The following is a 72,089-nucleotide window of genomic DNA, read 5'->3' as shown; positions in this document are numbered from 1 at the left end:
TTATCTGGTGTGTTGGGAAATTACTTGCTGTGGTGGGAGGACTGCGTTTGGATGTTGCCAGGTTTTCTTGGTTTTCATTGCTTAGATTCTTGTGCTTTCCTCTTGCCATCTTGTTATCTGTGATTCTAGGTGATCTTGTTGTCTCTAACTGGTCTTGTCTCTCCTGTGCGTATAAAGGCTTGTGGGATCATGATAGCAATTGCTCCTGGGTGTTTAGCTCTTTTTGTGCAGGCAGTGAGTTCTGATGGCAGTGACTTGATTCTGTCTTTCTGGGCTCTGGTGGAAGAGCACTTATGAGGCTGTTCTGGGAGCTCAGCCATTTATGGGAAGGTCCTAAATCCTAATGGTGGTGACCTGGCTCTCTCTCGGGGCTGGAAAGAACATGTTCCCAAAGAGCACCACCCTATTTGCTCTCTGAGAGTTCCTGGCATTCCCTCCCTGGATAGCTGATGGGTGTGTGAGTTAGACTCACCATGGGCTAAGGTGGGAAAGTGCTTGTGAGTCCTGAGTCCTGATAGCAGTCACCTGGCCCTGTGTAGACTTCACATTTTCTTTGGCCAGTACATCCATTTCTTCTGCCCCATTTCCAATGTCTGAGACTCTCTGTTTTCTCATTTGTATTCCGTTTATAAAGCTTGCCTCTGTAGTTCCTGTTTGATTTCCTAAACTTTTTCATTTCCAGAATTCTCTAGTTCAATGTTTTCTTTAATTCCTCTGTTTCCATTTTCAGGTTTTGAGCAGTTTCCTTTTGTTCCCTCAACAGTTTGTGTTTTCTTTGTTTTTATGGATTTTTTTTCATTTCCTCACACTGCATTTTTCTGATTTTTTTTAAAGATATTTAGTAATTTCATCTTTAAGGTCATTTAGTTGGTTTTAAGGTCTTTTACATATGCTTTAGCTATGCTGGGATATTCAGGGTCTGGTGTGGTAGCATAACTAAGTTGTAGTGAAGACATATTACCCTGTTTGGCTTATTGATTGTGCTCATAGGCTGGTGTCTCCGTAGCTGGCTTTGGTGTTGTTTTTGGTCAAGGTGCCAATTCCTTAGTTTGTCTTTGTTGGGTGGGTGTTTAATTTCTTGATTTCTGTTTCCTCTCTGGATTTTTGGGGAGTGTGATGGCCGTGGGTTTCCTGTTTTACTGGTTTGCTCAGTTAGCATGTTCACAGGATATGCCTTCTGGTATTGGAGACTTAGATACTATAATGAGATGGGGGAAGAGAAACGGGGGAGAAGGTCTTTGTGATCCTTTGAGAATGGAGTCAGAGAAGAAAGGGACACCACAGTGGGTCTCTTGCTAGAAAGCTGGGCATGAGACTAAGAGGATTTGGTCTCAGGTGCATTAGAAGATGTGGCATGGGTCTACCTTCATCCCACTTGTTGCCCTGTGAGAAGAGGGACTTGAGTTAGCAGGAGGTGCCTGCTGGGGTTGGGAGCTGGGAAAAATGCACTTAGTGGAGAGAGGGAGATTAGGAAGAGATGGACTGTGGGATCTTCAGGAGATGTTGGTAGAAAAGGGAGGTTGCAGTAGGCTTACTGTTGCAGCACTGAGGGTGAGATCGAGGGGATTAGATCTCGGGGAACAGCACTTCTTCCATGCTTCAATGCCCAGTTCTGAAAATAACCATTGCTTTGGCCTATGACTGAATCATTAATAAGCAGTTGGCACCTTTCCTGATTAAATTCTCTGGGGGTCACTTTACTAAGCATTTTTATATATTATTTTGCTTAGTCTTGGGGCAGAGCTATTGATATGCTAGTTTTGTAAGGGATGAAATGGGTGCACAAGTTAAAGATATCTCATCCAGTGTCACAGCTAAGGAAATGGCACAAGGCAAAACAAATGCAGGTCTGAGTGACTGCAGTCACTGTACAGTTGATCGTTTATTTAAGCACCTCATCTTTTCTGAGGTGTTCCTTTCTATAAGTTTGAGATTCTTCCTCTTATCCTCACTTACATTTCATGTTAACATGTAGTAAGGCTCTTGGGCATCCTGGGTGATAGAGGATGCTTGGTATGTTCCTGTACTGAAAAATTATTGTTCAAGACAGACAACGTCTGCCTCGAGCCACCTGCTATTTTCTTTTTTATCAGACTCCAGGGGTCCATGCTTGTACATGTACCAGGTGCTTTGTCTTGTTGGCAGAGCTTCTGGGCACAAGGCTCTGACTCCAATAATTCAGCTGCTCATTTATTCACCTAAGTAATATTTGTTGAGCCTTTTTCAATGTGTACCCGGGATTGTGCTGGTCTAGGGGATGGAGATATGAGAGCAAACAAAACAACTATGATAAAAACAAGTCCTCTTCAAGAATTTCCCAGAGAAAGAATGACATGGTTTCTTAAACATTTTTTCCTCTCTCATTCCTTCCTTCCTTCCCTTCTTCTCTCCCTCCCTTCATCTCTCTGTTCACTCCCAACTTAATTTTTTTGTTTACTTCTCTCTATTAAGCTTATCCTGGCTCCCTCTTTTTCCTTCCTTCCTTCTTTCCTTCTTTCCTTCCTTCCTTCCTTCCTTCCTTCCTTCCTTCCTTCTTTCCTTTCTTCCTTTCTTCTTCCTTCCTTCCTTCTTTCCTTCCTCCCCTTTCTTTCTTTCTTTCTTTCTTTCTTTCTTTCTTTCTTTCTTTCTTTCTTTCTTTTTTTCTTTCTTTCTTTCTCTTTCAAGTAACAAAAGTGGCAACAAAGTATCACTAGCCTTTCTTGATGTGTAAATCTCCTAAACAAGGCTTAGGTTCCTCATGAAATGGAAATTGATTGGATCTTCCTTTGATGCCAGCCAGTGATAAATTTGGCTTCTTGATTTCTACCACATTGAAGAATGTGTTAAGCTGATTGAATGACTACATGGCTGCTGTGTATGGATATTGGCTCATACTGAATCAGAAGTAAGGTTTCTTGCTGGTATTGCTTCGTTTTCCAAAGAACTACTGGGCTTCATTCAGTTCTTGGTGAAGTTTTTCCAAACTGAGTTTAGTGGCAAATTCTGGCAGTTTCTGGTTGGTCAATTAATCAAACGCTTTCTTCTTAAAATAAACAGTCATTGGTTTTTAGTTGGATTTGAACATGTGGTTTCTTGATATTTTTAAACAGCTTTGAATTCCCATGGGGCTAGCCTGGTTGTTGTTAGCGCTCAAAGGCCATTTAGCCAGCCAGCCTGGCATCTTTAGAGGCAGCAAAGGGAAAAACCTCTTTGCTAATGGAAGCACAAAACTAGACTGATACCTGAGGCCTTCCCTGGTAGCTCAGCTTGAATTTCTCCTGGCAAATTCTGGGGCTGCATTTGAGGCTGAAAGATCACAGGTTGTTTTTAACTTCCTAGAGATGAATCAACACATCGTTAAGACCGAGTTCTACACCTGTCTAGTGCTGGGAATGGAGGGGAGCATTTACACACACCTTGAGGCCTCTGAGCTCAACCATCTTCCTGGTACTACTGGATGTCAGCTGGCTGTATTTGGTCACTGACACATACTGTTAATGGTTTCAGGACAAGGCTTCTGGCATGCTCCAGGGTGGCACAAGGAAGGTCTGTTGTGTGGGATCACTCTGAGGACCCAGTCTGGCAGTGCAGCTACCTGGAAGGAACTGCTGAAGTTTGAATCTACCAGGGGATACCTTACAGAATGAGGCTAATGAATTAGCACAGACAAGAATCATGGGTGTCTGGGAGGTGTTTGGGTACTGATGATGTATCAGATGGTAGGTGAGGATACAGCAGATAATGCTGCCTCCTAATTTAATTGTGGCAATAAATGTCACTGAGTGGTCCAAGGTTGAGTGACTTTGTTACTTTTTTGATGTGGAAAAAAATCTGGGATGTTGGAAAGTCGTTTTCTTTCACACCCCTTGCCTACCTCATCCCTTCACACCGTCCATACCTATCTCAACTCTTCATGAGTTTCTTACATTAATGTACTCCAAAGTGAGCACGTAGCAAGTGATGCACTATTGTTCACACACCAAACAGACATTCCAGGGCCCCAGATGATAAGAGCTCTAGGAGAAACAAATCAGTTTCTTAGCAATATTGACTAACATTCTCTCTCTCTCTCTCTCTCTCTCTCTCTCTCTCTCTCTCACACACACACACACACACACACACACACACACACACACACACACTCATGTACATGCCCATGATTACTAACCTTAAAGCATTCTCAGTCCCCTTTCTACATACATTCGTCAGTCTTCTTTTAACCTTGTTCCTCTTTCTTATCAGCTCCCCGTTCTTACTGTGCCACCAGAAGACCACCTATCTACATTTTTTCTAAGTGAGCTTTCTGTCCTCAAAACCCAATACCTTTGAATCCCTTAGTTAGGGAGGAGAACCAGATTTTAGTCTTCCCTTTGGGAACTGCATGAGACAATTGAGGGCACCATAGAAACATTGCAGATAGCATCATGAGCACCAACTCCTCATCTCTCTTTCTTTCTCAGCAACACTCACCTTGTCTTCAGTGTAGAAACTTTCTCCTTCAGTGGAGATGGTGGAAGAAGAATCTGGGATAGTTTATTCAACCTTCCTGAAGTAGAAATCTTTTGATTTTTACTTGCCCACTGTCCTTTCTTCTGTTCTTTACCACATTCCATATATTTAACTATAAACCAGGTTTTCTTTATTTTTGAGGCATAGTCTTATACATTGCAGGCTGGCCTTAAACTTGCTGTATAGACAAGAATGGCTTTGAACTAGATCACTCTGCCTTTACCTTCTGAGTGCTGAGGTCACAGACATACAGAACCACACCTAACGTATGGAACTCAAGGCTTTGTGCATGCTAGGAAAGTACTCTATTAACTGAGCCACATCCCAACCACCACATATCAGCTTTTCTTTAGATAATGAGTTTACTTGCATCTAGTGCAGCTTCAACCACATAACTTACCTCCATTGTTACAGAGGTGGTCATGAAATGCTTGTTTATGCAATGTGAACAATCAATATTCACCATCCCTGTAGTGATTGTCTCAGCAGGGGATAAGTGCAAATAAAAATAACAGGCTTTCATTAGGTCTGAAATTAGTGCCGGGCATTACTTCTGTAAGTATCAAGATTCAGATGATATAAATAAGAGTTGGTATAAATCATCCTTGCTGTTATCATGGAGGATAAAAATGTAGCCCAGAGAAAAATATAATCATCAGGAAGATGAAGAGATAATCGAGGAGAAGGGTGAGAAGAAGAGGGGAGGGCAGGGGGAGGTGGAGGACAAGGGAGAGAGACTACTTAAAGAAGTTTCAGGTATTGCTAGTTGTTGGTGGGATTGTGTAAAGGCCATTGAAGCCTTCTCCATGGTTCTTTAGTTACACAAGCATGTTGGCAACAAGTCATAGAAATTTGGGCGAATCACATTTAACTAGGCTAAAACATAATTTGCGAAGTCCAACTAATCAATTATATTATTTAGGAGACTAACTTCTCTGTCTACCTGAATGAAATGTCCAGCCACAGCAATTCACACCTTGACAGTTTCCTTCAGTTCTCTTGACTGTCTCATCATTTTCCCAAAGAACGGTACTAAGGGAAACACGGGGCAGTCACAGCAACATGCTGCTAGGAGTGTGTCTGTGCCCTTCGGTGATTTCACTCTGGCTGTCATAGGATTGAATAAGAACATAATGTAGATTTTTGGATAGTGTTATTTTCTAGAAGATTAAATTACATGACAGCTGGTTCAGGATTAGAATCCACAAGGCTTCTGATTTAGCTGACTCATCAACTGATTTCACCTAAGAACTTTAGCTTATAATGAAACTATCTCTGTCCACTTGAAATTTATGTTATGCTACCTTAAAAAATTTCCAACTCTGCTAAAATCTTGGGTGAACAGCTATATTTCTGTTACTTTACATTTCAAACAAATGGAAATTTCTTATTCACCATCCTTTCATTATTTTTCAAAAAAGAAATCATGCTAATAAAAGCCTTGTGGTAAGGATGAAAAAGATTTGCCCAACTCCTCACTTGGACTGTGTGGTAGAGCTGACCCTAATGACGTGGGCATAGGGGAGCTGTACTGGCCTCTCATTTGGTCAGTGTAGGAGAGTGGGCTTTGGTGGCCTGGGCATGGGAAGGCTTGGTAGGGTGACCAACTCAACTACAATGCAGGCCCATATCCAGGGCATTGAGTTGGTTCTCTATCTATGAGCTTCTAGCGCATATGAAGAGACCAATTCTACAGATCCATAGATGCAGGATCCCTATGACTCAAGGCAGAATATCTGAAAGTCTCTATGTGGATCCAGTATTGATGTTGTAGCAGAAGCTAGCGGTCTTGAACATGAACATTCACAAATAACACTATTTGGACAAAAGGGTATACTTCATATCACACCTCGATGTCCAATGCCACTATAGCAAGTGAATATGTGATGCAGATGTAGGAAAGATGGAGGAGCAGAGAGGTCCATGCTCAGAAGGCTGCAGATGACAGAGGAGCAGATTGTTACCCAGATGGTTCAATGAGATGGTGTTTGTTTTTGTTCTTTTTCTCTCCTTTTTAAAATTTACTTTTGCAGAGTGGGTATGTGGGGGGCTACAAGGGTGGAGAGAAGATATTGAAGGACTGGGAGATGAGTGAGATTGTGGTGCAAGATTTGAAATTCCCAATAATTCAATAAAAAGAAAACTGTGTCAAAACACATGCTAGAAAAATAAGCCAGTGATGGGATGACTGGTTTTCCTTTGTACATTTCGGTGTGTGTTCCAAGAAGGCGAATTTCTATCATTAAGTGGTTACCTTTCTTAAAATAGCTGTATTTCAGTAACTGCCATTGTTTGGCTGAGTGGGCTCCAAAGATACATCCATGGGAAGTGCTGTGGAGTCTAATGGAAAGTCCTTAGGTCATCAAAGACTGTGGGACCAAGTCTTATTCATGGGTCATATGTGTCCACTCACTCTCATGTGCAGTCCTGACACTGTCACCCAGATTTATCATCAGTGGCCTAAAGCAAAGAGTCCTTAACCCGGAGTCTCCAAAGCTATGTGTACTGTAAACTTTTTTGCAAAAGTTCCCTGTGTCAGGTATTTCACTGTAGAAGCGACATCCTTGTTACCAGATGACTCGCACCAAGGAAGCTAGAAAGGGAGTCATTGATTAGCATGAGTTTTGCTAAAAATGTTGTGGGAGATGTGGAAGTCAACCGTGGGTAGGAAAAAGTGGGCTGGAAAGCAATGTGCTATAGGCTTCTGCTACTCTTCCAAGAGTCCTGATCTGCCATATGTGGTATTAGATCTAACATGGCTTTTGAAACACAGGCAAGACAGTGAAAAGGAAGCCCTGTCTTCACAGAAGTCCTAACAGGTGACAATGATACCCCTTCCTCCCCCTCTCTCCTCCCCTTTTCCTTTCTTACCCCCTTCTTCCTCCCTTTGTCCCCTCCAATCTCCTTCCATCTGCCATTCTCCTCCCCCTAACATTCCCCCACCCTTTTTCTGAGTTTCACTGGGGCACAGTTACAATGTGGCGAGATATGATTGGTTGAAGATTTAGGAGCTTAGGATTGGCTCAAACACTGTAATAAGCTTATGTGCTGGGTAATTAACTCAGATCTCCACCCTGATACTAATCTTGGGAGTCTGATTTCCAAGATTTGTTATGTGACTTTGTTACCTCTCACTTCCCATTCTTGGTCCTGTTCCCACAAAATGACTTTGTTTTAAAGATTTATTTATTTTTATTTTTATTCACATGATGGTTTAGCTTCATGTATATATGTGTACCATGTGGGTGCCTGGTGCCCAGAGAGGCTAGAGAGAGCACTCGGTCCTCTAAACTTAGAGTCACAGGCTGCTTTGAGTCATGATGTAGGAGCTGGGGACTGAACCTGAACCAAGACCAGCAAGTAATTTTAACTGTTGAACCATATATCCAGTCCTAGTAACATTACTTTTAGAGTCTTTCATCTCCAAGTGATTACATATGTCATAGTGGTTCCACTAATACTATTAATCTTAGTTCTGTATTTCACTATTAATACTTATAATTGGTATTGGACAAGCACACACTGCATGTTGTATTTCATGTCAGGACACCTATGTCCATATAATCTACACCTCTGTGACTCTATCAAATGCCATTTTGTAGGTAGCATCATACTGACTTTGTAGATTTAACACTCTGTTTTTCTTAGATTTTTGTTTTTTTATGTTTGTTATTTCAACTCCTCTATTAGATTACAGACTCCTTAAGAAGGAAGGAGACAGTGGTGGACACTTTGTTTTATTCCCCACAGTTGCTGCAGATACAGAAGAGATGGAACAGATTAATATAGGACTCAATCCTGCCTGAAGCAGGAAGGCCCTTCAAGTCAAAGTTCATGTGGCATACATGTTGGGAAGGTTATGGCAGTTAGTGAGGCTGCTCTAGCCAAATTCCTATACAAGCGGAGAGGGGAAAAAGGAGTTGAAAAAGAAAGGGGGGGGGGCTGGAGGGATGGCACAACAGTTCAAAGCAGTGGCTAATCTTCTAGAGAACCCAGGTTCTATTCCCAGCGTCCACACAATAGCTAACAACAGCCCCAGGTGATATGACTCTTTCCTCTGACCCCCAAGAGTTCCAGGTACACATAAGGTGCACAGAAATACATGTAGGCAAACATCAATCCCCTTCTCCCCACCCCAAGGGTTTAAGAAAAGGAACAGCATTCAACTTGTAACCATGCTTTCATTCCAGGCAAGGGAGACTTGCTAACCTTGAACACCTCTTATTCCAGTGTCCTTGAGGGGAAGCAAGAAGGCTAACCAGACTTGTGTTTAAAGTTACTGTCTCACCCCACTTCAGACAATTGCTCATCTTACTTTTCTCTCTGTTAATGTCAACATAACAATTACAGTCAACATGTTTTATCCACAGGAATGCAGCGAGCTGTTTATAGCACGATATTGTGGACATACTGTTTGTTTTATAAATGTCACATGTAAGTATTCTCATTTTCGGGAATTCAGGAAGGACAGCATGCTGAAACTCTAGCTGTCACCCAGCCTGTCTAAGAGCTATTTATGATGCCCACACATTAGCATCAGCGGGGCACTTTGCTGGAAGCTTTCCACAGAACCATATCTTTTTATTATAGCGATTTGCAAGCAGTCATTGATACATCTATCATTTCTGGGTTTTAATACAATTGCAACTCAGGCAATCTGAAATCAATAAAGTTTTAGATGGGATGTGCCAATAGGATAATGAAAGTGATTTGGAAACATAGACATCTGTAACATTTGGGGAAATCATTCTTGTTGAATAATGTAGAGGCACTATCTTCTGTTGCCAATGTAAATAAGGCTCTGGGTCCTAAAGAGGTAAGTGGTTTATTGAGAATATTACAAGGAGGCTGCTCCTTTTTTAAACCCATAGATTATACACATGGATGCTACTTGAGCATCAGGGTTGCTTCTATCTGAAGGTCAGGGTTGGTCTTCCCTTCACACATATAACATAGAATTCTAGTCTTATTATGTCTATATTTATTTGTTTAGGGTGAATACAAATGTGTGTGCACTATGGTGTATTAAGGAGAGTTCTTTCCTTCTAGCAGGTGGATATCAGGTATTAAACCCAGGTCATCAGGTTTGCTGGCAAGTGGCTTTACTTGCTGAAGCCAACTCACTGTCCCTTAAAATGTTAATGTCACAAAAGACTCTTGTATCTATCTGGGGGTCTGACACCTAAATTTATCACCACTATGATACTTGCTTTTCTTAGCTACTTCCTCGTCATCTCTTGATCAAAGTCTTCCCATTTGTTTCTCTTTCTTTGGCATTTTTGTGATACCCTCTAACTCCCAAAATTCTTCAGGGTTAATTTAAAAGATTTCAAAGTCATGATAATGGCTTCCATAATGGAAAAACTACATGATGAGTCTTTTCTTTCCTTTCCACAATCACTATAATTTGGAGGGAAGTGATTTAACATCTGTAGGCTGAGGTAATAATGGTCTTCCAATAGAGATGTTATGAATAGCAAATTAGTTAATGAGAGCAAGGAATTTAGCATATTATTAATTTGGTATCTTTTTCTCTGATGACAAACATTTGTGTACACATCTAAGTTAGTTTAAAGGTGTTGTTGTTTTGACATTGCAAGAGAGATCTAGTTAGGATCCTTTGATGTTACTTTGAGTTTTTCTTCATTCTTATATAATTCATCAGTTGGGATGTTGTGATGGTTGTATATGCTTGAAGGGAGGAGTAGTAGTATTTGGAGGTGAGTCTTTGTTGGAGTAGGTGTGTCACTGTGGGCATGGGCTTTAATACCCTCATCTTAGATGCCTGGAAGTGAGTCTTCTCCTGTTTGCACTCCAAAGAAGATACAGAACCCTCAGCTCCTCCTGTACCATGCCTGCCTGGATGCTGCCATGCTCCCACAGCATAATGTACTGAACCTCTGAATCCGGAAACCAGCCCCAATTTAATGTTGTCCTTATAAGAGTTGCCTCGGTCATGGTGTCTGTTCACAGCAGTAAAACCCTAAAACTGATTTTTTCCCCTTTTTCCCCCAGGATTGAGGATTTAATCTAGGGCATCAGGAATATGAGGAAAGTCCTTACAGATAGATGGCCCCAGGCTTGAAACTTTCCATGAAAAATTCTTAAAGAAGTTAAAAGTGTATTATGTCATAATATCCTAATATATGCTTCATCCTTGGATCAGTTGATGGAAAGCCCAGGGAACAGTTAAGATTTAAAATTTCAGCCCCATAGTCCCAAAGAATTCTCTACTATCTTGACAAATACATTTTTAAGAGGGATTAAAAGTAAATAATTTTCTGTGCTGTTTTCCAAATATTTACTACATAACATGTATTGTTTAAGTGTCAGAAAAAGGGATTTTCTTTACAGTCTCTTAAACTACCTTCAAATAGAAATTAGAATTGTTTGGATAGCCATGCATTTATCTGAATGCAAGAAGTATTCAAATCTTGTGATTAAATGGATTTAAAAAATTTAATTACACATTTGGAGTCCTGATTACACCCTAGGGATTTATTTGCTTATGAAAAGTCAGACTATGAATTACAATATTCTGCTTCCTCAGATAAGTTTCACCATTCATCCCACAAATGATTTGTAAAATTTTGCAATTACCTAAAAAACATCAATACTATGTTACAAAAGGTTACTTAAATATAGATGAGAAAGATAGATGTTTGTCTTCTCCCTTAGATATTGATATTAAATAAAGCACAGAATGTCTTTATTTAAAACCAACCCCTAATCCCCCCACCAAATAGAATGAGTAAACATCAATGTGAAGAAAGGCTTTCCTTAACCCTATTATTCATTTCAAACATGTGTTAGGAAAAAGGTCTATTCTGCATATAAAATATAACAACAAAAAGGGAACAGTGAGTAGAAAAATAAAATATGTAGAGGAGACGAAGATTCTGCACACATAGATTTAAAACCCCAACAGGCAACATTTTTTTTCCAGAAGGAGAGACTGTACATTCGTTTACTGAAACATAAATTCCCAAAGAGTAATATTCCAACATGATAAGCTGGCTCTGACAGACTCACCCATTGCAACCCATTCACCAGTATCTAGTATATTAATATTTGCTTCTAACAGTCCATTGGAAATGGAATTAAGATTTTTCACAAATATCTTTGTAACATAGCCTTTCCAAAATTGCAATGGCACATCTACCAACACCCAGTCAGGCCCCTGGGGGTGAGCTCACCAGCTCTGTCTTCCACACAGTAGCAGGGTCATAGATGAAAAAGGACTCTGTTCGGAAGACATTATAGAGTTGATAATTATTATTTTTTTTTTAAAATCTGAAGTTGTGAATGAAAAGTGATGAAAAGAATTGCTGGCTAGGTTTCCTCTCTTTCTTACAGTGCTGTGGTAGTAATTATAATAATAAAAAGGTTTAACGCCCATTAGTCAGGAAACAATCCCTTCACTTGCTACAGGGCTCAATGTAGATTAAGAAAAAAAAGTGTGTTTTTGGCTGTAGCTTCAGTAAACAACAAATGAAGGAAAATCTTGTCTTCATGAAGTCAAGAAACTCAGAACACAGACCTGGTCTCACGGACAGTGCCTTGACACCCCCACCTCCCTCACACACATGCTTAGCAATAAGTAGCTGAGCCCTATTCTGGTGGAAAGAGGGCAGACTAGTTCCAGCATTAAAACAATATGATGAAACAACCAACCAATGAGGAACAGTTAATTCTCCTGAATAATAAAGACATCATGTTTGCATATAGGACAGCATTTGCGTTATTGCTCTACATAGAATAATATATTAAGGAACCCATAACAGACTGCACATTACAAACTTAAGGTTCTTTGGTGAAGAACGAAAGAAAACAGTATTTGAGCTTTAAAGATGATTTATCCATGATCTTTTTTCTTTTATCTATTGATCCGTTGAATCCTCTCACAAAGCAGAGAGAGGTACTGAGTTAGTTTCACCATAGCAACGATTGCCACACCCCCAGCCATCATACACGTTGGCCAGAAGAGAGAATGGAACAGCACATTGGAGCTGTAGAGCTTGGTCAGGATGACGCTCTTCTGGTTTCCTTCTGGGTCAGAATAGCAGGGGAAATATTGGTGTCTCCTGAAGTTTTCCATGACGACACTCACAAGGGACATGGACTCCTCAAAGTTGTTCCCACACTTAGGAATATAGGAGCACTGTGAAGAGCAAGACAAACTATCCTTAGGAGAAGAGGTAGAATGATATCAGCCAACATAACTTTATCTGTGAGACAAACACGGAGGTTAACTTTTATAGATTCAAGCCAATGGGCTCTCAAACCCAAGAGATCACACACTGATAGTAATGTTTTGGGGTTTTTAGTATTTTTGGTAACTCACCTATAAATGATTTAGATTAAAAACTAACTATGAATGTGTTAGCTTGGCATAACAATCTCACATCACATACGTAGAAAAAAAGTAAGTAATACATTTTGCTATAGCTAAGGATGGTGGTCTTAATTATTCCCTATCAGACACACTTTCCCAGGGGCCCAGAGTTCAAACCTTTCTGAGTTTTGCCTGCCCATGTAACATAAAACATTACCATAACATACAGCAATGGTTGATCTTAATTGTCACCTTGACTGGATTTCAAATCACTATGGAAATATATCTTTGGGTGAGTCTATGATAGAGTTTGGAGAAAGGTCTAACTCCGCAGGTCATATAGGGAGTAGATGGACATTGGCTGGAGTGCCAGACTGAAGAAGAAGAGAATTTGAGCTCACCACTACTACTCAACCCTCTGCCTCCTGACTGTGGACACAGCTGTCGTGACCAACTGCTTACTTTTTTCTGTCCACAATGGAAGGGATCTCCTCAAACTGTGAGCCAAAATAACTCTGTTCTTCCTTAAGTGAGTTTTGTCACAACAATGGAAATGAGAAAGTAGGTAATGCACACACCAGTATGAAAAGTAACTCCTGAATATATTTTATTTTGAATTCATGTTATTCAGCCGATCTTGCTGAATCTTGAGCATCTTGTTCCTGTCATCAAGAGAACATCTGAAGCTTTGGTAGATCTTAGTAAATTGAGAGAGGCTGAATAGAGGCCTGCAAGGAAATGGAGAGTCCCACTCAGCATGCTCAAGTGCCCTTTCTTGTCGGCCAACCGGATGTAAACCAGGATCACATTAGAGGACACTTTTGACCCAAGGATCTGATGCTGTTTTTGATCTGCCTGTCTCAGCTCTATCTCTTGTTTTCTGTCTCCTCTACCTCTCTCCCTCTTCTTTTTTTCAACACATTTATAAGAAGTGTCCTGTGGGTATTCTGGGTGTATCAATATGAGATTTGGAGCAGATTCTAGAATCTAGGAGAAATTCACATCTGAAAATGTCACAGGGAGAAAATATAAAATAAATGAATTAAGTTTTAGCTAGTGACTTAGCAGCACTAGGAACATTGTGGCTTTGTAACCCTGGGGTTATGTGATTCTAAGTAGCAAACATTTCTCTGCTCAGAAGAACAAATGATGAGCATGTTGACAATGATTGGTATGATGTTATGTATATGCTTGACATAAGGAATGGCACTATTTGGAGGTGTGGCTCTGTTGGAATAGGTGTGTCACCATGGGTGTTGTTCTAGCTGTCTGGAAGTCAGTATTCTGCTAGCATCCTTCAAATAAAGATGTAAAACTATCAGCTCTTCCTGAACCATGCCTGTCGGATGCTGCCATCTTCCTGATTTGACGATAATAGACTGAATCTCTGATCTTGTAAGCCAGCTCCAATTAAATGTTGTCCTTTATAAGACTAGCCTTGGTCATGGTGTCTGTTCATAGCAGCAAATCCCTAACTAAGACAATTGGCATAAGGTCCTAGGATAGCTATGAATGAAGCCCAACACAACAATATAAACTGGCTCAAAACACTGTGTGTGCATACATGATGCACATGACACACACACACATACACACACACACACACACACACACACACACTGTAACTTGATTGCCTGATTCTCAAGCATGAACTTTGTAGATGACAACATCATGTCACACAAAAAAAGGCTGGACATATCTCTTATACTTAACATGATGCACTTGGAGCAGGGATTGGTTGACACCTTAAAATGTGACCTGCTATGAGTCACTGCCCATCCACTCACATGTGTGAACCCAGTAGAGTGCTGACTTAGCCTGGCACAGGGATGGGGCAGAGGGCAGAAAGCATCTTCATAGAAAGTGTGACAGTGAGCCTGGGGCTTCACTGGATATAGTTTTGGCCAGCAAGATGACAGCTTTCAGGCCCTTGTGGAATTTATTTGTCCATCTATAAAGCTGTACACACTGATTACATCTTTGCAAAACTAAAACAAGCACAAATAAACATCAGGACGAGGCAATCTGAATGATAAAGACATTGGGTCTTGGTATGTTTTTGTGGTCACCTTATGGTAGCACTTTCATGTCTCCCAGAGCTAAGTTACTGAAATGATCCCAATAAAAATGGCATTCTATTAACCATGGAGTTTTTCTTTATTTTCCTCTGCTGTGGTGAATCAATTCTATTTAGTTTTTTTTTTTTTATTTATGAAGAAACATCTGTCAGCCAAATAGCAATAATTCTGTCACTAGGTAAGATTATTCCAAATAAAATAAGATATAATGCACCTCCGAGGGCATCTGTCAAGGTTGAACTACAGGAGCACCTTATTAAAAGTTAAAGCTTATAGGATCTGAGAGGTGTGTATGTGGGGTGGCTGAATTCCATACATGCCTACACTTAGTTAGATGCTAGTGGTAAGAGCCCAGGGTATTCTGAGCTCTCCTGACCTGGTTAATCTGCCACTCTCTTTTTCTGCCTGTGAAAACTACCAGATATCAGTTATTCATAGCTTATACTCATTGACAGATTCCCCTGTGATGATGATTGTATGAGGTAATATAACATGTTTCTGACTTGAGTGCATGTGATATAGTTACTATAAGCATGTGGCCCTCAGAACCATTTTCAGCTCTGTAATGAGGTTCATAGAGACTTCTCAGCAGCCATCTTTCAGAATGAGGTGATGAATATGCATAAGATCTCCATACATTTTTATTAGCACATTTTCCTACTGGAATATGACATTTTCTCACGTGTTCTTCTAGAGTCTTGAATCAAGTGCCACATACAAAGTTGCAAACACCCTGAAGAGGGCAGAATAATGAGATATGAAGTTCTCACAGGGTCAGCTTGCCTTACTGCCACATTGCTCTTTGGAGACTTGCATCACTGAATTCTACCTTGGAACTGGGCATTTGATTCTGTTGCTCCAGCATTAGTCATGTGTACTCTCTGGAAGTGAGAATGGTTTCCAAACGAAGATTTGGTTATTGTGGTTTAACTGGTGTATGCTACAGAAGTGGGTATAAAAGAAGTGATGCTCTAATTATCACATGACTTTATCATGTGTTTGGGGGATAATTTTATGTGAAGGGTATATATAGATCACAGTTCAATGAAAAGTTGATGTTGTATGTCTTTCTAAGTCATTTTCCACTTTTTTTCTTCTTGGAGAAAGTTTCTCACTGAACCTGAAACTCACTGATTGGCTAGACTGGCTGGCTAGCAAGTTCCAGGAATTGTCCTGTCTCAACCTCCCCAGCATTAGCAATATAGATGTACTGCTTTCATGTTGGTCCCAGGAAATCTGAATTCTGGTCCTCTTGCTTGCATGGCAAACATTTTCCTGACTGAGTCGTCTCCCCAGCCTTGATAGTTTCTTATGTTACACTATTAATATTTTTATTATTTTGAGATGTTTCTACTTTATTATAGTGATGTTCATCCCCCAATTCCCCCGAGATCTGTCACTTTTCCATACCATACCACTTTGAGTCTTCATCTTTTTAATTAATTCTTCTATTTTTGAGATTATAATGTAACTATAGTACCAGCACTCCACTTTGTTCAACAAAACCTTCCCATATAACCCTCTTCTCTCTTTCAAGTTTAAGGCATTTTTCATTAGTCATTGTTACATGCATATATGTATATACATGCATATTCCTAAATTCAACATTCTCAATTTGTGTAGTGTTAGTTGTGTGTGTTTCCAGGGCTAACCATTTGGTATTGGATAAGCAGATGGTGTGCTTTTACCTGGGGATGACTACTTCTTCCACTCTTACCTTTTTCTGTTGCCTGTAGTTCTTTGTGTAAGGTTGAAGCCTCATGGTCTTTCCCTATTACATTATCACATTTATTGTTGTCCCTGGTCAGCTAATCTTTGGCAGTTATGTTAGTGAGACTTTATGGGTGTAAAATTTGACATTCCTGGAATATACAATCTCACAGGAAACTCTCTGATCCTCTGACTCTTACAATCTTTCTGCTCTGTCTTCTAAAATCTTCCCTGTTTTGTAGATATATTTGTTGGGACTAGGATCCACTCTGCATTTTGATTGACTGTGTCTTTCTGTAATGGTCTTTGTTGCTAAAAAAAAGTTTTCATGATAAAGGGTGAGGACTATACTTATCTGTGGATTGAAGTGTCTTAGGGTTTTACTGCTGTGAACAGACACCATGACCAAGGCAAGTCTTATGAAAGACAACATTTAATTGGGGCTGGTTTTTGGGTTCAGAGGTTCAGTTCATCATCAAAGTGGGAGCATGGCAGCATCCAGGCAGGCATGGTGCAGGCAGAGCTTAGAGTTCTACATCTTTATCTGAAGGCTGCAAGTGAAAGACTGACTTCCAGGCAGCTAGAGTGAGGGTCTTAAGCTCATACACATCTACTCCAACAGGGTCATACCTCTTAATAGTGCCACTCCATGGGACAAGCATATACAAGCCATCACATTTATTTTGTATGCATGTTATAAGTAAAAAATGCTTCTAACCTATCATTCTGATCTTCAGAAAGTCTTAATTTCAGGACCCATGTTTATATTTGCCGCTCATCAGATGCCTGCTCTCTCTATGTCACCTTAAGATGTGCTACACTAGAAATACTTGTACCAAACTCCCTGACTTTCTGACCTTGAAGTCTGTATTGAGTGAAGGTACATTTAGCCATGAGAATAAAATGACCTTTGGGCATCCGTCAGTTTTTATTGTAGTCTGTACTCAAATTTTTTTTTCTTCTGAGAAACTTGCCCAAGTTTTCTGTGAAAAAAAATTCTTTTTGCCTATTTCATTCAAGAAGCCATTATTCCTCAAACCCCATGCATATTACCATGAACTGTGGGAAAAATAGGAAGGAAGGAAGGGAGGGAGGGAAGGAGGAAGACCTGGTTAGGTTTCCAGTGTTAGACATGGTTCTCTTCCATTTATAGAACTTTTGGTAATTGCCAAGGTATGTGTACCACTACTGTGCTTTCATGGTAACATGACATGCTGGTTGCTATGTCCATTGTTGTGTAAGATATCTGGGTAAGATGGTGGTTTATTGTCTCCTTTAGAAGCCTACAAGGTTCTTTCTGGTACTTTGAAAGCTAATCCTTAGGAAAGAAGACTTCAGTTGAGTTCCTTCTCAGGGGCCTCTGGATCTGAAGTACTTGGAGTCTTCAACAATGTTCTCATTAAAAAATTAAGTCCAATTACTGCTGGATAAATACTCTTGGATGGTCAATCTATCAGATCTATACCCTTAAAGGAAACTAATTGTCCCTCTCTTGGCAGCTATCAATAACAATTGTTCTTCATTGGAGAATATGAATTTTGTGACCACCTCATGCCTCTATACTGAGATTTTTGTTTGGTTTGAGTTTGATCACGTATTATGCATGTTGTCATAGCTACTGTTAATTCACACGTGCAAATGTCCAGTTGTACACACAGAACAATTTCCCTGTAGCCATTTTCCAACTCTGGCTTTCATGATCATTCTACTTTCTCTTCCACAACGATTCCTGAGCATAGGGAGATTGGGGTGTAATAAAGATATGCCATTTAGGGGTGAACCCTGATGAAGATGTGCATAACATCAAATCATTAAGAGCTGTTTTAACAGTCTCTTCTTATCCCTGAGCTTTGTTAATACACCTGACCTCTTTCCCTAGCCCCTTTGATTCTTTAATGGCAGAAACTTCCTATTGGTAATGAAAATCACAGAGGTCATCCACAGCATGACCCTTCCACTTCTAGCTATGGAAACTTGGTTTTCAGCATCTCCTGGTTGCCTCTTTGCTTTTGTGGCCAGTGAAGACCCAGGCACTGCACCTTCTTTCCAGCTCTTTGCAGCACAGCTGAATTTACCTTTCCTCCATCACCTCACTTCCAAGATCTTCTATGTCAACTAAGTTATTTTTATTCTCATGATAGACAGGAAGTGTTTTGAAACTACCTGTTGGATTTTTTTTAGACATGCTTTACTAGGCACATGTGAAGAGGAGTGACAGGCTGTCATCCCAGAGGTGAAGGATGGGCCCAGCAGCAGGGCAGGATCTGGCTGAGTAACCTCACTGTCAGTTTCTGTTTTCTTACAATGATGGGGAAAGCACCATCAGTTCTTTAAGACTTCTCCAAGGAAGAGTTTTATGTTTTATTTGCTTTAATATAAGAAAGAAACTATCATATTTCAAGAAGAGGTTAGATGTTTAATGAAATCCAAATAGTTATTGAATCTAATAAATATGGTGCCAATTTGCCATGTTGCAATACACAGGGATCAAAAATATAAGCAATGTAGGATGGATATCAGAAAGAGAATACAACAGGGTGTGCTGGTAAGATGGGAGAGGAGCCTTTCTGCAAAGATAATACTATCACAGAGGCACACCCAATTTGCTTTAAAACCTTATCAGCCACCAGGGCACCTTATTTCATGTGTCCCAAGTTAAACAAACAAAATCAATTAGGTCAAAGATGAGCAATCTTGTCTTTGAAGTAAGAAAACCTTGTGTTATTCTGAACCTTTGAGTTCCACACATTGGTGAGGAGCACAGTTCAAGTTGAGGGCATAAACTTGGACCTCCTTTTTTTCTTCTCTTTTGAGAACTCCCTTCATGATCAGCTTTAAAGTATCAGGTCCTTCAACACATAGCTTAGTTGTGTTTGGTCTGTGCTTTTAGCATCCTTTGAATTTGGGAAGCAGGACTATTTGAAGTGTTTGGTAGAAGAAAGCAAGAACAATCTAGGCTTTGCTGAGTATAACCATCTCTTACATTTTGGTGTAAGGCTATTTCCAGAGAGGTGCACTTTTGTGCTTCTTGCCTAGAACATACATATTTGTTTAACTATTTTTGCTCAGTGTGGAGCAGTGTATTCATTACTGTTCCTGTTGCTGTGATAAAGCACCCAACAAAAGCATCCTAAGGGGAAGACTTTATCATGGCTCATCATCTGAGGGCATGGTCTGTCATGGCAGAAAAAATGGCAGCAAGAGGCAGCTTATTACATTACACCCACAGCCAGGAAGCAGACAGTGATGCATGTTTGTGTTCAGTTTTTTATTTTGTTCTTTTTAAAAAATTTTTATTTACTCCAAGACTATAGCCTATGGGATGGTGCTGCCCACTATAGGCAAGACCTCTCATTTTAGTGTACCTAATTTTTGAAACTTCCTTACATACATGCCCAGAGTCTAACTTAATTTAGATAACCCCTCACAGACAGGTCCAGAGGCTTCCCTCCAGGGTGATTCTAGACCCTGTTGGCAATCAGCATCAACTATTGCAAGGTAAAAAAATAATTTAGAGACACTAGAGACGGACTGAGACAGAAGGGATCTAGAGCATTGGATTTGATTGGTCAGTGTCACAGCGGCCATACCATGGAGCCCCACAGTGTGCTTGAGAGTGAGTCAGATAATCTGACCTTGATCCTAGTCACTGACCTGTTTCTTGGGAAGGAAGGGTTTTCTTGTCCCCATTCTTCCTGCCACCCGGAGGCATCAAGGTTTGCATAATCTTTTTATAGGCATAGTCTTTCTTTGATTTCTATACAGAGATGTGCTCAGATATTTAAGAATTCAGTTTTGGTATGAACTGACTAAACATTATCAATGTACAACATTGTGCAAATGTATGTATGTATGGAGATAGGATGACCCCAGATGTCATTCATTGAATGCCATCTACCTTATGTTTGACACCTGGTCTCTCACTGGCCTAGAATTTAGAACAGAGGATGGCTGTGAACTCCACTGTTGTCTCCCCAGTGCTGGGATCACAGATGCATGACACCATGTCCTGCTTCTTACATGGGTTCTGCCTATCAAAGTCAGGTTTTTATGCGTGTGCAGTGGTCACTTGAGTGACTGAGCCTCAAGTCTTCTGAACTCTCCATCTGTACTTTCTCAAGGTTATATGTTGAAAGCTTTCTCTAGATATAGCAAAACAAGAGTCTTAGATTGCAATTTAGACCTACTTATTTTGGTGAATGCATGGTGTTGGGGGAATTCATTTCTTGAACTTACTTCATGGTTATAAAGTAAGAATGGTATTGGTGTGCCTCATAGGGATTGCCGCTGCAGCTAAATGAGCCAGTGTATGTAAAGCCTCAGTACTGTCTAATGCCTGGCATGTTGTAAACTCTTGGTAAAATTTAACTATTATTATTTCATGTGCAGGAGAAACAAGGTAATTTTAAAAATCACACTTTCGTACAGCAGTGGGCACGTTCCGCCCAGTGAGAACTTAGGTAGTGCTGTTTTCCATTCAGTGCCTCAGCTCTATTTTCTGTTTTCTGTGATCTGCTGGTGCTGTACTGAACACATCACAAGGAGCTTACAGCATGCAAGTTTGAAGCCAAAGAGAGCATGAGCAGCCACCCTTCCACTATCTTGAAACATCTCGTGAATGGACTGGGGAGAACGTTGGTCATACGGTGGGAAGAGGGTGGGGTTGCTACCAAACATCTGGCAGTAGAGGGAAGGTTTTTGCATTGATCACAGTGTGAAGAGTCTAGATGTGTTAGCCTCTGAAATTAGGAGACCCATAATACTTTGAATGGATGTCAAAATGAGGAACAATGTTGAATTTGCAGTGATGAGTAATTGGTAGTTTATGGAATGACCCATTTGAAGCAACCATCTTTCCCGTGATGATTATATATAAATATCATACATATGCTATCACAGCGTGCATCAAAATGAATATAGCTTTTTATTTTACTCCAAATGTTATCTTAAATCTACCTTTAAATGAGTATGTGCTGAGAATCACTGGTGTTTAGCAAGAAGTTTAACTCCCAAAGGAGTTCAGAGCTCAGATGCGAAGCCGCAACCATGGTGAATTAATATTCAGCTGCTGTTTATGTTTATAGTGACAGCCTGGTGGCTGAGGGAATCAGAGATCCCAAACCATGGTGAATTAATACCCAATCACTGTTTGTCATTCCAGTGACAACCTACTGGCCAGGGGCTGAGGGACACACAATCCTCTAAGCCACTCACAGCTCCCAGAAGCCATCAGTCAACTAAGGGCTCCATGAGAGGATGCCAGCTTATCCACTTTAGCGGCTTGAGCTAGGCTACTGTCAAGAGGCTGGGAACTGAATTTAAAGACTAAGAAAAAAAATAAGAGAAACTGAAAATTTAAAACCAAAATATTTGAATGTTTTTCCATAGAGATGCAGACAGCTCAGTTGGTTCCTCTTGGCTTGTGTTCTAACACCCTCAGTAGTAGCTAGAATCTCACAGAAGCATGTCCATTTCTTGGCAACCAGCATGTCTGTTATTCTTGTGAGGTCATGGGAAATAACAGAAAGGGGAGACTGACAACGAGGGCACTTTTCCTTGTTCCTTTTCGGGGAGTATCCTAAATGCTCCTCACCCTGAACAGAGAAGGCCAGGTAGTCTTCTAGGGTAGAGATGACCATTTTCTTGGAATCTGTATTTCTGATTAAAAACAGAGATTGCACATGCAGAGGATGAAGAGCTGGCCCGGGGAAGCCCATCTTAGTGTTCAGTGCTTTTTCCTATGGACTGATAACTGTAGCAGGGGGCTAAGAGCCTCGGGCTTGTGTGGTATTTTGGGGAGCCCTGAAGCACTATGACCATCTTTGAAATCCCCTCTTCAAAGGAGACAGTGGGCTGGGGTTCTAGAAGGAGGCTCCTGGGAGCAATGCTCTTACTGCAAGTCAAGGTTTGATGGCCTCTGTTTATGCAGTTACAAGGTAGTAGTCTCAAAGAACTGGTGTCCAGAAGCACCTGGCAGAAGCAAAGGGAACATTGGAGAAAATGACACCAACCCAGGCTGAAAGAGACTTTTATAAATAACCTTAAGAGGTTAGGGGAATGTCTCAGTGGTCAAGTGCATGTATTTCTTTTGCAGAAGATCTGAGTTTGGTTCCCATCCTCCAAGTAGGATCGCTCATAGCATCCTGTAAGTCAAGCTGCAAGGAATTCAGCACCCTCTTCTGACTTATGTTGACACCACATACCTATGCACACACCACATCCTTCCCTTACCCATAATTAACATGCACACACAACACACACACACACACACACACACACACACACACACACACACACACACAACCATTGAAAACATGCTTTCTGGAAAGTAGTAAACTGTTCTGATAAGGTTAGACAGTATTGCCACCATAAGTAGAACAGAAACATGGGACTTCATGTTAAAATAATGGAAGCAGGCTTTCAAACAACTACATTGCCTCTCACTTAAGCATTCCGAAGATAAGAATTAGAATATTATGAGAAACTAGAAATGATCAAGAATTGCTCTAGATGGGTATTCTTAATGAGTATTCTACAATTGAAAATATATTGAGTGTGGTCACTTACGTATCTTGACACTAGGGGGTGCATTGTAGCTGTGGCTGTGTGAACTGTGGTTTCTGATGGGCTCTGGTTTGAATGCCAAGTTTTTTTGCCAAACAAAGAGGAACCTGACACCATTACTGAGGCTATGGAGTAAGCACTCATACAAAGTGACCTATCATGACTGTCCTCTGAAAGAGCCAACAAGCTGCTAAAAGAGTCAGATGCAGATATTAGCATCCAACCAATCAACAGAAGCTGTTGACCCCTGTAGTTGAATTAGGGAAAAGTTGGAGGAAGCTGAGGAGGAGGCCAACCCTGTAAAAGTACCAGCAGTCTCAATTTACCTGGACCCCTGAGATCTCTCAGACACTGGATCACCAACCAGGTAGCAAACACCAACTGATGTGAGGCCCCCAACACACATACAGCAGAGGACTGCTGGGTCTGGGTTCAGTCAGAGAAGATGCACCTAACCCTCAAGAGACTGGAGGTCCCAGGGAGTTTAGAGGTCTGGTGGGATGGCTAGAGTGGGAACATCCTTGTGGAGACAGGGGGTTGGGGAAGAGGTACCAGATGTAGAACAGTAGGAGGGTGAACCGAGAGGGGAATAAAATCTTGAGTGTAAAAGTAAAATAAAATAAATTAAAAAAAGAAAAGACTTTATTAATGAATTTGGTATGTAGCTTTATCATGCACTGCTAGAGACTAAGGGAAAATGTGTATATTGGCATAATACTCATTTAGTACATGCATTCCATCCTTTAGATAGTGATATTGGAAAAAATATGTGGGTAGGTTTTGGAATTGAACTACTGCAAGTATTCAACTATCAGAAGTTGGTATGAATAAAGGGAAAATTATGATTTTCAAAAGAACACTTGCATTGACAACCATTCTCAATATGTTCAGTTTGTATGGGATAATTCCTACAAAGCTGGTTATGCTGTTACTCCCTGGAACCATTAGGCACACAGCACTTTTCCCATGCAATTATGCACCAGGGACCAAAGCAACAAGCAAACAGATATGCTGAAAAAGAAAGCAAAGGGGTTTGGCCTGAGCTCTTGAAGCCACAGACCAAGCAAATGGCGAAGAAGCATCTCCTTGGAGTATTTGCTTGGGTTTCTTCTTGCTTGCTATTTCCATGACTTCTACCACCACTATCAGACTGGGATCTGGAGTACAATGCAGACTGTGACCAAGCTGTGAATTACCAAGTTTGGTGGTATTCAGCTTGGGAAGTGCCCTGCCTAATTATATGCGACCCACTATGGCTCTTTCTTTCTTTCTTTCTTTCTTTCTTTCTTTCTTTCTTTCTTTCTTTCCTTCCTTCCTTCCTTCCTTCCTTCCCCCCTCTCTTTCTTTCTTTCTTTCTTTCTTTCTTTCTTTCTTTCTTTCTTTCTTTCTTTCTTTCTTTTTTTCTTTCTTTCTTTCTTTCTTTCCTTCCTTCCTTCCTTCTTTCTTTCTCTTCCTTCCTTCCTTCCTTCCTTCCTTCCTTCCTTCCTCCCTCCCTTTCCCCCTCCCTCCCACTCTCCATCTCTCTCTCTCTCTTTCTTTCTGACAATATCATGCTTTGTGCTATGTGTCTTCATTGTTTTGGAAGTACAGTCTCAATTTCCAAACATCTTATCATAAAAAACAGGTGCTATTCAACAGTAAAAAATTTTCAAAAGAGGAGAAAACAAAAACTGCAGATAAAAAATGAAGATGACAGAGAAAAAAAGGAGAGGAAGAAGAGATACAGGAGGAGAAAGAGAAAACTAAGACTAGAGAAAAGATGACCCGAAAAGAGCCAAAAGCCTAAGCCAGAAAAACAAAACAAACAAAACCCCAAACATTGAAAAATACTACACTGAACTGTAAGAAGAAAATGTACAAGCCTCAACTATAATATTTTTCATTTCTCTTCTATAACTATTTATCAAATGTAATTTGGAAAACAAAGCCAGTATGAATATGAAATTTGCATTTTACAAAAAATAGCTCTCAATGAAAATAGAAACAGCAATAACAACAAAAATTGTCTTAAGATTTTATTATGGTATCTGATAAAGGAGGTAATATTTATATTTCCACCTCTTTGTGTGGACATTTATTTTATATGATAATAAGTATCGGGAGTATTAAGTTAAGTGAAATTGTTTATGTATAATGCTTAGGACCATTCCAACTTTAGGGTAGCTATCTGATAAATATTGACTTGTTTTATTATTACTATCACCGTTATTGCTAATAGTTGCATTTCCTGTGTGATATCAAAATATCAAGTGTTGTTTATATTTTCTGTGTACTTGTGGAATAATTTATTCAATAATTGTTTCTCCTGTTAGAAGATATATGTGTAATTTTTACTTGATGGTCAGTAATTTATCAAAAGCTTTCTGTAATTTTTGTCACATGGATACAATAAATGCAAACATAATTTTTTGCAAATGGGTAGTACAGCCCTTCTAAGTTTATATGATAAAACACATTCCAAGTTATTACTTATAGTTACTCATCATGTTTTGTAGAATCTCACACATTTATGGGAAAATGAGCTGATGTGAGAATGGTGAAATTGAAAAATGAAAATACAGTAAGAAAAAAAATCAGAATCAGGAGACTAGACACTTTTCGGAGTTGAGGATAGAAGTGCTGAGGGGCAGGGGTAACATCCTGAATGAAGCAAGGTAAGGAAAAATGTAATAAAGGAGAGGGTAAACAGACCAGATCTGGTGAGAGAACACACCCTCCCACCAATGAAGTCTCAGGAGGGGAGGAGGGATATAAGGAGACAAGGCACACTGTTTAATGACAGAGCCTGTGAACTTTCTAACATTAGGAACAGAAAGTTTTATAGGGAGGGGAAGTAAATTCTCAGAAGTATGAATAAGGAGAACTTCACACCTGGGCTTGTGATAAAGCACAGAAAATCAAAGGAAATTATCTTTACACAGGCTGGATTGCCCTTTAGATGCACCAGTGAAACTGAGGGCTGGATGCTGGACAGCATCCCTGCTCATGGAGAGACACAGGGGCAGAGGAAAAGCTAACCTGTGAACTGTGTGCTCAGTGGGTGCATCCTTCAAGAATCAAAGCTAGATAGAAATGCGTTCAGAAACACATGGAGGAAATTTCCCATGTCAGCCACTGCTCAGAAATCATCTCTGATAGAAGGCTGTTTTTTTGGACTATGGGAAAAACCAGCTGTGGATGGAAGAGTGGACTAAAAGATTGAGTGCAGTGAACACGCAGAGTTGTGGGCCTGTGAAAGTTAATGTTTACTGCACATGACAATGACAGTCTGTGCTGTACTAAACAAAGTCTATGTGAGCATAGAGTGATGGCCTGTGGAAGTTTGTATTTATTGCACACAACAATGATAGTCTGTGCTGATGTCTACATAGAATGGTGACCATTGCCGTGTTTTATAAAAAAGATAAGAAGAGAAGGAATATGTTTGGTGGATGTGTAGGGGGAAGGGGGTACCTCTGCAAGCCCATGCTGGGGCATCCCTGCCCACCGAGGGACCAGTCACATGACGCTATAGTACAGAATAAAGTTTACTTAGGGCATAAACTTAGGGCATAGGGAGGAGAATTGAAATAGTAGTTGAGATAGAGGTCGGGTTGGGGGGAGAGAGAGAGAGAGAGAGAGAAAGAGAGAGAGGTGTAGAGAATTAGAGGCCTACAATGAGCACATGGAAAGAGAGGGGGGAAGGGAATTGGAAGAGAGGGGGAAAGGAGGAAAGGACAGAGTGAAAGCAAGAAGGCAAGAGAGCAGGAGAGAGCTAAAAAGGGGGGCAAGCAACCTCTTTTTATAGTGACTCAGGCACACATGGCTGTTGCCAGGTAACTGTGGGGTGCAGCTTAGACAAAATGCTAACAATTATAATATGCAAACATGCTCAAAACTGCCAGAGTACTCTTTGGGCTAGGAACACATTATTTCCCAGGAGCAATAGTGAGTCCTTTGAGTGACCTGCTTAAGAAGCGTAGGCTTTCACAAAATAGACAGAGCAAGTTGCTGTTCTTATACAAACACCTAAAAACAAAACAAAAATAAAACAAAACAAAAACCAAATATGAGGAGACCCACTAACTTGACCCCTATATAAAGGTCAATTTCAGGCAGACTGGCTGAGTACAGGGAAGCAAAAACAGTAATGCATAGGGAAATGACTTTGAGGCCTTCACAGATACATTAAAAACTTAATAAACAGAATAACCAAAGAATTAAAAAGGAAAGAAAATGACAAGGGAGTGTCACAGTTAGACTAGATCTGTCTTCTGTTAAAAGATACTCAAGGGGGACATAACAACATAAACTGAGGAAATTAAAAAAAAAAATCACCAGATCCTACTACAAAAGTCTATACTCAACAAAACTGCAAAATCTGGAGGAAATGGACTATTTTCTAGACAGATACCAGGTATCAAAGTTAAATCAGAATCAGATAAACCATCTAAACAGTGCCACAGCCCCTAAAGAAATAGAAGCAGTCATTAAAAGTCTCCTAACCCAAGAAAGCCCATGACCAGTTGGTTTTAGTGCAGAATTCTATCAGACCTTCAAAGAAGACCTAATACCAATACTCTTCAAACTATTCCACAAACAGAAGGAATACTACACAATTCGCACCATGAAACCACAATTATGCTTATATCTAAAACACAAAGAAAGAAAACTTCAGACCAATTTCCTTTTATGAATAACAATGCAAAAATATTCAATAAGATACTTGCAAACCGAATCCAAGAACACATCAAAACCATCATTCACAATGATCATGAAGGAGCTGAAGGGTATCAAAACCCACAGGAAGAACAATATCAACCAATGAGACCCGCCAGAGCTTTCAGGGACTAAACCACCAACCAAGAGCACACATGGAGAGACCCTGGCTTCAGCTGCATATGTAGCAGAGGATGGACTTGTTGGGCATCAATGGGAGAAGAGGTCCTTGATCCTCTTAAGGCTCGATGTCTTAGTGTAGGGGAATGCCAGGGTGGGAGGCAGGAGTAGGTGGGTACATGAGCACCCTCATAGAAGCAGGGGGTTGGAGAAAGGGATAGGGAATTTCCAGCTGTGAAACTGGAAAGGGGATAACATTTGAAATGTAAATAATCAAAATATCAAAAAAAAAAATCAAGGAAGGAGGGAAGAGAAATGGCCATATAACTTTTATTGTTTCAGCCAGATTCTCACTATGTTGTCCTGGCTGTTCTTAAACTCCCTGGCTCAAATGATTCTCTCCCCTTGGTCTTTGGAGTAGCTGGGGCTATCAGCACATGCCTCCGTGTTTACATATTTAAACAAGCTCTCCAAGAGTTATGAACAATAAACAAGCTATTGAGAGAAATGAGGAATTGAAGAGAAGAGGATATTCAGTGACCGGTACTTGAGAAGTCATCAGACCCAGGAGACTTCACACATCAGCTGTAAATCACCAAGACCATTTGGAACACTAAGATCCTCCTGCCAGGGCTGTGGGAGTGTTCTTGATACAGGCGCAGTGGAGAAGCCTTGCCATTGTTTATTAAGCTTTGAGATATGCCTGTGTTATGCTACGTATGACCCAGATTCAACTTCAGATGTACACTTGATGGAAGTGTCTGGGCTTGTGGCTTGGACACTGAGAGTTATGTATGAGAGCCCCAGGCTATAGAAACTCAATGTCTATCAATAGTGAAAACCTAGTCTGACATTCCACATGTAATGAGATGAAAGTGAATGAACTCCATCACAACGGAATTAGAAGTGTACCCCAATTGAACACCAACTCTGTGAAGAAAGCCTGATACACCCCAAAACATTCTGTGTGATTCTTTAAGCAAAGCGGCTTACCATGAGGCAAACAAAAGTGTTTACTGGTATGTGTTAAATACTGCAGTGATAAAAACAACAAAGAAAAATACAGACATAATTGCCACAGTGGCTAGGGTAGTGGTTATTCAGACAGGAGCAGAGCCTGTGGCTTTTGGGAGAGTTGGAAAGGGTGTTTGGGAAAGAGGAACGGAAAGTGTTATTTGTTACTCATTGGTGGTTAAAGGGGAGCTCTTGGTAATAAATACATGAACTAAACCTTCACAGCACACACACTACTGTATGGGGTCATGACTCACACTTAGAAACAAGGGAATGGGCAAAAAAAAAAAAAAAAAAAAACCAAATGGGGCTCATGACTGCACTGAGTGCTGACAAGATCCTGATCCTAAATATGTCCCTGTGATTTATGATGGGAACTGCAGTCCCTGCTTGTCACTTAAATAACACATCAGAGCCAAAGCGATACGTTGTTAAATGAGGAAGGGGAAAAAGTCCTTCCCATCTCATTCCCCTTCAGCTTTTGTGGCTCTCAAGTTCCTTGGAGATCTGAAGAGTTTTATAAGGTTCCACCAGCACAAGTCAGCTTTGATTTAAGAATCTGACTTATGAGGAGGTCTTGGAAAGCAGACAGTCGAGAAGGGGCTAAGCTGTATAAGTTTGCAGAGCTGGGTCAGGACTGCTCTTGTTTCTGCCCACTACAAATGAAAGAACATCAGAAGCAACATTGCCAAGTAACATTCTTTGAAATATTCATCTCAGGAGAGCCCTCAGATATTTTCAAGAATTCACTCAAGTTATTGTGACCAAAATGCAAGATGGGCTTTCTTCTTCTGTGGCTACAACATTTGCTGTCCATGGGCTAGTGCTGAACTTCCAGGCTTCTGCAACCCCTGATGACTATAAACTATCACTGATGGGATGACCATCGAGATGAGAAAGTTTGAGTCCAGGAGGCTTGCTCTCTGGAAATAAGCACCAATGTGCTATTAGAGGCCAAGTCAGCTTGGCTTGGTTTATTCAAGAATATTCTGGACATCTAAGCTGCTACAGTAAAACTTAAACCCAATGCATGTATATCTTGAGATGGATAATGGCAGATCAGTTTAATTAAAACACAATTGGTCATTCTATTCCTTCATAGACCTTATGGATGTAAATATATTTGACCTTGCAATATGGTTTGGCTTGCCTGTTGTCTTTATTAGGGATCCTATTGCTGTAATGAAACACTGTGACCAAGAGCAAGTTGGGGAGGAAAAGTTTATTTAGCTTACACTATAGTCCATTATTGAAGGAAGTTAGGACAGGACCTCAAACAGGGCAGGATCCTGGAGGTTGTAGCTGATGCAGAGGCCATGGAGGAGTGCTGCTTACTGACTTGCTCAGCCTGCTTTCTTATTGAACCCAGAGCCAGGGGTGGAACCACACACAATGATCTGGGTTGTCCTCCATAAATCATCAATTTAAAAAATGCCCTTCAGGCTTTCAGGCACCTTATAAAGGCATTTTAAAGGCATTTTCGTGACTGAGCCCCCCCCCCCCCAGATAACATGAGCTTGCGTTACGTTGAGGCTAAGTAGCCAGCACATCTGGCACTTGTTTAGTAGCCACAAACTTGTGGCAATCTTTCTGTTGTAGCTTCTTGAATGTGGTAACAATAGCCTTGAAACCATCCTGCCCATCATCAAAATAAACTTTAGGTATAATATTTCAATATAATGCACATGTTTTGAGCACCTACCATGTGGGCTTTAATATATCAATGTGATAGTTTTTGTGAGAACATCCCTCATTGGCTCAGGCATTTGAATGCTTGGTCCCCCAGTCGATGGCACTGCTTGGGAAGATTAGGAGAAAGCAGAGCCTACTGGAGAAAATCTGTTACTGGGGCAGGTGCTGGAGAGTATAACCTCATCTCTTTCCCATTCCCCTCCTTGTGGAGGTTGTGGTTAAAGAAGTGGCCTCTCATCTCCTGCTTCCGCTGCATGCCTCCCTGTCATGATGAAAGCAAATTAAACCCTGACCCCCTTACGTTGTCTTTGGTCATGACATTTTGTCATCACATCAGTAAAGTGATTAATATGAACATTATTATAATAAATCAGGGTTCTATAAGTATAACATGTAAAGAAATAATGTGCACACACATACATACAAACACACACACATACACATTGTTAACCACAGGTTCAGTTTCTCAGTACAACATACTCTAATCCTCACTTATAATAATGGCCTTGTAAGTGGCTATTATTTTCCTTCTGGTTAAAAGATCAGGGAGGTCAAATTGAATGCCCAAGGCTATACAACTAAGTGTGGAAGAGCAAAGTCCTGTTTTACTCCATGTCTCCCAAGTCACGACAGATATTTAATCATGTGTATCTCTTATTAAATTCTGTGCTTGCTTTGACAGACTTGGGTTCTTTATGTATTAATACATCCCCTCCAAATAGAAAACACCACTAAACTTGCTATACCATAAAACAAAGGAACAGCTTATGTATGTCTGTATAAGAAACAAGTATTTCCCTGAACAGATCCTGAGAGTGAGTTCTGTGACTGGAGCAAGCAGGGCCTACTTTCTGGTGTGCTGAAATACTCGCAAAGGGGGAAATCAGGGTGGGAGGGAGGTGGGCTATTCTGCAGACACCCAGGTGAGGTGAGCCAAGCTCCTACCTTTTGATTGATCTTTATGGTCTCTTCCGTGTGGTAGAGGAGGAGCTTCTCCCCAGAAGACGTCAGGTTCACGTATACCTGCAGGCAAGGGTACTGAGAGAGCTTCCAGCAATCCGGCCCACAGCTGAAGGAGCAGTTAAACGTTTCTGTGATCGACACATTCAGCAGGGCACACTGGGCTTCTTCTGTCCACACGCTGCAGAAAGGGGGCAAAAATGAGCACAGGGCAGAGAGCTGCTGGGCACGAGGCTTTGGGTGCAGAGCACAGTTACTTGGTTGCTGAACTGCGGACACCTCCCCCAAACCTATAGGTCTGTGTAAATTGTATGACTCTGAACGTACCGGTTTTAGGCATGCTGTGACCGCACGGACTGTGGTGCCTGAGAACCTTCTTGGTGACATCTACTGTATAGACTACTCAGGGACATCTTAAGAGGCTATTTTCTCCTTACTCCTTATATTCACCGGTAAGCATAATGCATGCTTTAGTTTTTAGTTTTGATTTCCTGAGACAGGGTCTCACTGTGTGGGTTAAAACGGCCTCAGAATTGCTCTGTAGCCTGGGCTAGCTTCAACGTAGTGATTCTTTTGCCTCAGCCTCCTGTTGGAGTGGGATAACCAGTGGGCACCACCCACCTTACATAACCTCCACTCTCTTCTTGTCGGCAAGGCACAGATTCTTGTTCAGTCCCTTCACCCCAAACTCCACCCCAGCCTATGTGGAAAAGTCGCTGTTAAGGCAGGGCTGGAGAAGGTGGCAAAAAGGCAGAGTAGCTCAGGGTTGGACTTGACAAGATAGAAGGAGCAATAAAGTCATTCCTAACACCGGAAGTAAGATAACGGCAGCCCTTTGAAGATGTCCAGAGTAATGGCTAATTATATCCTTTCTTCCTAACTGGCGATTTACATAAATTATTCCCTTTCATCCTCTCAGCAGCCCTACATGTTGGTTATTAATCCCTTTGAAAGGTGAGTGAGGTAAGGGTCACAGAAATCAGGTGACCTAGTGTCAAGAACACACAGTTGGTAAGTGATGGAAACAGAGGCTTTACCCGGTCTAGTAGTTCTCTGAGGTTGGGCTTCATTCTGTCACGGTGTGCCTCCCCAGGAAACCAGCAGAAGGTAAAGCCTTCTGTGCACACAACAGGGTCAATCAGGCTGCCCTGAGCCACATCAACCAGGGGGATTTCAGCTAACCATCGCTCAAATTTTATTTTACAATAACTTTCATTTTGTGATCAAGTTGAGCATTTGGAATTAGAGAGCAACACACAAGCAATCGATGCTTTGCCTTTGGGTATGAGCTGTACTGCAGTGAGCAGAAAACTCGTGTTCATGAGGAGTAACAACCCTGCCCTTTGGCTGGACACGCATGGATAGCTCCTGTACTTTTTGTGTGTGCCAGACACAGGCTACTGGACTCTGTGTCGTCTGCTGAAACAGATTGAAGTTTATGGAGCTGAGATGGTCTGGATTTGTTTATCCCATCAGGCAGTGAGGGTGGATGTCTTAGATCATTCTAAGCAGGTCCGAGAATCTGAAAGAGGCTTTGGATTCATCAAACCCTTGGGGCCCGAGGCATCAGCGCTTTCATTGTGGGAGTACAGCTGAAGGCCATCAGAGACAGAGTGGACCAGCCAGGACGTGAGAGAGGAGCAAATTGCTACATTTCGGCTCCACTTAGCCTCTAAAATGAAAGCATTAATTTAGCTGTAGAAACAAGTGCCACAAAGTGGTTTGCTTTTTCTCTTGAATCAGAACCTCCCACTTTCCTATGAAAGAACCTTATTTCTCCAAGCCCAACCATCAGCAGACCTACGACTCTACAGAGCTTCAGGCTTCAGTGTCTCTGGACAGAGGTGAGGGAAGGACACTGTGAGGGGCCCCAGATCGCTTATGCAGAGGAGATGCTTTTAGTATCACTTGGTGCTTCTCTTTGGCCCAACTCAGTAAACCCCGGGTAAACATTGAAAGGAAAGGGATTCAAAACTCAGTTACTTTAAGAGGTTGCTGTCAGTCTTTCTCAGGCTTCACAACACATTAGAATCACTTAGGGAGTTTCAGAATCCTGAGCACTGAATCTGATTTTAAAGCAACCAATTCCGACTTCTTTTGCTTTGGGCATAGGAGAGTTTCTGGGGAAGCTGGGTGATACAGAAGTAGAGTCTGTGGAAAAGCAGTGGCAGAAAGAATCAGGACACTCGAGTTCGTGGGACGTGGCTTTGAAATCTTAACTGTTGTGTATTTGTGCTGTGTCCCACAGAGCGGTGTGACATCATGGGTGCATATGTGCACTTGTGTGCAAGTGCATTTGCATGCATGTATGCATATTCATGCTTGTATACACATATGAGCATGCGTGTACAGGTACACCTTGATGCATACGTATGCCTTTTCATGTATGTGCGGGGACATGTGTATGGGTATAAGTACATGTTCATGTGAGTATGTTTTCTGTGTGTTTGTTGAGGTCAGAAGATGATCTCAGATGTCATCTACATTGTGTTTTATGAGACAGGGTCTCTCTGTGGTCTGGGGCTCCACAGTTAGGTTAGATTTGCTGGCCGGTGAGCTCAAGAGACTGTCTGTCTCTACTTCTTCAGTGCCAGCATTACAAGTGCATGCCACCACGTCGGGGCTTATGTGGGGTCTAGGTTTGGAACTGAGGTTTTCACGGTTGTATAGCAAGCTCGTTATGAAGAGCCACCTCCGAATGCCCTGTGTCACACACACTTAATGTCAGTATCCCTGCACTGATGAGCTGACCTATTCTCATCCTATGGAATGATTGTGAGAAAGAAAGAAGCAGTCTACGAAAACTGGCCATAACAGACAGTTCATACATAGTCTAGGTTTATTATTATTAGCAGATAACATTAGAAAACGCCATGTACCAGGTGCCTCTGAAAGTTTGGAGGAGAGGCCAGAAAGATTGATAGGTTGAATGGACAATGGGGAAGCAGAGAAGGAGAGGGCAATGGGCTGCCCAGTGTCCACAGCATTACCTCTGCATGTATGAGCGCAGCAGTGTGATTCCCAGCAGGAAGTACATCATGATGGAGCACACCATCATGGCCAGTCCAAGCAGGATGGCCCGGTCCTCTCCAGCCTTCAGAGCTGTCACAGTTTTCCTTTTGTCCAGGAGGTCATGGTCCCTGATTTTCTGGTAGATATTTCTGAAGTTGAAAACAATACAGTGAGACTCACAGTTAGCCTGCATGGCTCTCAAAAGTAGCTATATTTCTGCCCACGCCATGCCAGGGTGAGGGACCCATAGGAATGCTCCAAACACACTTGAGTGAAATTGAATCTCCATGCAGCCTCTGGCTCCCAACACATCACACACACACACACACACACACACACACACACACATTCTACATGCACAGAAAAAGTTAACAGACATACATATGTGCACCGTCCCTGAGCAGAATTGATCCCTAATTCTGCATTTTGGGGATTAATGTCTAACTGTAATATAATTTTCCTCTGTATAATTCTAAGAAAGACACCAATCATTTCAACCCAAAATTGCCTTGGTTTGTTGATTTTATGTTGATGAAGTTGATCATTGCTGATATATATCTTCTGAATCTACTCATGTTTGTGTGTGTGTGTGTGTTTAGATAGAACCGTCTTCTGTTTATTTATCTTCCCAGAGGTTTGGGACGACAGTATACCATATTACTTTCCAGTTCAAGCCTGGGGCCTTTGGACTAATGGCCACCCAGCTTTCCCCTTCCATAGTCTAGCAACCCCCTGCCCTCTCAGTTTCATGATTCATTTTCGAGATTTCTTTGGAAATTGCAGGATTTACATCAAAGCTCTTTAAACTTGACCCCGTGTGAACCTGAAGCACAAACTGGTGCCCATTAGCAGTGAAAGGCAGTGGGCGGGCAAACTTGTGAAGCAGAGGAAAACAGGCTAACACTGAGTGGCTTCAAAAACCCACCAGAAAATAATAACTCGTTACTTGGCGAGAATCATTTATCAACACGTATTTAGCTCTGATGGCAGCCACTGAGCTCTGCTTTCTGCAGACGGAAGCCAGGGAGGATGATCAGCCCTGTTCTGGATTATTAGACTGTCACACAGCACGGAATATGCCTGTCTGCCATAAAATAGACTGGGTGCTATCAGCTGTCATCAGAACAGGAAACTCATAAAGTGATTCAAGCAAATCATCTCAAACGTATTTGAAAAACAAATGTTCTTTGTACACACTAGGATGGGTAAGGAAAGGGGAAAATGGTTTCTACATAGTTCGTGGGCGTTTAGAAAATGAGGATATTACAAGGAAAAATGAAAGTTTTGAGTGGGTGGGACATAGCTATGAAACCGACCAATAAATGGCTGTTGACTTAATGGATAAATGGAGGCATGTTAATACATTTTGGAAGAATAAGATCCGAACTAGGAGGTTAGGTCCACACATGTATTGTGAGTGTTGTAACCTCTTGTGTTAGGGACACGATCCCTGTTAAATAAGAAGACATGACAGTGAGTGTCAGCTTAGGGTGGTGAGTTTTCTCATGGATCTACTCATAGCATCTTGGTAATTTCCCTGGCTTGGGGGACCAGGACAGGGAGTCAGTGTACATTAGAAAAGGTTTCATGGAAGAATAATTTCTTGAACAGAACCTTCAAAGCTGATGGCAGTTAAGCAAATGGGACATAGAGTTAGTGACATTCGGATGGAGGGATCACAGAAGCAAAGATATAGGGGCTTGGAGTTGCACAGCAAGTACCAGGAAGGACTATGGTAGTGTTCCTGGGAGGGTACGCACCAGGGAAACAGGGAGGCCAGACAGAAAATTGCTGTCATGAGGGCTTTGAAAGTTATTCTAGAGAGTAGCCTTTCTCCTGTAATTAAAGGAAAGCTGTCAGCAGTGATGAGACCAGAATTGAGATTCAAAGTGATCACAGTGCCTGCAGTATGGAGATTAGAAACAGGAAACATCTCAAACCAGAGAAGGAGGGAGGGAGGTGGGAGGAGGAGGAAATTGGGAGATAGTTCCAGTAATGTTGGCAAAGGATGGTAAGAGCTGCATCCTGGCTGAAGACAGGATAGAGAGGAAGGAGCCAGCATATGTCCAGGGAATGAAGCTCCTGCATGCAGTGGTTGATGGGACGTTGAAGACGAGGAGGCAGTCAGAGAAACAGGCAGCAGAGCTCTGTGCAGCTGTGTGTGGTGGGGAAGTCTGAAGAGAAGGAAAGCCCAACTCTCTTCTGCACAGATATTTTTGGAGAATGGAAGTTATTATTGAGTCTACAGGACAACAGAAAGGAGCTGGTGAGATGGTTCAGGAGCTAAGTTTATTGGCACCTAAGCCTGATAACCCGGGGTTCTTTTCCCTGGGACCCACATGGTAGCACAGAAGTAACTTGTGAAAGTTATCCTCTTGCCTCCACATTAAGGAAATGTGTACAAAAGACAGACAGACATAAAGTTTAAAAGTCTTGGGAAGGCCGAAGAGATGGCTCAGTGGCTAGGAGCAATGGCTGCTCTCACAAAGAACCTTGGTCCAGTTACCAACACCCACATACTATCTCACAACTATCTGTAACACCAGTTCCAGAGAATCCAATGGCATCTTTTGGCCTCTGTGGACAACAAGTATGCATAATGATACATAGGTATATATGCAGTCAAAATACCCATGCACATAAAATAAAAAGAAGTAAGTCTAAAATGTAAGGCTTTGTAAATAGATTTTCAGTTTTCAAGTAAATCTTTGTTTTGCCCCACAATAGTCAGTACACTTAAAAAAAGTTTCAAGCTCAATGTCTACATAATTCTTCAAAATTTCTTATCAAGAGTCAGCTTATAATTCACAAGCAAATTAGCTATGAACTATGCATATGTACAAGAGGAAATACAGATTAAAAAGTGCAAGAGGGACTCTCTTGGCCTTTGCTGATTTAAATTCACATTCCTTTGGTATTTGCTATATGGGGAGAAAAACATTCAGGAGCAGGCATGGTGAAGGTCATATATGGATTTGTTTGCTTATATGTCCATATTTTATTTTTGAGTCTGTTAGTTCACATTTGCATGTGTGCACATGTGTACACGCACGTGAACACCAGAGAACAAACTTGGTTCTTGCTCCTCAGATGAAACGAGGTCTCTCACTGGCCTGGAATTGAACAAATAGATTAGGTTGGCAGCCAGTGAGCCCCATTTGACTGTTTGGTGGTTAACCAACAGGGCCTTTGTTTCCAGGCCTTCTTTTCTGACCACTCTATTAGTCAGGGTTCTCTAGTTCTCTAGAGTAACAGAACTTATGGAATGTCTCTCTCTATATATATAGTAGTTGCTCATTTCCAGAACACTAGTTGTTTGAGCTGTTCTTCTGTAGAAGTAGGTTACAATAGATGCACTTACTGGTAAGTGCAAGCAGTTAAAGAAGAACGAGTCTTCTTTCTTCCAATGTCCTTATGTAGATCTCCAGCAGAAGGTGTCCTCCAGATTAAGGTGTGTACCACCATGCCTGGATCTTAGACTTGCTTTGTTCCAGGCTGACCTTGGGGTCAGAGACCTCCTTGCCTCAGTCTTCTGGGATTAAATGCTTGTATTACCTTGCCTGGGTCTAAGCTTTAAATGGTCACTAAATTATACCTCAAGATCTCCGTGTCAGGATCCAGGTCATAAACTTGTGTTTTCTAGCCTTAATATTTGAATCATAGGTTGCCCTCCAATTCTGGATTGTACTTCATTCCTGATATCATCAAGTTGGCAACCAGGAATAGCCACCACAATCACAATGTGCTAATTCTGAAGATATTTAATGTGGATGACACACGGTCTTCCTGAGACACCACTACCCACTACCTGGTGATCATTCTGACTGGACAGTTAAGAAGGGCAGCAAGCCAGTCCTTGAGGGCTGATTACCTGGGGATCAATTACTAAAGACTAAGGCATCCAAAGCCAGTTGACTGAAGGTTCAGTTCACACTGCGAATAGAACCTACCTACTTCCTGTATTAATTTACAGACTTCACAGAGAGTTGTTTTAAGCAGATCTATTTTAAATATAGTAAGTGGATATGAATATATTTTAATATATTCATCATGAAGTATGTTGTAATGAAAATGTTCTTCTCAGCAGTATGTGAGGATTGGTTTGAAGTTTAAAAGAAAACTGGGCTTCTGAGTCACATTATAAATATATTCCAAAATGTGTATGTGTATGAATATACTGTTCTAAGAAATATAATAACAATTTCACATTTCCTATGGTGACTGTTTAGTTTATATTGATTTATTTTCAAATCATTTTTGGGGAGCTGTCTTAGTTAGGGTTACTATTGCTGTGATAAAGCACCATGAGTAAAGCAAGTTGGGAGGAAAGGGTTTATTTAGCTTATATTTCCACATTCTATTCCAACATTAAAGGAAGTCAAGACAGGAACTCAAGCAGGGCAGGAACTTGGAGGCAGGAGCTGATGCAGAGGCCATGCAGGGGTAGGTACTGCTTACTGACTTGCTCTTCACAGCTTGTCCAGCCTACTTTCTTACAGAACCCAGGGCTACCAGCCCAGGGATGGCCCCACCCACAATGGGCTGGAACCTCTCTCATCAATCACTATGGAAAACAATGTCCACCAGTTGGGTGCTATGGAGGCCTTTTCTCAGTTAAGGCTCCTTCCTTTTAGATAACCCTAGCTTGTGTTGAGCTGGCCAGTCCAGGGACAATGCTGTTTTCCCGATATTTTGGCCTCTGCAGTTTCATGTCACAACTGTTATTGACACCACATCAGCCTTATCAGTTAACCAATGTTCACTTCTTTTCTGCATTCAGAAAGATTTGAGGGGTTGATTTGGGGCAGAAATCTTATTTTAAATTATGTGTATGTGTGTGTGTGTGTGTGTGTGTGTGTGTGTGTTCAGGCATGTGTACATGCGTACAGGTAACAGAGGAGGCCAAAGGCACGGGATCCTCTGAGAACTTGAGTTATAGGCAATGTAAGCCACCTGATTTGGATGCTGGGAACTGAACTTAGATCTTCTGCAAGAGCAGTGAGCACCCTGAGAAATCTCCACAGTCCTGGAAAGGCATTTTTAATAGCCCATTGAAGACTCAGCGATTTGTTTTAATTTGTCCCATGGAATCATTAAATAAATGCTTAGGTTGTCTCCATTCTGGTCCCGTTTCTACGACAGGAGGACTCTGGGAGAGAACAGCATGATCCTCTGCAGGGAAGCCATTTGTTGAGGAGGAGAAATTGACAAAATGTGCACTCAAGCTTGCTGATCTAGAAAGCTAGACCCTGGGAGCTGAACAGGAAGAGCAGGAATCAGTGAAGAAACTTCAGATAGTGTCTGGGACACAAAAGGATGGCAGAAATGGGGAGGGACAGTGACGACAAATTTTGAGATACAGGAGACCAGAGTGGACTCCCTAATGAGAGGTGGCCATGCTCATATTGAGTCTTGCTAGCCAAGTTAATGTTGACCATGAAAGTACGCTGCAGGGTTACAATGACTGTGTTAACATTTGACGCCCAGTGAAATTTAATATGCTCACCAAAATGGTTGATCACAGCAAATAGGTTCTTTGTTAAAGTGGCTTCAGGCAAATTGGTCGTTGGTGTACTAGAGCCCTTGACACGAACATTCAGAGAACCAGTTTCAGATACTCAGTCTAGGGCAGAGGTGGTTGGGAAGCCTGCCATTGATGCAGGTGGGAATCTCATAGGCATCTGTGACAGAGTAAAGCAAGCCTCAGAGGGCTAAATGACTGCCTGGGAAGTGGAAGAGGCTCGAGGAGATGGGGAAAAATATGGTTGCGTACAGCTGGAGTTTGGGATGGGAAAGAAAGCTCTTGGCTGGTGAGCTTTGCATAGGCCAGAAGGAAAGAGATCTGCCCTTAAAGTTCAAGAGGGTGTTAAAGGGAATGAAACAAGAGGGACAATTAGATTTTCACATTAGCAACATCATGAATGTTAAGGAAGGTGGCTGTTAAATATGCTTTCAGAAGATTACCATTGTGTTGACTATGGTATTCTGAGTTAGTGCAAAAATGAAAGAAATGATAACATCAACAACAAAAACCTAAAGGAAAACAAGTGTGTGTGCGCGTGTGTATGTGTGAGCAGTACAAAGAATTCATAGATCAAAATAAAATCAGATAAATAAAGAACTTTGAAATGAATGATATGGAAGACAAAGTATTCAGTGGGTGTGGCTAAAACAACAGGTAAGAATGTACATTTTCTTGTAGATTGAATAAATTTTGGGGTCAAAAATTTTGTGGGTGGGTTGGTGTTCCTAATGCTCCACTGGGGTTCTTTTTGGGCTGCAGGAAGTAGCTTCTTCTGGTTCCAGTCTCCAGTGTTTGTGAGTAACAGCTAAGGTCACCCCCACTGATTTTTGGGTGTCTTCTTTATCTTAGGACCCTGTGTAGTCCTGGAGATGCACCCTAATGCAAGGACCAGGAATGGAACAGAGACTGAGGACGTGGCTGACCAATAACCAGCCCAACTTGAGATCCGTCCCATAGACAAGCACTGATCTCTGACACTGTTAGTGATGCTCTATTGTGCTTGTAGGCAGGAGTGTAGCATGGCTGTCCTCTGAGAGGTTCCACCTGCAGCTTCACACAGGTGCAGACACCTGCAGCCAAATGGTGGATGTAGGTTAGGAAATTCTCATGGAAGAATTGTGGGCCCCAAAGGGGATAGGAACTCCACAGGAAGACCAACAGAGTCAATTAACCTGGGCCGTTGGGGCTCTCAGAGTCTGAACCACCAACCAAAGAACATACACAGGCTAAACCTCGGCCTCCCTGCACATATGTAGCAGATGTGTATCATGGCCTTCATGCCGGTCCTGAACAACTGCTGTGAGGGAGCTGTCCCTAAAGTTGCTGCCCGTCTGTGAGATATGTTCTTACAGCTGGGCTGCCTTGAATGTCCTCAGTGGGAGAGGATACACCTAGGCTCACAGACTTGATGTGCCAGACTTGATACTGAGGGGGGTCCCGTCTGCTCAAAGGAGAAGGGGAGGGGGAGGGAGAAGTATTGTGGGAGAGGATGGCCAGGAGGCAGGCACGGGAGCATGATGTAAAGTGAATAAGTTAAAAAAATAACTGTACATTTTCCATGCTTGTGTTAGAGGATAAGAAAGCCCTAAAATTAGTTCACTCAGCATCTGAGGAAAATTTGAGATTAGTAGATCATTCACAACAACGGACTAAGGAAAGAAATTACCATAAGCACTACTAAAGGGAATGGATGGTAGATGTGTTAAAGGGCCAATGAGTTCAAAGGTCAATGTGTCCTGAAAGACTAAAGCAATGGATACATCTTTGAAAAGATTGTTAAAAAAAATCCAAATCCAAAATAAACATGATGAATTAAAAGTGGGTGCAGCATGCTTTAGGAAGGAGACACTTGAAACAACTTTGCAGTAATACATTTAGAAACTTGAAGATATTAAGCTTACTGAAAGAAACACTCAAAAAATATAGTCAGAAGACCTAAATAAGTCTAAACTATTAAAATTTAAGATAGATAAAAATTTCTAAATAATTAAAAGTAGTTTGGTCATAGAAATACAAAGCTCTTACAACTTACAGCTGATCCTAAGCTATAATATACAGAAAATTCCAGAGTGCAGAAAAAGTATGCCAGCAATACTGGTTATGAGGTTGGCAAGTTCTGAGACAAAAGCCAGTCAGAGCCACATATGATGGAAAACTACAGGCTAACATCATTCTTAACTGCAAATAGAAAATCTAAAAGAATTTAGTACACCAAACCTAAGCATGTAAAGAGTCTACCATGATAAAGCTACTACGATTGTACTTTAGAAATATAACATTGGTGATTATGAGACTTTTATTACTATGTGAAAAACATTATAATCTGATAATGTGATAATAATATAACCATTCACAGTAAGAACTATTATTAAATTAGAAGTAGGAACATCCTCAATGTAACAAAAGGCCAGGAAAACCTACCTGTAATATAATTGATACAGTTATCTAATGGTGCAATATTGAAAAATCTTACTTAACAAATCAGACTGAAAATGTCCACTGTCACCAGTTTTATTTTAATTTACTGAAGTGAAAGCTAGGATAATTAGACAAGAATAACAAGGAAATGCTATATTTACAAATAGAGAAAGAACATGAGCTTATTATTTTCCAGAGACAGAGTTATAAAGAAAATGCAAACGAATTCTCAGATAACTCATTGTTAAAATTGAGCAGAGGACTGGTATCTTAGTCAGAGTTATATTAGTGCACAAAACAGCATGACCAAGATGCAAGTTGGGGAGGAAAGGGTTTATTCAGCTTACACTTCCACACTGCTGATTATCACCAAAGGAAGTCATGCCTGGAACTCAAGAAGTTCAGAAAGCAGGAGCTGATTCAGAGGCTATGGAGGAATGTCACTTACTGGCTTACTTCCCCTGGCTTGCTCAGCCTGCTTTCTTATAGAACCCAGGTCTACCAGCCCAGGGATGGCATCACCCACAATGGGCTGAGCCCTCCCCCCTTGATCACTAGTTGAGAAAATGCCTTACAGCTGGATCTCATGAAGGCATTTCCTCAACCGAGGCTCCTTTCTCTGTAATAACTCCAGCTTGTGTCAAGTTGACAGGAAACCAGCCAGTACAGCTGGTGAGAGGTAAATTTGTCTGTAATCAGCCCTAGCGATCTGAATTTAAGCTCTAATCCATGTGCAAGGAGTTCGTTGGCCCCTACAAGTTGTCCTCTGATTTTACCATGAAACACATGTATTCACACACAACCCCATCACCACCCTACCCCACCACACACATGTAAAGCAAGCAAGCAAGAAGGTAGGAAAGAAGAAAGGAAAGAAGGAAGGAAAACAGGAAGGAAGGAAGGAAGGAAGGAAGGAAGAAGGTTAGTTCACAGTGATGTCAAACCAAAATTGTTAGAGAACACACAGTAAACCATCTATCAGCAAACATGTAAAGTATGTGTGAATGTTAAAGAAGCATGATTTACTGAGGGGAATGATGTGGTGTTTGGAGTTAGGAGACTGTAGATGAGAGAAGTAGATCTCTTTCTCCTGGTTGAGACAATGATAATGTAAGTGCAGGAGTCTGGATGCTCGTGTTTGTTTACCCATGAGAAAGAATTAATCAAACAAGGGACATTCCTACTTCTTGTCTTCTTTCTGCTTCCTCCATCCTTGGTGGGTTGGGAAGGAGGCTCCTCCATCAGTCCAGGGACCACCTGAGCAGCCAGGCAGATTTCTCCACAGTTTCCCACTTCTCCTTAATCCTGTGGCATCTATACAATTTCTCATTTTAGTAAGACAGCTTGCAAGTCCCTGCTTTGGTGGTTATCTCTCCCTTGATATGTGCGCTGCGTGTTTTCTTTAATGAGCTTCCCTGTTTTTTTTTTTTCCTCGTTAATCTGTCTTTTGTCCCAGAAACTTGTCTGGATTATGATTGTTTTTAAAGCCTGCTTTTCTCTCATCCTGCAGAGGCCAGTGCAGAGAATCCTGTTCAATGACAAAAAGGCCTAGTGACATAAAGTTAGGACTTCATCAGTACACTGACAGGCTTTACCTTTAAGCTGAATAATTAATAGTCTTTACTGTTTCTATGTTATTAAAAAAAACCCATCTTTCATATATCATTTTCTCTTTTTTGTTTTTGTTTTTTTTTTGTGATTATTGGACATTCACACAAAACCAGTCCAGGCCTGACAAACCAGTAATTCTTGAGAATTAGAAGAATATATAACTATGTTGCTCCTCTGCATCAATAAGATTCTTTGACACTTAAATTATAACTTTAATTTCTGTTTTTAAGAATGATTTCAGTAATTATGGGATTTAACGTAATAAGTGCATTTGTGGAACAGGGGTGTCCGTGTGCACACTCCTGTCCTACACAGCTAACGGAAGCAAGCAAGCAGAAACAGCCCAGGGATGCAGAGCCAGCACGTTCTCACAGCCGGCCTTTCCAGCTGAATGTGTTTAATTTGTCTGCCTTCCCTTGACCACATCTTCATCTCTATGCCTGGCTGAGCAAGAACACAGGGAAGCCCAGATATAATCAAAGGAAGCGAGATTACAGCCCATCTGTGAGATCGCTAATCTTCATAATCAACTTGGTGGTATTTGGAATCACCATAGGAACACAAACGTATCCAGAAGTGTTCAACTGAGGAGAGGACTCTCTGCTTGAATGTGGGCCGCACTTATCCCAGGCTCAGTGAAACAGAGAGTGAAGCTGAGCACCAGCCTTCATCTCTTCTGACTTTCTGACAGCAGGCGCAGGCACAGTGTGGCCCAGTGCCTCATGCTTCTGCCTCCATGACTTCACCTCCATGACAAATTGTTTCCTGGAACTGTAAGCCAAAATAAACCCTTCTGTAAGTTTCCCTGGTCAATTATTTTGCACATCAATAGGAAAGTAATGAATACTCTGGGATGAGCTCTGAGTCTTTGTTAAATGGTAGTTGCCTACTGAGCTACAGCCTTGCAGTTAAACGCCACGGGACAGTTTCCCCACAACTAAGGTAACACGAGATGCACAAAGCATTGGAAATACAGAAGTATGTGTGCAGATGCAATCATCACTTGCATGAAACTTTTTTTTAACATCTTTACTTTACAAAACAAAGGTAAATGTACAGATTTCAAGCATTTTTTGTGTAAAATTATACAATACATTTTTGTCAGTACTTTTTTTCAGATTTTAAAATAATTTTTACATAAATCTATATGAATAGTCAGTACTTGATCTTTTTAAAGGTTTGACAGTATGCATCGAAAACCCAATAGTTACAATGAGCACAAAGTACATGCAAAACAAAATGTAACATGAAAATAGTCAAAGTTTTCTTGTTGTGTAAAGATTTTTTTGTTTTGTTTTGTTTTCTTTATTTCTTGGACTTCATACAGTCTGTGAGTTGTTTCTGGGGCAGTGCGAGCCTCTGGGGGTTAGCATCCCACTATCAGTGACTGCATATTATGTCTGTTCTTTTGTGACTGGGTTATCTCACTCAGGATGATATTCTCTAGATGCAGCCATTTTCTTAAGAATTTGGTCAAGTCATTGTTTCTGGTGGCTGACTAGTATTCCATTGTGTAAATGTACCACAATTTTTGTATCCATTCATCTTCTGAAGGGCATCTGGGTTCTTTCCAGCTTCTGGCTATTATAAATAGAGCCGCTATGAACATTGTGGTGCATATATCTTTGTTGTGTATTAAAGTGTTTCTGGGGTATATGCCCAGAAGTGGAATAGCTGGGTCTTCAGGTAGTACTATATCCAATTTTCTGAGGTATCGCCAGACTGATTTCCAGAGTGGTTGTATTAGTTTGCAACCCCACCAATAGTGGAGAAGTGTTCTTCTTTCTCTGCAGTCTCGCCAGCATCTGTTGTCATCTGAGTTTTGGATCTTGGCCAATCTGAATGGTGTGAGGTGGAATCTCAGGGTTGTTTTGATTTGCATTTCCCTGATGGCTAAGGATGTCGAGCACTTCCTCAGATATTTCTCAGCCATTCGATATTCCTCAACTGAGAACGTTTTGTTTAGTTCTGTACCCCATTTTTTAATAGGGTTGTTTGATTCTCTGGTGTCTAGTTTTTTGAGTTCTTTGTATACCTTAGATATTAGGCCTCTATCTGATGTGGAGTTGGTAAATATCTTTTCCCATTCTGTTGGCTACAGTTTTGTTTTCTTGACAATGTCCTTCGCCTTACAGAAACTTTGCAATCTCATTAAGTCCCATTTGTTAATCTTTGACCTTAGAGCTTGAGCCATTGGTGTTTTGTTCAGAAAATTTTCTCCTGTGCCTATATGTTCTAAAGTTTTCCCTACTTTCTCATCTAATAGTTTCAGTGTATCTGGTTTAATGTGGAGATCTTTAATCTACTTACACTTGAGCTTTGTACAAGGAGATAAGAAAGGGTCTATTTTCATTCTTTTGCATGCTGAGTGCCAGTTGGACCAGCACCATTTGTTAAATAGGCTGTCTTTTTTCCATTGAATGTTTACGGCTCCTTTGTCGAAAATCAGGTGGCCATATACATGAGGGCTCATTTCTGGATCTTCTATTCTATTCCATTGATCCACATGCCTATTTCTGTACCAGTACCATTGCATGAAACTTTTAAACTTGCTTTTCCCCTGCAATGGCACATCAAAATACTTTACTAATTGATAAGTATACATCATTTTAAACAGATTTTTTTTTTTACTGTGAAAAGTGATCCTCAAATTTCTACTATAAATGCTACTTATTTTGACAGTTTTGCTTCTGGAATTTTTCGAAGGCATTTTATCTGTAGGGCAGTTCGTGTGAACAATATTTCATAACCCCTGTTGTGCGTGCCCAGTATTAGTCTCAATTCTGATTTCTATCTATCATACTCTTCCTGATGTGTCACTCAAGCTGAGGAAAGCTGGTAGAGTCAGGTATGCTTAAAACGTAGCATTATCTAAATAATAATACAAGATTAATGAGGAAAAGATGTAGAGGAAGAAAGCAAACAGGAGGCAGGAAAGCATAGGGAATAGCATAGAAGCCTAGGACTCTGCCTGGTTTGGGCTATGCATACCCATCTTTTCACAGTACATTTGGAAAGCTAAGTCCCTAATCAGCTTGTACTATGCACGTGTAGCCAAAAGGCACCTAGCAACCGGAGGCAGTTGTTGCCCCGACTTGTGCCCCTTTCCCCCCCAGTATGCATCAGTCTGCATGCACTTATTTTTAACAGTGGTATGAGTTTGTGTATTTTCAAGATATTCATTGTACACAAGGGTATCTGGGCTGATCTGACCTGAACTGGTTTCGGGTGCATGATAATAAGACAAAACTGGTTCTTCAGGTGAACATTTAGGGAGACTCCCTGTTTACTATCATATGCTTATGTACATGAGTGTGCATATGATAAAAATCAGGTGCATTATGGGAAGTCATACATGGTAAAAAATGATTTTATGATCTAATCTATCAATCAAGAGAGAGAACCACACTTTTCAGTAAGAGGCTTCTCTTCGTCTCCATCAAAGGCAGCCAGAAGAAAGCCCTTGAACACTGTTATCCATGTAGTCTCTCACCTACCTGAAGTACACTAATTTCTGATCTGCACTGCTGCTTTGCTTCTGAATAATGTTTCTTTGCTATTTTGCAATATGTATGAGCCTTTATTTCAGTTCTTTGGGTAAGAAGCCAAGAACATGGAAACAGTGGGCGCGCAGGCTCCAAGCACTGGTAACAAATGGAGGGAAACCAACACTTAACAGTTGTAGAGGGCCTGGTGAGACAGTCATGCAGAGCCTGAACACCCACACGAAGATAGCAGAACATGTGACTCACATCTGTAAACCCAGCACCTGGTATGGAGAGGAGACAGACAGAAGGCTGGCTAACCAGTCTAGCCAGCCATTTACTCCAGGCTCAGTGAGAGACCATATCTCAAAAACAAAGGTGGAGAGAGAGTGAAGAAGGCACTCAACATCAACCAATGGTCTCCACACTTGCATGTGCAACAAACACACACACACACACACACACACACACACACATACACACACACACACACACACACACACACACACACCGGGGGTGCTATATAATTTTAGGAACACATTTACGGAAGTGGCTGGGTTGGACCACATAACCCATTCAGTTTTGGTTGTGTGACTTTGACCTCTTGTCTTTTCTCTCCCTCCAGTTGTTCCCTCCCCTTAGCTGTTCTTGCATGCCCTCCAAGGGATCCATGCCAAGCCTCCCTGAGCCCACTTCAGCCTTCCTCTTGCCATATGCTCGGTGTCTAGACGTGCAATGTTCATCACTGAGTCAGAGTGTATTCAGTATCTACTGGGCATAGTCTTCAGGCAAAGCTGGGGTTAGAGAAGGAAAGGACTGGTGGGTAATTGAGTGTGGGAAGGCATTTCTGGCAGGGCACAGTCTTGCAAAGTCACTGGGTATGAGCGAGCATGTAAGAGAGATGAAGGCCATAGGCCAGTGTCTGAAGCCCCAGCCCTGAGGTCTAGAGCCCCTTCTAAGTTTTGAAACCCGAAATTCAGTTTCTGTGATGGTTAATCCTCACAGGATTTATAACAACCATGCAAATAAGCCTGTGGCACGTGGTGAAGGCATTTTCAGTCATAGACCAATTGGGTGTGGACATTTTCTTCGTCATGGTTGTCTCTTCACAAATGACTCAGGTTTGTGTCAAGGTGACATAAAACTAGCACTCACAGGAGGGGAGACTCACTTTGAACATGGCAGCACTGTCTCTGAGCCTGGGCTCCTGAGCTGAATAAGGAGGCGGCAAGCTGAGCAGGAACATTGTCTCTGCTTGCCGACTACAGGTGCACTGTGACCAGCTGCCTCCCACTCCTACTGCCCTGTCCCTCACTGTGACAGACTGTACTTTCCCACTGTGCACCACAGCAAACCATTCCTCTCTAAGGTGTCTCGGGTGTTTTACCATGGCGTCAAGGAGAAGAGCCAACATGGTTCTCAGTGTTCTGTAACGTCTGGCAAGAGCACTGGAGTCTAGGGAGTTACCTTTTCTCGTCGTGTCTGTAAGATGAAGAGGTCCGGCCACTGGTCCATATGAACATCTTAGAGGATGTTGGTCCTGCAGCTCCTTTCCTCACTGTGGAAGTTCTGGGGGAGTGGTAGAAAGACCTGCAGAGGATACACTGCGGTTAGCTGGGACTTGGAGTCAACAGCTCAGAGGGGGTCAGCTCTCTTAAACAATCCCAGGCTTTTAGACCTTAGGGATGCTGTCTCTGTGCTTTGGCAGAAACCCCACTGAAGCCCTCAGAAATTTGCATTAAAAAAAACTACTAACTAACTAACTAACTAACTAACTAACTAACTAGCTAGCTAGCTAGCTAGCTAGCTAATTTAAGTCCTGACTGCAGTTTTCCATCCCTCCTCTCTTCCCAGTCCTTTGTACCCCCACCACCCCCTATCTGCTCCTCCTCCATTTCTCTTTAGAAATGAGGAGGCCTCCCATGATATCACACAGCCTTGACAGATCAAGTTGCAGTGAGATTAGGTGCATCTTCTATTGAGGATAGAAGAGGCAGCCCAGTAGGAAGAAAGGGTCCCAAAGGCAGGCAACAGAGTCAGAAATAGACCCTGCTCCTATTCTTAAGAATCCTACAAGAAGACAAAGCTACACAACTGTTACAGATGTGTAGAGGCTTTTTGGTTGGCCTTTCAGTCTCTGAGAGCCCCTTTGGGCCCAGGTTAGTTGATTCTGTAGGTTTTCTTGTGGTATCCTTGGCCCTTCTGGCTCCTACAATCCTTCCTTTCACACATTCACATGATTTCCAGAGCTCCCACCTAATGTTTGGTTGCGGGTCTCTGAATGTGCTTCTGTCAGTTGCTGGGTTAAGTCTCTCTGACGACAGTTTGCATGCCATTTTTATAAGGCTTTACTGTCTCTGCCCTGGCAAGTGGGGGGGCCTGCTTTCCAGAATCATGCTTTTCTCACTGGTGTCAGAATCCCAAGGCTTCCCTCACGACACACAACTGGTTTAGAGTCAATCTTGAGTATGATGTAGCTCCCCAAACCTCATCTCAGATTTGGATACCAAAATTCCACTTCCTCTTTCTTCAGAATTTTCTTCCTGTCCACAGATGTGATATAGTAGGGGTAAAATAACTTTAAAATGTTTTTTTTTCTTTATTTTGAGGCAGGGTCTCAGTTTGTAGCCCAGCATGGCTTCAAACTAAAGAATCTCCTGCCTCAGCATTCCAAGTAATAGGCTTACAGGGAAGCATTGTCCCTAAAGTATGCTGTTGCCAGTGTGGGTTCAGCTCACAGCAGCAGAGCTTGTCGGAGATACTGAGAGAAATGTGAGCAGCCATGTATTCCTAGTGGTTCTGGTGACTGGGACCCAGAAAAGGATGCTGTGTTCTTTGGTTGGACATTTGGGAAGAGCTCCCTTGTCTCTAAACACCAAATAATAGCACCAAAATAGCTATTATTTAGTCTTTTCTGCCTTTTCTTTCTTTAAGAAAAAAAAAAAGATCACTGTTTCTAGTTATTTTTTAAACATTTTATTTATGTGTGGGGCATTTTCACATGCAGGAAGCTGCCCAGGGAGCAGAAGAGGGCATCAGATCTCCTGGAGCTGGAGTTTCAGGCAGTTCTGAGCTGCCCTATGTGGGTGCTGGGAACCAAACATGGGTCCTCTGCCGTCTCTCCAGCCCACAACTTAATAATTTTCTAGAGAGACAGAAACCCAAAATGTCATAAAGATGACATTACAACATGAAAGTTAAACAATACCTAATGCATTAATAACAAGGAAAGGTGAAAAGTGACTCCTTTAGTGTACTGGTTGATAAAGACTCAGATTAAAGATGACCGTGTCTGGAGAGTTAGTTACTGGGTTAGTTACTGTATACTGTATTTGCTATCACGTGCCTGATGTTCCATGCTCACTACCAACTCATAAAACATGACGTCATAGCCATATGTTAGGGTTATACCATGAAAACCACAAAAGTAGGGAGTGACATAATTTCAAGACAACCAATGTCATTTCCTGTTTACATCCAGAGCCCTACTTCTAATGTGTGTCCCCACTGCTGGTTATATTTAGGAAAGGTAAGCTGTGCTTCGGGTTTCTGTTTGCCCTGGGTTCCCATTGTCTCTGTAGTGATGGACAATAAGCTCAGCATTTCTCAAAGCTGAGCCAGTGGATCTGAGTGGGGTCCAGGACTCTGAATCACTTAGGAGCTGTAGGGTGAGGCTGATACTGTAGATATCACTGGAAGAAGAGGTTGGCTTTTTTTCTGTATGAACTTGATAAAGTTGCTTGACCTTCCTAGAGCTGAGTGCTATCATTAAATCTGTTTCCAACTATCCCGGGTATTCGTGGAGTTTGAGACAGATTATTTAAGACCATTCTCAGTCCCATTATTTTGACATGCAGTATATTGAAGAATGAATCTAAAAATATTGTTGGATACCATAGGCTGGTTCTATAGGAACAGGCCTGGAAACTGGGCTCCCTTCACAGCTGTAGGAAGAACAAAATTGAATTGAAGTTGAACTTTTGCAAAGTTATTTCAGTGTAGACTTGTAGACTTCTTCAGCTCCTCTACTAATCTCCTCACAGGTTGGTAGTGTAGTAGAGACAAAGGAAAGCTGCCCAGTTCGAGCATAGGTAGAGCAGGAAACTAGTTATTGCTACCATGCTACAGATTAGCATTTCTTCTCCCTTACTTCCCTCCTGGGTAGCCACCTCCTATACCCCCAATTCTATGGAGATATCTCTGATGGCCCTGAGTAGCTTTCTTATCTCCACTCCCAGAATTAAGCAAGGTACAATGGTACTGTCTGTACACACTTCCCTTTCCTTGCTAGGTAGTGTGCCAGCATCTGCATTTGCAGGACTGTGCCTGATGCACCAAGTGTGCAGTTGGCAGTAAATTGTTCTTCTGCTTTGATAACCTAAGAGATCACCAGAACCTGTGGTGGTTGCCTTGGCTTTGGCCACATGTTTTGACAGCTGGAAATTCCTCATTCCTTCACTTAGCTTAGGCTCTTGTGCATCTTATAGTTTCTTTATTTATTTGCCTTCCGGACTATCTATGTGTCTATCCATCCATCCATCCATCCATCCATCCATCCATCCATCCATCCATCCATCCATCCACCTGTCCATCCATCCACCCATCCATCCATCTATCTGAGACAAATGCTAGCCTTGGACTATCTATGTACCAGAGGATGACCTTGAACTTCTGATTCTCCTGCCTCTGCCTCCTGAGTGCTGGAATGACAGCTGTGTGCCACCACAGTTAGCCTTTTTGTCCTGGAGATGAACTCAGGGCCTTAGGCATGCTAGGCAAGCACTCTACCCATTCAGCTGTATCCCAGCCCTGTGCATCTTCTATATTTCTTTTCTGTCATGTTTCCCCTCTCCTCTTACTGTCTTAGACAGAAAGTTTAGATTGTTGGCTGACTTCTCACTCAATATGGATTTTTTAGAAAGGGCAGCATGGCCTAAGGAGACGATGAGCATGCACAGCAGATGGTCCAGGTGGTTGCGTACCTCTTGGCATCGACATCTACCAACTGTGTGACTTTGTACAAGCCAATTAACAGCTCCGAGTTTGGGTGGAAAAAATGGCAGGGATAATTCCTGCCACCTGGTGGCTTAGAAGACAAGTCAACAATGCATACAAGAGGACCTCACATGTGGTATCAAGAATATTGCAAGTATATAAAGAATACTGGCACATGATAGGCACACACTAAGCATTGCTTTCCTTTATTTTGCCACCCTCCCTGATACATACATACCCAAACTTAAAAACAAATGGATTGGATTGGATTTTGTTCAGAAAGAAAATCCAATTAAGTTGCTTTCTACCTGCACATGGAGCAAATCAATTCTTTCCTGTCCTATGGGGCCAGTGACTGTTAGAAGAACTATTGAGAGGGTAAGATCAAACTACTTCTTCATTAGCACCGAGTTCTGACACTTGTCCTGAGCCAGAAGACTGGCATGGTAATGCCAATGAGTTTGGTCATACGCTGGAGGCATTTAAGGGGATTATTGAAAACTTATGGTGCTGTAGGCTGAAGAGATGGCTCAGCACTTCAGAGCAGTTCCTATGGGGAACGCTGATAGGGAGCCAATGGCTGAAATCCTGCTACAACCTCTTGGGTCCTGAATTTACTTAAATGAAAGCCATTCTAGCCTCTTCTGCTGGAGTTGCTTCATGCAGTGGTTTTTCAGTGCTGCAGCTCCCAGGGCTGGGCCTTGAGGGTACAGCCACAAGTGCAGTGAGAAATAGCTGGGAAAGAGCAGAGAGGAAGCTGTTTATGAACGCCAGTTGCCTGGAGCCATCCGCATAGGACACTCCTAATGCTCTCCGCTTTATTGAGTGAGCACGCAGGAGCTGAGAAAAGTATTTAACACATAATCACATGCTTAATCTTGCATAAAATTATCACACTAATGACATCACGGTGGCAATGCAGAAGGTCACTGCGAGCACAGGCATTTAGGGTTGCATCTAATGGGTGAGGCTTTATCTTTGTAGACAGCAAATTATACCTTCTCTCTGTAAGGGTTGGACTGTTTTGGCTCCAGGGCTTTTGAAGGGGAAGCCAAATGCATGGTAGTAATTTTAGATCAAGTGATTTACTCTAGAAAACACTATTTGTTGGGAGCAATTTTTAAAAATACCATTGTGTTGTTTGCATCCAAAATCAACTATGTACTTTATTTGAGTTCATTTATTTGGGTGTCTGTTTGCCAAATTTTATTAAGGAATACCGTGTGCCTCCATTTACTGCCAATTGTGGACACTATAACATCGCCCTGACCTAAGTACTGTGCTCTTCAGGTGGAGTCAGGAGAACAAGCAACCTCTGTGCCAGTCATCTCCCAGTCATCTCTTGCAAATGGTAGAGTTGGGAGGAAAGAAAACCTTTTGGCCTTAGTCATACAGGGACGGAATGAAGCTACTCCGAAAGCTGTTGAGTCTCATTTTCCTGGGGATCGCTGGACCTGCTCAGTAATGCTTCAAACAGTTCCTTGTCCCTCCACATCTTACCAGACCTCTCAGCTTGCTTAATTTTATGCTGTTGATCACATTCTTCTTAAACAATGACAACAGAAGCATTTTAGAAGCCTGGTAGCAGCAGCACATGCCTTTAATCCCAGCACTCTGAAGGCAGTGGCAGGTGAATCTGAGGCCAGTTTGATCTACAAAGTAAGTTCTAGGACAGCCTGGGCTATACTCAGAAACCCTGTCTTGAAAAAGAGGGAGGTGGTAAATATTTGACAATCCTTCCTTGGTTCTCTCTTGCTGGGTCTCCCATTTCTCTCATGGGTTCCTGTTTTTCCAACCTTTCACTTGACGTTTAGAAGACTGGGTGAGTGGTACATCTACTACTTTGATGGAGAGTTAATGAGGAAGCTGAGAGCCAATGACTCGTTGACCATAATCAGACAAGTGTCAAAGTATTTCCCAAGTTTTCACTGAAGATTTTTTTTTTTTTTAACAGCTGGAAGACTATGCAAGTAGCCTTGTGCCTGAAGACGCAGTGGTCACTTGTGATCTCTGTGACATATAGACAACTACTATTCATGTCACTGTGTCTGATTTGTGTTTTTAAAGGATGCTAGCCCAAGTTAAATAGCATACCCATCCTCTCCCTCAGCAGCTTTGGGATTAGCTCCATTCTGTCCCTATATGCTCTACCATCTGTAAGAAATGACTGGGCTGACCTCCATTCTTCTATTTACCTCAGCATTTAGTTCTTCGTCTGACAAGTGGATTGAAGATGTAACTGTGTGGCAGGCTCTGGGTCTGGTGGTGAAGACGTACTGATGATTATAGCAGACACCACCACCCCACTTACAGAATTCTCAGTCCAGAAGAGGGGACAGGTCACGTCAGGCTGCACTGGATGACTGTCCTTAGGAGGAGAGTGCCATTCATATTTACGAAGAGTGAAGTATGTCTAGTATCACATCTAATAGTCCCAATATCCACCATAAATGGCCATCTCGAGGCTCAGTGGGAAGAACTCTGAAATGATTTTCAACTTGAAGCCCCAGGCCCTTATATAGTGATTATATTATCTCAATATGCTGTTAAATTTCCCGAGCCTCATTTTTCTCATCAAGAATATGGGAGTAATAACTGATATCCGGCCAGACCACCACAGGGATGATGAGAAATAATGTTTGCATTCAGCAGGAACTCAGTAAGTGTTTTTTACCCTCTTGGAGGAAATGACAAATTTTTTTGATGTTGTTCAAACTGACCACATCAAGCCATTTTGTGTGACTTATACTTTCTTTAAAAAGTTCTTTTCAGAAGTGGAAAACACATTTCTACATGATCTTAATTAATCCACTAGTCCATAATTCATTTCCTAATGAGCTCTTCAAATGGATAATCACAACTGGTGTTCATTCTGATTCCTTGCGTGCTACATATTTAAAAGCAGCTTAATTGTTAAACATGTCACTCTATTGGGCAATACAGAGACACAGCTGCTGGAAGAAGAACTTGCTCATGAGTCATGTGAGCTGACTAGATGGGTGCAGATGATGTGCTCGTGCTGAAAGTATCATCCATTCTCCGAGCCTGTGTTAACTAGTGCAACTATTTCAGCTGAGAATCAAGGGGGTGAGTTCTAGTAAGAGGTCTTTATGGAGAACCAGAGATAGCTGTGACAGTCATGAAGATTGCGGTACTTCTATGACACTAACACATCCATTGAGTTCCAATAGGGACTCTTCATAAAGCTCGCTTTACTAGAGAGAAGATTGATACTCCAGAAAGCACCATTTTCCAGGCCACATAGCACAAAGAAACATGAAACAGAATTTCACTCCAAAACAGTTCTCTTCCAAAGCCAAAGCACTCTCTTATCATTCAAGTTTTTGCAAAGCAAACCACACACCCAACTCTGCATCAAAGGAAGAAAAGCTGTTTGCTGAATATTTTAGATACAATCTTATTAATTCCTTGAGTACTACATTTTTTATCATACAAAAGTAGAGAGAAAGATGATTGAAAAACAGTATCCATGATAATGCCAAAAACATTATCTATGATAGTGCCATGATAATGCCAAATACAGTATCCATGATAATGCCAAAACAACAGATGAGAAGTAAAAGACTGGCCAGAATGGGGATGGGTGGGCATTTACTCATAATTATCTTTATGGATATAAGTGAATTTGTTATTTTTCTACCTTTATTCGAATAAATATAACAATAATAGAATTTCACTCATAGTTTTTTTGTGACGAATGAGTTAATTTGTTACATTCTTTGTGATAGGATGAATGTTACATGTAATGTTATATGTATGTAGGTAACTATATATATGTAACATGAATATCTGTGAGCTATGAGTGTGAAGGTGATGTGACATTATGCATATAAATGAGTGTTTGAATGATATCTGCAATATGTATTCTGTTTCTAAGTGAATTAAATATATTTTAAGTTGATAAAAGAATAGACTTTGTTTAAAAATTGACACAGTTTAACATTGTACTGGTTAGGGTTTGTCAACTCAACACAATCGAGTTACCTGAGGAGAGGGAAACTTAACTGAAGGAATGCCTCCATTGGATTGGCCTGTGTGCATGTCTGTGGGCACATTCTTTGATGAGTGATTGTTGTGGGATGGCCTAGCCTACTGTGGGCTGTGGCATCCCTGGACGGTGTCATAGGCTGCATAAAGGAGGATGAGCAGGCCCAAGAGAACAATCCAGTAACTTCTGCTTTAGTTCTTGTCTCCAGTTTCCTGCTCTGGATTCCTGCCCTGACTACCCCTGACAGTGGACTGTAAGCTGAAATAAACCCTCTTCTCTCATGGGAAGAAAACTAGAACAAATGTGGGCAGTGGACACTGTTGGCTTTGTAAGTGTGTTTGTGAACCAATGAGTTCAGTTAGGATTACTTCTAGGAACATGGGTAAGAAGTAATGTATAGAACATGGATGCCTAATTAGTGGCTCCACCCCTGAAGAAACTGTTTCTCCTTCTACCGACTACCATCTACAGCCTACAGATCTACGAGGAAGATCTCCATGATGGAGTAGCGGTGTGCTCAATCATGGAACTGCCCACAAGACAGGTTCCAGGAAAACCATCACTCCCTCTTTCAAAGTAAATCTTGAAAGGGAAGTGATACAGACATACTTTTGATGGTTGAGCTTCCAATGTTCCCTTATTTCAGCTATTAGACTAGGTAGGAGTTTCTGTAGTAATCACTACCCACAGTAGGAAGAAATTTTGCTGGCTAAAACTGACAATAATCTATGGGCATATGGTTCTTCGAAGGAGAATGGGCTTCTTAGGCTCATGTATTTGAATGCTTAATCAAGAATTAGTTGATCGGTTTGGGAAGGATTAGGACACATGGCCATAACCTTGTTGTTGGAGGACATGTGTCATTAGGGATGCCTTTAGGTTTCAACAGCCCATGCCAGGCCCAGTCTCTCTCCCCTGCTTCTCTCCCTCCCCCTCCCCTTCCCCCTTCTCTTCCTTCCTCCCATTTCCTGCCTATGAATCAGGATATAAAGTTCTCAGCTACTGTTCTAGAATCATGCCTGGCTGCTTCCCACCATGATGATCACGTGTGGCACCGTGAAAGGTAGGCTGGTTTCTGTTTGAGCTAAGGCTAGAAGCTCCAGTGACCCTGAAGGGGCCGTAGGTGCATCGTCTGATTACTGGGCACCAGCCCCCTGTCACTAGCCGCAGCTTTCCATAGATTTGTAGTCATCAATTACATAATGGCAATGCCCCAAGCCCCTCCACAGGGAGAGGACACAGGTCACATAGGCTCAAGACAGATCTCTATTTTAATGAGGTACTTAAAGGCCTGAAGGCTGAGCCATTCCTCTCTGCAAAAGGTATTTAACCTCATGCTGACCCTGAGAAGTGGGGTATGGTTTTACTCATCCACTTCCCGCCATGACAATGAATGCCTTAAAACCATGCACTGCCTCTTTTCACTGAAGTCCACTGTGGGGAGCTATGGAGAAGGCCTTCGCCTACAGAGCCGCCATCTTGTCTCCTCAGAAGGCCTCTCTGTGCTCCCTGCCATGACTGCCAGGCCCAAGCCTTAAGCCATCAAGCCAAAGACTCCCTGAGGGACCAGCCAGAGCTTCCCCTTTTCCCGCCTTCAACCCACACTGCTGCCCTGGCCCTGGGCTACGTTCATCCCAAGGGGCCATACTTCATTCTCAGCTCTTCTGAGGCTTCCAGAAGTGTGGGGATGCCTGAGAACCTGAGCCAGTTCAGGCTTTTCCACTCCTGAGCGGTGTCCCACGGCTTCCCTATGGTCCTACACCCTCCTGGCGACAGTGAGGGGTAAGCACAGTCAACTTCTGAGTCCCTCCTGCAGCGGCCATGCCTGTGGTGGAGTGGACAAGGGACCCTACAACCCTATAATCATAGACTAACCATCTGAACCTATAGAAAGCTTCCCCTCAAATGTCCTCTTTCTATTCATGTTTTGCCTTGGTCATCATGTCTTTTCACAGTAATAGAACACTCATTAACACAGAGCATACATTTAAATAACAATTCTTAATTTTTCAAGAAGAAATGGGTTAAAAAAAGGCGGGGGTGGAATTGGCCTTGGCTTGGCCATGAATTTGTCTGTAATGAAGGTCCTTCCACTCCTGTTCCTCATACACACCGTGAGGAAATTCAAAGAGATGATTCAAGGTTTCTTCCATCTGAAAAATATTATTTTATTCTTGTTTGGGAAATTGCCACCAAGGTCTGTTCCTGTGACTTACTTACCATTCGAATCTGTCTTTGGTTAAATATAATTGCTCTTTTACGTTCTGTTGATTTCCTCAATGAAGTGTTCAGTAATGCTCATGGGAAATCCAGAGAAGTCTAGCGAGGGGAGATTTAGCACCAAATGGGAAGGCAAATAAAAGTCACCATTGATCTTGGCAAATGACTTCCACAGGCCTGTGTTGGACAGAGTTAAACTTTGTCATTCTGTCATCTTCTTTCTGTTCCTTCCACACAGCTTTGTCTGTCCCTAACCTCTTCCCAAAGAGGAGCTAATGATGTGACTGTGGCCATGGAAGTTTTAGATGTCACAACAGAATGCTGAGAGGTATATTGAGGCCAAGGACATACCTGTCATGGGTGCCACGCTACCCACGACCCCAGTGACCACTGAGTCACTGTGACTAAGCTTGTCTACAGCCTCTTCAGTAGCCTCTCTGACTGACCATGCTTAGATAGGCAAGGACCCTACACAGGCCTGGGGACACCAACGTTCTCAGCCTCAGATTGGGTTTGTCATGATGGCTTCTCTTCCCACCCAAAGCACAGAGATTGCTTTGCTTTGAATGCTCCCATTAGCTGAGGGAAGAGGTCGTAAGGGCACGGATCTGAGGGAGGTGGAGAGAGGATGGCTGAGTCCGGGGCTCCATTGTGGCTTCTTTGCTGTCAGCATGGTTACTGGTGCAGCTGGTGAACCCCTCCCAGGCTCAATCTGCATCCACAGAATGGGATATTAGTGTGCTCTTTTACAATTACTGTGAGATTTATTGTCAGAGGCTAACACACTGCAGCTGCTTGTTTATACCTATCTATTTATGTGCACATGGAAATTATGTTTATGTTATAAACACAACTATTTACTTATCCTAAAATAGATAACAGGCCAGATTAATCGATACGGCATTGTCCTGAATGAGGAGATCACAGAATTCAGAAAAGTAACAGATTATTAGCATTGTCTTACTTTATTGTAATGTGCATGTGAACATGGTTGCCCTTGGATGCCAGAAGATGCTCCAGTTTTCCTGGAGCTGGATTTACAGGCAGTGTGAGCCATCTGACTTGGATGCTGGTGGCTGAGCTTGGGTCCTCTGTGTGAGTGGTGTGCCCTCTTGACTGCTGTATTGTCAGCAATTTGTGCAGCATACAGTACTCACAGAAAAATGCAGAAGGATATAGCAGAGATATTTTGAGCTAGATGCCAAGGCTGAGAAAGTTGTTTATATCTTATGTGGATAAATGATTGTCTGTGTATTAATATGTGCATCACATGTGTGGGTGCCTGAAGAGGCCCCCCCAAAAAAACTGGAGCCTATAGAGAGCTGAGAGCTGGATTGTGGGTGCTAGAAACCAAACCAGGGTCCTTTGTAGGCATACCAAGTGCTCTTAACCACTGAGCTATTTCTCTAGCCCCATGGGGGCCAATCTTGAGAGTGGCTGTTTGATTTGTTTTATTGTATTGTTTATTTTCCAGTTTCAGGTAAAAGCTCTTCAGAAGCAAATCAGTCCAGAGGGAAATGCTTTCTGATAACACTGTGGCTTTTTACAGCCCAAAGGGCCGTGGGCAGCTGGAAAATGGGGCACTTTAATTTCTAAGAGTTATTTAGAGGTAGTATGAGACTGTACTTAGAGACAAAGGAAAAGCAAGTGCTTCTTCCTTGATGGTTTTGGCTCAAAAGAAAGCCTGTTCAGATATTTCATTCTTTGGTGACAGACTCTTGAGAAATATTCAATTAGACATTTAGTCTTCTTTTCTTAAACCTATGTTCTCACAATTGTCTGGAAGATGCTGATGAGATGACGATTCAGCTACAGAGGAAGTCAGCAGAGCCTTAAGTGCCTGCCAAGCAAGAACTTGGCTAACGCTTGAGTTGTCTACCTTTTGTGGGACAGGATTCTGGGCTCTAAATTAGGGACTTCCTATCCAAAGAACTAGTAGAAGCCACCTATGAGGAAGAGTGGCTGACAGAATTTGGGGCCTTGACTTCCTTTGTTCATACTTGTTCCTCAAAAGCCCATCTACTCTGGGAAGAAGCAGCAGTCACTGAGGAGCAGAAGGAATTGCTTTCCTGTCTCACTCTCTTTGCTGTGGGACCGGTATTAAATAGTCAAACTCTCTGAACTCTAGCTTTCCTTATCTTAGGGCTGCAGTGTTTGTACCCAGGAATTGGTCTGCTTCTGAGAAAGATGTGTTAAGAGCTTGGACCGTGAACAGCAAGAATGAGTGTAAATTATCCCCTGGAAGAAAACAAGATGGTCATTATGCCCAACATCTACCATCAGAACGCTGAAGCAGAGAGCAGTCAGGGCAGAGAGTTGGTTTCTGAGGAAAATGGACTTGACTCATCAGGGAGCAGTTTCTGAAGCACTTCCAGGTTAGAAGGAGCTGGGCACATGGAGGGGAAGAGGCAAGGAAGCCAGTCACCCTACCTCCATTCCTCATGCCCTGTCCGGTCAGCCTTCCTTTGTCCATACATCCTCACCAGACCCTAGAGAAACAACTGACCACTGTGAAAACACAGCCATCATTTGAAATCTCGAGTAGCTACATTAAGAACCCTAAGAAATGAGGGAGAGTAATTCTGATGGCATATTTTATTTAACTTCATGTGCCTTAAGTATTAGCTTTTTTTCAACATGCAATAAAATTACTTTTTATTTGCTGGGTGGTGGTGTCAGCACTTGGGAGGCAGAGGTAGGTGGATCCTTATCTACAGAGTGAGCTCCGGAATAGCCAGAGCTCCATATAGAAAGAAACCCTGTCTTGGAAAACCAAACTAAACCAACCAAACAAAGAAAAACCCTAACACAACCCAAAACATATTGGAGCTGGAGAGATAGCTCACTGGATGCTCTTCCAAAGTACACAGGTTCAATTTCCAGCAACCACATGGCAAGTCACACTTGTATGTAACTCCAGTTCCTGGGCTTCTGACATCCCCACATAGACATACATGCAGGCAAAACACAAATGGACAAGAAATAAAAATAATTTCGCACGCACACACCACACACACACACACACACACACACACACACACACATATCCCCTTTAGGTAAGTATACCCTTCAAAGGCTTAGTTAGAGGTTTACTGTGATTTTTACACTTGTAAATAATACACTGAAGTCTCAGCACATTCAAACATCAGCGGCTACTGTTTGTGGTTTTTGTAGAATCTACAATTATGACTATACCATTTTTAACAACAGCAATAAACTCTCCATCTTTTCCATGTGCGCAACAGGTTCTGTGTTTTACAGGAATCCCATCCATCAACTTGATTATCACCTTCATGCGGTTTAAAAGCATTCTGGAGACAAATCTCTGAGCATGCTCCTGATGGGCTTTCTGGATTAGATTACTAAGGTGGGGAGACTGACCATAAATATGGGCTACACCATTCCATGGTCTGCGGTGCTGCACTGAGCTACCAGTGGAATAGGAGGTGAGCTTGAGCAATCATCTCTCTCTGCTTCCTCACTGGATACAACATGACCCGCTGCCTCAGGTTCCTACCCCCATGACTTCCTGCCATGGTGAACTGTACTCTGGAACTGTGAGCCCCAAATAAATCTCACTCCCTTAAGCTGCTGTTGTCAGGAAGCTTGTCACAGCAATAAGAAAGCTAACAGGCCTATCAGGTGTGCACTGGAGTAGTACTCACTCATTTGAGGAAGAGGAGTCTGAGGTTTAGAGAGAGTGAGTAGCTTGCTCAAGGTCTTTTGAAATTTTGAGTGGAGGAAGCGGAATTCTCGAGGTGAGTGATTGACAGGTCATTTTCACTCCAACCTCATCACGCTCCTCTCTGAAGCTACTTGGTAGTCTCATACCTGGTTAGCTTGCTTGCCTATCAGGATAACTTGATATGACGATGGCAAAATACCCACTTCAAATTTTATTATTTATATTTATTATCACTATGAAACAACTTACATTGTAGCTATTCGGTGTGTGTATGTATGTGTGTGTGTGTGTGTGTGTGTGTGTGTGTGTGAGAGTTTATGTTCAGGTGAGGTGCTTGGGCATGTATGTTGGTGTGAAGGCCCAAGGTGTCATTTCTCAGACATTAATCACCTTGTTTCTTATTATTTTTGAAAATGTTCTATTTTTAAGAGTCTCTCTAATCTGGGACTTCTCAGGTAGGTTAGGCTGGTAGACCAGTGAGCACTTGTGATCCACCTGTTTCTTCCTCTCTCATGCTGGGATTGCAAACTCAGGCTGCCATATCTGACATTTTTAGGTGGGTTCTAGAGATGAAGGTCCGTCCTCATGTTTGCAAGTTACCACCTGAGTTGTTTACCCACCCGCACAGACAGTCTTAATCTTCAGCAAGAATTTAATCTAGGCTGTTCTATCGTCACATCTTGAGGAACCTTTACCTGCTTCTTCCATCTTGGGTTTGAGCTTAGCATATATGGTTAGCATATATGGTTAGGGGGAGGGGTGGGATGAAGCGGGTACCAATTACTGGTTATAAAGAACCAGGGAGTCCTGAGAACCCTAGTATATGCCAGTCCTCAGTGTCTAAGGAGGTAGAAATGTTTCTCCCTGGTTTGAGCACCACATATCGTAGACTTGTCATTGACTTATCACATTTTTATAAATACATATCAATTTAAAAAATAAGATGATTTAAGAAAAAAAGATTGTTTGGGAAAATATCCCAAAAAGAAATGAAAAGTTCTATAAGGAAGATTAGTAATGATGCGGGGGGTGGGGGGTGGGAGTGGGGGGGAGGGCTATGCATGACTTCTGTAAAAGACTTATCAGAGCCCTTGTGGGACAATGGACCTTGCCAGGAAACTTGGTGAGGTAGAGTGGGGTCTGAGTCCCTGGAAACTCTGGTACACACCTTAGGTGGCTCCTTGCTCCCTGCCAGACTCCTGGTCTAAAACACGTGCCACACTTTCCACATAAGGAAACATGTAGGCACAGCACAGAGTTCTCCATGATGACGAGGTACCTAGAGGACCTGAGGGTTTAGTCATTAAGCCCTCTTCCCAGACTTCTTTCTCACAAAAGGTGTTTAATCTCTAGTTGACTGTGAAAAGTTAGTACACCTCTATCTTCCACAGTAAACAACCAATAAACAGTTTGGGACCAAGGACTGTCTCTTTCATCTGCCTCCTCCATGGGGAGCATGGAGAAGACCTTTGCCCACAAAGCCACTGCCTAAGTCTCTCATAGGCAGTGCCATCTGAGGACATGTCATTGATGTCGACTCTGACTAGTCAGCCAGGACCTCATTTCTAAGAAATTTGCTTAGCACTGGGACAGTAGGTTACTGGAGAAACAAGATGACTAATCAACTAGAAGATGGATGTGATACTTACATTTTATAATACTCCTTCCAAACTATAACTTAACAATCATTTGCTGCTGGTGACATAGAAGCCTTTAGTCACCTGAGATTCACACTTCCCCTCTCTATCTGTTGCTTAGTCCCCTTGGAATATACTAAAGGAGGAGTTGCCAAGCTACTGGCTAATTCCTCTAACGGTAGGGAGCTCATGACTCAAATTTATCCTGTTGTTTGACACTCCTTCTAGTTGAAAATGTTTCCTTAATATGAGCTAGAATCTGTCTCCCCACAGTCCCATTAGTGCTCGTGAATCTATACTCTGGATTCTTTTCCAGATGTTTGAAAACAGCTGCTCAATCTTGGCAACACTGCTTCTCTGTGAACTCTACATACTCTGACTGTTCTCCCCATGGTATGACCTTAATTCCTCTTCTTATTCTGGTCACCTCCTCAGACCCTGCTCTGCTGCTTAACCTCTGTCCCCTAAGGTACTGTGAGAATCATGTTATCTGTTATTTAGTGTTACTCTATGTATTTTAGTTGCTATAAATTGCTACAATCCTCCCCTGACAAGGAAGCTAAAGCATGGTGAAGCTATTTGCCTTCTCAAGGGTGGTGAGGACAGTAAGTGGGATGTTTACCCAGCAGCCTATGTGGAGCCTTTACAATTTTATTTTTCTGAGTATGGCTCCTCCATTGTCACCTGATTTGTCAGAGTATGACAATGCTATTGTGTCTTTTATTTAGGCATCTTGAGATAATGTTCATGTTTCTGGCTGGTGAAGAAGCTAGGTTCACAAGGCGAATAGAAAGATGAGTCAGCCCTTGAAAGTCCTTACAGTGCTGTAAAGGTAGACAAAGGTCCGGCATTTTATCATGAAGAAGGTAGAGTCCTATTATGTGTTAACTATTTTAAATATTTTTGTTTTGACTTCTTGTTTTATTCTAATGGAGTCCTGTCCAGGCTGGTTTCAAAGTTCTAAGTACAAGTGACCTCCTTGTTTAAGTCTCCTACATAGCTGGGATCAGGGGTATGGGCCATTGTGACTGGTACATCATTGTTATCTTCTTCATCATCATTATTGTATGTATATATTTATTTGTGTATGTGCACATGTGTGTATGTATGTGTTCATGTGGAAGTCAGATGTCAACCATTTTTCCAGACAAAGTCTCTTGCTAGGTACTAAAGCTCACACATTTGGCTAAGATGGCTGGCCAGTGAGCTGCAAGGGTCCTCCTATTTCTATCTTCCCAGCACTGAGATTAAGTGCAGACCACCATGCCTAGCTTTTTAGGTGGGTGATGGTGGTAGAACTCAAGTTCTTGTGCCTAGGCAGCCGACATATCAACTGAGCAATCTCTTCAACCCCTAAGTTTTAAGTTGATGTCAATTACATATTTTTATATTTTTTAGTCAAAGAAGTAAGCCATATGATCACATTTTATATCCATATCTATATCCATATTCGTATCCGTATCCGTATCCGTATTTATATCCATATCCATATCCATATCCATATCCATATCCATATCTAATCTATATCTATATCTGTATCTATATCTATATCTATATCTATATCTTTCTCTCTATATATGTCTCACACACACACACACACACACACACACACACACACACACACACACACACACTCCCATCTGAAGACAGTGCTGAATATCAGTTAAATAAGGATGAACGTAGAAACAGGATTAGATATCACAGAAGCAATCCAAAGAGGATCTGAGGGAGAGAATGAAAGGTGATGAAGAGATCAGACAGTATTTGGAAAGCATAGAGTCAGGACTGGATGACTAATTGGGTTAAATGAAATAGAGGAATTGAACTGCTTAGAACTCTAGTTCCAAGCAGTTCAATTCCTACGAGCCAGGCAGAGAGTTGTGTCACTACTAACTAACATGGAAGATGTAGTAAAACAAAAGGGGCTTTGTAGCAGGACTTGGGTGGCATGTGGAAGATGCTGGGAGAACCCAGGTGAGAACTTCCCTTAGGGAGTGATGTTGGCCATGACACCTGCTAGAACTCAGAAGAAAGTTCCAAACTGGCCATAATTTTATGTGCACATGGAAGAGTTTTCTAAGTATTTGTAAGTTCAAAGCTTACATTGAACCCAGGCATCATATGATGCTTGGAGGCATCCAGGTGAAGAGCAGTGACTTTATCCATCTTCCTCTTGCTCTATACAGGGTGGAGTAGCTTGGCTCATGTTCCCGGGAGTCTGGAGGATAAGTCCTTGAGCTGTCCTCAATGTATTCCTGTATTCTCAGGCTGAATGATCTAATTTTACTTTTTGCCTTGTCATTTGTAAATGAGTTTGTGTTTATGTCAGGAACACCCTGCTTGACAAGAGCTACATTCTTCACATCAAACCATTCCCCACATTCTCAGCAGTGCGCTTGTTTGGTACAAAACATTCATGTTTTACTTAATAAGTCTGATGATGACAGGTGACAATCTCTCAAGACATTATTTCTAATTTAAGAATCTAATATTTTTAGTATAATGTAATTATTAAAAATCTACTTTATGTAGTTGTTAAGATTAGGTTGTTTGTCTCTGCCCTCCCCTTCTTTCCCAGACAGGCCTTAAATTTTATAGGTGGCTTAGGATGACCTAGAACATTTGACCTTCCAGTTTAGTTTTCCTGGGTCCCAGGACTATAGATATGTACTACCACAGTGGCTCATATGATGGTGAAACTGCATGCCAGGCAAGTGAGCTACATGCCCAGTCCTTGTCTGAATATCACTTGAAATGCATGGGTACTTTTGAGGTGAGACTTTATGGGGTGAGCGTGAAAAGGATTAATGCTGTTTTTGTAAGGGAGCATCAGAGTCTTACCTTACTTTCTAGACTTCTCCTTCTAGTAAAGTAGAAGGTTAGCTCTCTTAGGGAGGAACCAAGGAGCCACCAAAACTAGGTGGCAGTGGGACTGTTCTAGTTCTCAGAGATAGGACATGAAGGAAACTGGGGAGGCCATGAAATGGGGCATAATAAACAAGGGTTGATGGCGCTTGGACTTGGGACAGCTGAGACTGTTTCCAGATAACCTGGCTACAGGAACATGGATAGAGTGCTAATGCCCTTTCCCTACTGAATTTTCAACTTCCAGGGGCCTAAATTTCAGTTCATAATTCTATGCAGAAGGAAGGAACAACAGGGTGAAAAGAAATAAAGCCCCCTCCTATGAGGATTGAGGTCACTTGCTGCTTGGCTTACTGTAGTGGTGGCTGGGGACTGGGTATCTCACCCTTTTCCATGTGAGTAACAGCGAGTGAACCCAGGTCAACAGTGCTGGCAGCAGGCAGGCAACTCTGTCTGCTGAGCTATCATGCTGAACCCTAATTAGTACTCCTGAATGTGAACTTGTTGGACAAAAATGGAGATATGATGGCCTCTAGTTTGCAGAGGAGAGCCAGAGAGGGTGGGACACTTAACTTCATGCAGCTTGGTAATTTAGCCATTAAGAAGAAATGTCCCAGTGAACTCCCAGAGTCCTGAAGGGCATGCGGATCTGGTATATTAGGGAGTGGGAGGAGTGGGGGAAGAAGTGGTTGATTTGCTTTTGGGGGTGACTGTCCTGGTGGGGAGCATCCCATTTTGTTAAAAATGCATTGTTCCAAACAAAGGAAGCACAGCTTCTTTGTTATGCTGGACTTGGATTCAGAAGAATCAAGCCTGAAATTATTGAGCACTTACTTCAGTAAAGAATAATTTTCTGCAAATATATAAAGGTCTTATTGATCACTAAGAAAGCATTGAGTGGAGAAAATTACAAGAGAATAATAAATGGGAAATGAAACATATCCAATATATACTGAGAGTGGTTAGGGATCTCTGAGGCAGCCGGGGGTGGGCACGCGGGCTTCTCTCTTTCCTCTTACCCCTCACACTGGAAAGAGACACAAGGCTGGGATCTCAAAGCAGCCTGCACAGGCTTCCAACTGTCCATCCTGTGTGGAGTGTCTAAGGGATTCACAGGCATACAACTGTCCATGCTGTCTCTTCTGAAACTGTCAATGAGGTGTAAAGATTTGATGTCTTTGAAGTAACAGACATAAGACTTGTGAACACGGTTGGCTTCTGAGTCCCAGGAAACCCCAAGGCTAGTTTAGGCCAGCTGATTTCCTGTCCTAGAGTAAGCCAGGCTCAATTAGGCCCAGAGGGAATGATTACTGTCTGACTGGCAAGGCACCTCGTCACCCCTCTATGTTCCAGTTCATTAAAACTCACCTCAGACATTGGCGTTCACAGACACACACCAAACACCTGTTGTATACAAAGCGAGCACTAATTACCTGCATAGGACATACAGCAGGGCAAAACACAAATTTCCAGAAAACCACAAAGCAACAGAAAATTGTAGACAAGATGGTAATTTTGTATATCTCAACCTAGTCCATTTAGAAAGAGAGATAAAGAGAAGGCAAAGGCCGTAAACCGGTTCTGTTCTCTCTACTGGCCACCATATCTTAGAAAATATTACTTAGGCGTTGGGACTGGATAGTAGATGTGCTAGTGGCCTCACTAATAAACTGACATTTTAGAAGAACCTAAAGGAAGTGATGGGAAAAGAAAAAAAGGGAAAGGAGAGTTTTGATGAAAAGAGGGAGGGTTAGTCAGAGAAAGGGAAAGAGGTTAGTCAGAGGGAGGAAGGTTTAGCCAGAGGAAAGGAGGGAGGGTTAGGAAGATGAAAAGAAGGAGGGTTAGGAAGATAGAGGGAAGAGGGTTTAGGAAGATGGAAGGAAGGGGGGTTAGCTAGAGGGAGGGGGGCTAGTCAGAGGGAGGGAAAGTCAGAGGGAAAGAGGGAGGGATAGAAAAATGGAAGGAAAGAGACTTAGCTAGAGAGAAGAAGGAGGGTTAGGAATAGGGAAGGAAGGAGGGTTAACTAGAGGGAGGGAGGGAGAGAGGGAGGGAGTGAGGAAGGCTAGTCAGAGAAAGGGAGGGAGGGTTTAGATTGAGTTGGGAGGGCTTAGCCAGAACAGGCAGGTAGGAGGGTTTAGTCAGAGGTAAGGTTCAGCTATGAAGTGAAGAAGGGCGGGTGTCCTTGTGAAGGCAGTCATGACAGTCCAAACACTGGAGCTATACTATACCTGTTATTTCTAAGGAGCAGAGGCTAATGTGACTGGAGCAAAGGGTGTCACACAGAAGTCACTAGAAGCATGGTAGGAAGTAAGGTACCAAAGGGGCTCCAGACCAATGGCAGGATTTGTAGGGAGTCTTGAGCATCATAGGCAGGATGGATACTGACTGCACTGGAGCCCACACAGCTGCTGTGTGGATGACTGGACAGGAAAAGGGGAGGAGCAAGAATCCTTTTCTGAGATTACAGACACAATCAACACACCAGTTGACCAGCATCAGGGTCCAAGTGCTGGGCAAAGTCCACTTTGAAGGCCAACTGACAGGATTGACCGAGAAGTGACTACAGGGTGTGTGAGACAAAGCAGAAAGGAAGATGATTCTAGAGTGACAACACAGTTTTGCTGTTAGCAGGTGTGATGGCTAACACAACACGGGCTGCCAACTTGATGTTATTAAGAGTCATCAAGGGGATGAGCCTGGAGCCCTGTCTATGAAGCGTTGTCTAGATAAGATTAACTGAGGTAAGAAGACCCATCCTAAAGCATTGCTGCCATCACCTTGGCTGGCCTCCTGGATTGAATAAAAAGTGTGAGAGGAGCTAAGCATCACTATTCATCGCTCCCTGACTGGATGGATACACATGGCCAGCTTCCCTCAGCTCCCAACATGGTGACATCCCAACATGGTGGATGGTATCCTCAAATAAACCCTTCTCTCTTTAAATTGCTTGTGTGGAGTCAGAGCAGTAAGAAAAGTAATTAATGCAGCAAGCAGACATGGGCAGTCACAAGCGAGTGGCCAGAGACACTCTTTAAAACAAAAGCAGAGGGTGCTGGATTTGATAAAATGATTTTTATGAGTGTCTGTCCAGCTTCTCCTGTGTCTGTAAGTGTCTTGGTTTGCCAACAATGTTATTCCAGTCCCAGCAAGACATAAAACCTGAGGTCTCAGGTTTTTTTCTGTGGTGCTATGGTACAGTCATATTTTCTGGAAGCCCCAGTTTCCTCTGGTAGATGAAGCCAGCTAAGTACTTGGAGTGTGGCTGTGGCTAAAAGAGATAATGCATGATAGGTGCCTAGCAACACTGGTTTTATGCAGATTTAAGCATCAGTAAACTGTTTAGGGTGTTCTTGAAAGGACTGGCAGTTCCCTACAGCACTTTCACGAATTTTTACCTGATATTTGACTTAGGGAGACATTTTTTGACTGAGAGCCATTTCATGATGGGTTAGCATTTTTAGGTGGCTAAAAAGAATATCTATTGTCTCAAAACTCTTATTAAAACCATGTGTCATATATGGTGTAAATAAAAGCAAAATGAAGTGACAGCCGTGTTAGGACTGCCTGGTTTCCAGCATCCTTGCCTTGAACAATGTCAAAGTTGATCCTCACTCACCTTCTGATCACCCAGGCCTTTGGGAGACCTTTGCTGGCCAACATGTTGATACCCAGTATGATGGTAACTTGAAGTTCTTTGTTTATGTGTGTGAATGGGTATATATATCTATATACCACCCTTCTGACTTAATTTGATCATTACATTCTTTCTTTCTCCTTTCTTTCCTTTCTTCTTTCCTTCTTTCTTTTTTCTTTCCTTTCTTCCCTTCTTTCCTTTCTTCCTTTCTTCTTTTATGTCCCCCTTCTTACCTATCTCCTATCTATCTATCTATCTATCATCTATCTATCTATCTATCTATCTATCTATCTATCTATCTATCATCTATCTACCTATCTATCTATCTATCTATCTATCTATCATCTATCTATCTGTCTGTCTATCATCTATCATCTATCTATCTATCTATCTATCTATCTATCTATCTATCTATCTATCTATCTATCTATTCCTTCTGTGATTTTAGCTGGGTCAGACCTTAGCAAGCAGACAGGTGTGGCTCTTTTCCATTTTACTACCTCAAAGTACAAGAACTGGTTACATAAGACAAACCACGAGGCATGACAAAATGGACTTTTATAGGGCAACATGAGCTTTCAGGTTCACCCTCAGTGTCATATATACCTTAATGGAAAAATAGTGCCCAGCATAGGAAATGGTTCTAATGAACTCTGGGTAAATCAGGGGCTGAACACACAGCAGGAGTGGGAAGCCAAATTGATAAGGTCACGGAGAGAAGGCAGATTTGGAAAACTGACAAGGTCTTGAACAGAAGGCTAATCTTCAGCATCATTCTGAGGGTGGTTGCCGGGCACAGTAGCAGAGATGTAGCCCAAACAGTGGTGCTTGTTGGTTTTGTATTGCTGGACCACTAGCCAGTCCCTCAGGGGTGGGGAGGGACTGCATACTGCTATGGTGGTGTTGTTCAGTCCTAGGGCATCATTGGACATCCACTCATTGTTTTTATTTGCTTGGGCATCTAAATTTTTGTTTGCTTGTTCTTTGTTTTGTTTCACTTATGCTGTACATGAAAAATTAGAAGCAGCTGTCCATGTGCCGGCTCCATTTTCATTGGTTCTGTGAAGCAGATGCATTATTCTTTGATTACTCTTAATGTTTTGTGGGGAAATGAAGAAACAGGTCAGTAGGATCTGTGAACAGGAAATGCAGACCTACTGCCTGAGGAGACTCATTGTCTCTCCACAGGACAGGCAGGGCTCCTCTGGGGAAGGGAAATGGCAAAGCTGGTGTCCTGACAGCACGGGTTCTTGACCTTCGAAAATCCACACCTCCTGCTGTGCTGTTCTTTCTATTTTCCACTAGCCAAGATATTGGATTTTATGTTGTAAAATT

General features: G+C 42.0%; 1 protein-coding gene across 1 annotated transcript; it reads right to left on the bottom strand.

Moving 5' to 3' along the window:
• Positions 1 to 12,364: 12,364 nt before the first annotated feature.
• On the bottom strand, positions 12,365 to 49,232 carry KCNMB2 (potassium calcium-activated channel subfamily M regulatory beta subunit 2; the record flags this gene model as incomplete). The annotated part of the gene is made up of 4 exons (XM_080929534.1): positions 12,365 to 12,649; positions 31,645 to 31,840; positions 34,650 to 34,820; positions 49,177 to 49,232. The coding sequence occupies 4 exons, from the start codon at positions 49,230 to 49,232 to the stop codon at positions 12,365 to 12,367; spliced, it is 708 nt and encodes a 235-aa protein (XP_080785660.1).
• Positions 49,233 to 72,089: the final 22,857 nt, after the last annotated feature.

The sequence above is a fragment of the Micromys minutus genome (genome assembly GCF_963924665.1).
Source record: "Micromys minutus genome assembly, chromosome: 15".
In the NCBI taxonomy this organism is placed as follows: domain Eukaryota; kingdom Metazoa; phylum Chordata; class Mammalia; order Rodentia; family Muridae; genus Micromys; species Micromys minutus.
The sequence above is the reverse complement of the archived record's forward strand: the minus strand, read 5'-3'. Positions and strand labels throughout refer to the sequence as shown.